At 33.7% G+C, this 72,089-nt stretch overlaps 3 protein-coding genes and 2 long non-coding RNA genes across 5 annotated transcripts; 2 read left to right on the plus strand and 3 right to left on the minus strand.

Moving 5' to 3' along the window:
* Positions 1 to 7,656: 7,656 nt before the first annotated feature.
* On the minus strand, positions 7,657 to 8,591 carry LOC108488891 (uncharacterized). The gene is made up of 2 exons (XR_001871826.2): positions 8,187 to 8,591; positions 7,657 to 7,947 (listed from the first exon to the last, which is right to left on the minus strand). It is a non-coding gene; the product is annotated as an uncharacterized LOC108488891 (long non-coding RNA).
* Positions 8,592 to 12,075: 3,484 nt separating this feature from the next.
* LOC108488333 (uncharacterized) lies at positions 12,076 to 12,681 on the plus strand. Its single transcript, XM_017792614.1, has one exon. It carries the CDS (start codon positions 12,076 to 12,078, stop codon positions 12,679 to 12,681), a length of 606 nt encoding a protein of 201 aa, XP_017648103.1.
* A 5,638-nt stretch (positions 12,682 to 18,319) lies between these two features.
* On the plus strand, positions 18,320 to 20,134 carry LOC108488334 (uncharacterized). The gene is made up of 3 exons (XM_017792615.1): positions 18,320 to 18,661; positions 18,761 to 18,991; positions 19,982 to 20,134. The coding sequence occupies exons 1-3, from the start codon at positions 18,320 to 18,322 to the stop codon at positions 20,132 to 20,134; spliced, it is 726 nt and encodes a 241-aa protein (XP_017648104.1).
* An 8,434-nt stretch (positions 20,135 to 28,568) lies between these two features.
* LOC108488786 (uncharacterized) lies at positions 28,569 to 29,297 on the minus strand. The gene has a single exon (XM_017793070.2). It carries the CDS (start codon positions 29,105 to 29,107, stop codon positions 28,895 to 28,897), a length of 213 nt encoding a protein of 70 aa, XP_017648559.1. The 5' UTR covers positions 29,108 to 29,297; the 3' UTR covers positions 28,569 to 28,894.
* An 11,602-nt stretch (positions 29,298 to 40,899) lies between these two features.
* LOC128281672 (uncharacterized) lies at positions 40,900 to 43,188 on the minus strand. The gene is made up of 3 exons (XR_008271927.1): positions 43,092 to 43,188; positions 42,542 to 42,624; positions 40,900 to 41,172 (listed from the first exon to the last, which is right to left on the minus strand). It is a non-coding gene; the product is annotated as an uncharacterized LOC128281672 (long non-coding RNA).
* Positions 43,189 to 72,089: the final 28,901 nt, after the last annotated feature.

The following is a 72,089-nucleotide window of genomic DNA, read 5'->3' on the forward strand; positions in this document are numbered from 1 at the left end:
GATGGCGAATATGCATACATGTATATACACTATTAATCAATCACTAACATTGCACTTCACCTTAATAGCTAGCTTAGCAAACCTCGATTTAACACATAGTTGTTCATAACACAACTTAAGCATACTCTCCATTCCATCAATTCCAAAACTTAATGTCTTACTCAAAAATGCTAAAAAGAAAATCCAAGAGTCATCAATCCACCATCACATGTATCATTAACAAGCTTCATATTTAGCATGCAATGACATTAACACAAAATCTACCTTGGCCGAATATCATCCCCATGATATAGCAAAGTTTTGAACCATGGACTAATTAGAACTCAAGCTAGCAACTAAGAACATGCATGAATCTCATGGCACAACCTTAAACATACCTTAATCTAGACAAAAGTATGGCCAAACCTCCTCCTAATCCTCTTCCAAACCAAGCATGAAGCAAGAACCCCTTCCTTCTTCCTTAGAATTTCAGCTCAAAGAAATGAAAAAAAAGATGAACAACAAATTTTTTTCTTCTCTTTTCTTCAACTCACGGCAAAGAGGGGGGAACACTCACCATTCTCTTTTTTTTTTGTTCCCTTTCATTATTAAATTCTCATGCTCATTATTTTATTTTTTTCTTACATACACCATTGTCCCAACATGTTTTATGACATGTTTTTACCCATAATCCCTTGTCATGGCCGCCACTAGCTATTAGGGGGAAATTTGACATGCAAGTCCCCCTTTGTTTACATGCACTATTAGGTCCTTATAGATTAGCCTATCACATTTCAAAAGTGTCACACAAGTCCTAATAACTGAATTCACATGCAATCGACTAAATCGAAGCTTGAAATTTTCACACATTCATAAATACATATTCTAGACAATAAATATTACGTTCAAACATTTCGGTGACTCGGTTTAGCGATCTCGAAACCACTTCCCGACTAGGGTCAAATTTTGGGCTGTCACAATTGTAGTGATACACTCCACGGACAACCCCCTCAAATCATAGATTTTGATGGTTTTAATTCAAATAATTTGATTTATTGTAATGTTCCTTTTATTTAAAATTTGACATTTTATTCCAAGCTCAAGTTTGTCTCATGTTAATGAAATTTTGGAAACAAGTTCATGTAAATATATGCGGCCATCAAGTAGCTAAAGTTCATTCAAATATCTTACAAGTTCATCTAAATAATTAAAGTTGATACAATAATGAAAATTCAATAAAAAAACAGAAACGTAATGCAAATATATGTAAATAATTTAAGTTAATACAATAATGAAAATTGTATAAAAATAGAAACATAATGCAAATATATGTAAATAATTGAAGTTGATAAAATAATGAAATTTCAATACAAAAATCACATTCTATTCAGCCGAGATGACTCTCTCGGGTGGTACCCTTGATGCGAGCATTTGTTTCGATTATGACCTATTGATCTACACACGCCACAATGTTTAGTGTCGACCATTTCCCTTATGTCTATGTCATTTCTTATCCGAGTGATATGTGAACGACCTTTGGGCTTCCTACGGAGATTGCGGTCTGGGACCATCTTAAGAATTGGGGGGGAACTTTCTACTTTGACACATCCCTCATTGTTGGGAACTTATTTCCCCAAATATGTAACGTGCATTTTAGTGTGTATACCTCATCAATATATTGTTTGACATTGATAAAGTGTTTAGTGCATGCTGCAACGACGTGCGCACATAAGTAATGAAGTGTCTAAAATTTCTCACAGTCGCAACGCCTATTTAGGAGATCAACTCCGTATGACTTAGGTGGGATATCAGTCGACAATCGACAGTCTCTATCACCTAAAAGGTTTCATAATGTCGAGAATATAATTGAACATTCATGGTTATCATTTTTTGCCTGTTGATTGCCATTGCCTTCCTAACATGCTCAACGTGCACAAACCCCGCATTCATTTGATTTATTTGTTTGAGCCTCATTTTCGGCATCAATGTGGCCAACAGATAAAAAGTAGCTGAGAATACAAATGCAATTAGGAGATGCTGTGTACGCTTAAATACCACATTAACGGTTTCCGTTAGATTGATGGTCATATGACCATATCTCAAACCGTTATCGAAACTCTGAGCCCATTGCGAAGGCTCCATACTCCCAAATCACTGTTGTAGTGTAATAATAGTTTGACCATACATATCAACTTTGAGGTCAGCCTATCTCTATCTGCATCGATGTAACTCCACCTCATATCCTAAACCGTTACAACATGTTACGTGTCGTTTGGAAAACTGTAAACATATGGGAAAATGAGACAGATAATTACCCATCTTCACAACTTGTCTTTGTCAATCTGTTTTTTTGAATTCATTGTGGAAGTTCACCGCAATATGCCTGATGTAGTAAACAGATCTTCACAGAACACCCGAACGTCTGATTGCGGCAACTAGTCCATTTGATCTATTCGAAATGATGCAAACGTTGACTTGAGTGACAACATATCTCTGCAAGTTCTCCATGAAAAATTGTCACGACTCTAAGTCCTTTCCTTCGACGATGGCAAAAGCAATCAGTAGAATGTTTTTGTTCCCATCTTGTGTAATCGCAATGAGGACGATCTGCGTATATTTCTCGTACAACCAGGTCCATCTACTTGCACAAGCGGCTTACAATGGGGAAAGGCCTGAATGCAAGGACCGAATGTCCAAAACATTCAGTGAAAAGTTCTTTTCCCCAAATGTAGTTGGTTGCCCCTGTCGTGATAAGGTAACGTATCCAACTCAACGACAATCTCTGGAACGTACTTTCACATTACGGTAATCCACCGTTAGAATTTGTTGTACAAAGCATCCCAATCTTTGTACAATTGATTCATGACCATCTATTTAGCCAACCATGCCTTCCAATATGAAACTCAGTAGTGGAACCATTCTTACATTTCGGTAATCAGCACCGATACAACAATGGTGTGGTTGTCTTTAACCATTGTCAATTTGCAATTGCAGATGGTTTTTGAGTCAAGCTTCTGGTGGTCAGGCGACACCAGCTTTACGGTTGATGCAGATGTGACCCGTTGCTCACAGGTCCGTGTTTTAATACTTGAAAAAATTTAAAACACCAGTTGTTTTCTTTTCAGCTTAAAAAAATAAAAAATTTAAAACATTTTGGGTGCTGCCTGTCACATCAACGGCACCAATAATTTTTTTTTCCTTTTTTTCGTATACTTTTAAAAAATTGTATTTTCCAGTATTAAATACGAGTGTTGCCAATTGATCAGACAGTACCTGAATTTTCTTTTAAAATAAAGTGGTGTCGTCAATTTTTCAGGTGGCACCGGTATTCCACTATTGGTTTTGCCTATACCCGCAAATATTATTCATGTTATCCTATTTTCATATTTATTTTTTTATATCATTCAAGTAAAAAACTCTTATAAAAATATTAAAATAATATAACTTAATTTTTTTCCTTTTTTCTATAATATAACTTAATTTTTTTTTCTTTTTTCTATCTTTCCTTTTTCCTTTATTTTTTCTATTTTCCTTTTTCCCGTTTTTTAATAATAGAAAATATTTAAAATTTTCATTAATTGCCTATTGTAATAATATTCGAACTTCACCTCAACTTCCTAACTCAAAAAACACAGAACTTCTAAGCATATAATGAGTTTATTAGAGTTGTTAAAGTAAGGATTTTCAGAGTTTTTGTTTGAAGCAGTTTAAAACCAAAGCTTCATTAGGCAAAGCCAAAATGAAATTAAATTGCTATAAACTCGAAAACATAACATCTCATTTCCAGAAAATAAATAAATCGGAACTAAAATATAAGGGTTATGGAAATCAAGAAAGCTCAATAACTGCTCCAATAATTACAAAAAATAGAGTACGAATCCATGCAAAGGAGTAACAACTTACTTTGCATAAGAACTTGGTAAGGTTAGGAGCAGGGATGAGTAGAGAATCGTGGTTGTCGGATTTAGGAGGGTTGGCATTAAGGTCAACCAAAACGATGACTTTGAGAAGCGGAAGAGCCGTATTGGAGCTGTCATCGCCGCCTGCGGCTACATCCACTTCGGGTTTTATGGAAACTTGGAAAGAAAAACGGGAAAATGGAAAGGAAAAAATAAAAGGAAAATGAAAAGAGAAAAATATTCTTAAATGATTTTCTATTATATTAATATTTTCCATCTTTTATAATTTTTAAAATTCAATTTTTTTAAATTTCTGAATTTTTTTTTAAAATTCAAAGAAATTACCAGATTTCACCACTTAGTATAACTCTGGCATGGCAAGTGGCAAAGTTAACATTGTTTAGGGCTGCCATAGACAGTATTGATTTGAAGGTTTAATTGAATGCTTAATTTCAAGTAAGAGCTGAATTGAATGTTGTTGTGGATTGAGGTCTCAAATTATTTTCAAGGAATTTTTTTATATAATAAGTGTAAAAAAATGTTGAATTGTATATTTAAAAAAAAAAATTTCCAAAACCATATAATAGAGGCCTTAAACAGGTAAATACCAAACCAAGTTTATCATACTGATTTGACTTCTTCATTTTTCTCTTAATTTGCTTTATGAGTTTCAAATATATACAATATGAAATTTATCTTCTTTAATTTGTAATTTAGTTAAATTGTCAACAAATTTCCAATTTGGCTCATTTTTTAATTTAATTAGAATAAATTTATTTAATTCAACTCGACTCAAATTATATTTTACTTATCTCGATTAAAAATTTCAAATCAATTAAAATAAAAAAAATATGATTTATCAACTTGATTAACTCGAAATTTATCGATTCAATTTGATGAATGATTAATGACGGTCTAATATTTGGACACAAAATGCATAACTAATTTACTTTGTAAAATGATATTATTGTTAATGAGTCGGATTAGATTGATTTTAATTTCTATTGGTTATTCTACTTTTCGGTATTGAAATGTTAACGAGCCGGAAATTATGATAAGATAATGTAGGCAAAACCTATCACTAGCTCTCCCTTGTCCTTAGGGGTCCGGTGTGCTTTTCCCATAAGCCACAATGAGGTTCGAGAGGTGAGCTGGTAAACAGAAAAATGAAATGGAAGGAAAATGTATGAAATATCAATTGAGGTACTTTAAAATACCTTTATTTTTCCTTTTTTAAAACAAGAGGAGTAAAATAAATAGTGTGCAAGCCTTGAGGGGCTAATTTGATGCCACAAGCTCATATATTTTGGGGCAACACTCGACCGCAGTGGGACTAATATAATCAAACAGGTTTTGCAGGCACTGAAGAAAATACTATTTAATAAATTTCCACCAAAAACAATTCCTGCCATAACTGCTATAGTGTATAGTTGTAATTTGTAAGCTACATTTTGGAAATAGCGAAATCAATTTGAAAGAACGCACTAAAGCTAGAGAGTCAATCTGTATTTTGTATATTGTATACAATTCAATGGATTAAAAATATATCTCATCTCCTTTGCTCCTTCCTTTTCCTTTGCCCTGTCGGGCTTTGATTACGCTAGCTTCATTGCCAACCTTGAGTTGTCGGCGAGATGAGAGTGAGCATCTCTTTTAGGATGAATAATGCGTTAATTGTTGGCAGTGTCTTTGGTTGTGATGGGTTTTACCTTCCTTAGTGTTAGAATTGTTTTCACATTTTCACATTTCATGATGATATTGTGTGAAGAACCTCGTTCTCATTTGAGTTTTTTTTCTGGAATCTCAAAGTTGTTTAATTTATTTGAGTTTTTCACACTTACTGTTTCAAGACAATAAGAGGTGTGTCCATTGCAACAGAGTGAGGGCGTGACAGGGCTCTATCTATAATGGTGGCTTTTTCGCCTTAATGGTTGAACACTAACATATGGATGAGGGTTTCGATGCTTCCTTCTGATTCAAAGTTACTTTTTTCCGGAAATTGGATTTCAGGCCATTTGGGTTTTCTCTTTGCTTTATTTTTACAATTTGGCTTGTGCTGGTTGTACATTTGTACAGGACTTGGTCCTCAATTGTTTGTAATGGAGGTATTAGGGAGATTCGCGTTTCTCTGAATAATAGTATTGAGAATATTAGTATAAGTTTACCTTGGATAGGGTACCTAATACAATTTATCCAACAAGTGACTTGTAGACATCATAATTTATAGAATGACAACGAGATGATATCATTTACACTTTAAATTAGTTATGGTTTTATTATTGTAAGTCAAGTGATACCATGGATAAGTCATGTACCCAACATATTAACTTTCAAACTATTACCTTAAGGGCAGATATTTTTAATATATCAAAGCACATAAGTCTTACACACACGGATATTCACTTACACAAGATTTAAGTATGTCACATTATATACGTCACAAGTAAATAAATTCATAAATAGATTAAGGATAAATTCAACTTGGATGTTGTCCAATATATTGTTAGCCTAGACAGTCACATTTATGCTTATATTTCTGGGAGTCAATTCAACTCTAATAGCCATAAAAAGCTCTCTTTCAAATTAAACTTATTGACAACACAATAGTCTTGACATGAATCATTTCCTTAATCTAACTCATGGTTATAGTCAATTTAGACGACTTACCGAGTCAAATAAACATGTTGTTAGTAACACTATTAAATTACTAAAATTGATGTATTTTAGAATATTATAATTTTGATATAAAATTATTTATTTTATTAAAACATTTTATAATACAATTTTATAAAAATTGATTGTATTACTATATGTAATTTTATATCAAATTTTTAATATTTTAAATGTGATTATAGAAGATATACTTTACTCCAAGATACAATAAATTTTACTATCTAACAAAAATTAATAATTTTTCACAATCTTTTATGATTTCTAATATTTTTTTAAATTTTTACAATATTTTAAAATTTCTAATAGTTTTATAATTTTTTAAAATTTTTAAAAATTACACATAATTTTATTTATATATATTTTGTAATTTTATAATTTTTTATAACTTTTTTATACTTTTAAAGATATTTTACGATTTTTTTTCCAAATAATAGCATTATTGCAATATCAATGTATGCCACAGAAAATTTATGATTAGTTAGATATCTTAACTAATTTTTTAACATCCAAATGACTGAACCATAAATGTTTAATACTGTTTAGGATTGAAATGAAAAAAAAAAACTTTAAAGGTAAAAAAGAGTATGCTTTAGGCACTAAAATATTCCTTTAAGCATAAAAATTCTAGACTAAAAATAAATAATTGTAAAAATTGTTATTTGTTACAACAAATGTACTTAGAATTTGACACTTCCACAATGGCACAATCCATTTGTAAAATTCATGGATTTGGGCTTTGAATTTTTTGTGTATGATTCCACCATTCCCTGTTGAGTGGCCTATGAATTATTCCTTTTCCTTAGAGTTAAAAAATTAAATTGTGCAGCCAATACGCCACCAACATCCTTGCCATTTGTGGTAGCGCTCTATGCTTCTTAACCTGAAGGTCAATGGTTCAAGGTTGGTTGGTGGCGATGATGGAACTATGATAATGATGATGATAATAATTTACTTGAAATAAGGTATTCTAAAATACCTTTTAATTAATTATTTTTTATAAAATATATTTAAAATAATTTAAATAATTAATTAATTGGGTGATATATATGTAGATTGTAATGTAGGTGTCATATTAATAATTAATTATTTTTTTTATAAAAGGATATTTAAAATAATTAAAAAATAAAATTGTAAAACCAAATTTTTGCCTGGCTCAAGACCCACAAATAAATAAACAGAAAATAAAACCCAGATAGGCCCAATAAAAAACCCCCAAACCTTAGCCCAAAATTACAAACCCAAAAGTTTAAAATTTTCCAGCAAAATAAGGAAGATAAGAAACCCTAGGCTACTCCATGCGCAGCCACCGGTAGTCACCACACACTCCACCTCACACGTCCGCCCCAGCCCGCGTGTAGCACTTCCCACGCCTGTTCTCCCTCCACGTCTTCGTGACCTACGACGTGAGCAAAAAATAGCAAGTAACCGTTGTAAAAATGGCTATAAAAAGCCACGAATATTCTTTGTTTTGGGAGGTTTTTTTTTAATACGAAAGAAACACAAAATCAGTAGAGAACAACTAGAAGAATATTTTGAAGGTGATCATTTATTGTAATTTATTTCTGTTTTTTTCTTCTTTTTTTTCCATTTTTCGGATCCAAAACAAAGACGAGTTATAAAAGAGAGGAGTCTTACCGGAGTTACGTCGCGCTCGCGCCACTGGAAGGCCCTGCTCCGACCGTCGCAGTTGGTCTCGGCGGCGGTTGAAGGCTTGGTTATTAGCCTTTCGGCAGGAAACAAGGGGAGAAGGGGAAAGTTTTCAAGTTCTAAGTTTTTTTTTAAAAAAAAACAAAGTTAAAATGCTTTTTTAAGGAAAAAAAGGGATTTTGAAATAGGTTTTAAATTTTAGTAATAAAATAAAACAGTATTGGGGAAAGGAACAGAAGGCATTTTAACTTGGTCTATGCGCACATTATCTTTAAATGGTTAATTTCCGCTTTTGGTCCATTCTCTTTTGCGCTGACTTGTAATTAAAACCTGTTTATATTTTCCTTGTTTTCTAAATTGTCTTAGGAATTTGCACGTTTATTCATTTCAGTCCACGCTATAATGAATCGTTTTGGGGCATGGTTTATTTATTTTTTTCGTCTTTGCGAATTTGCGCGCGCTACATTTGGGTCCTGATTTTGGTTTTAACAGTTTATTTTATTTATTAATTGTCCCTTTTAGTTTGTTTTTATTTTAATTGAGTTTTTTTTTTCCTTTCCATGTATAATTCATTATTTCTTAAATTTATTTGGCACTCAACTTTTAAAAATTTATTTTAATATACTTTTTAAGTTACCTAAATAATTTTGTACTTTGTTTTTATTTGTTTAAATTATAAAAATATTATTGTAAAATTCTATTTTATGTAGTATTGTTTTAAAATTCTTGTATAGTATTTAGTTAAAATATCTTTATATATTATTATTATACGTAAATATAATTTATGATAAAATTAACTCTACTCTATATACAATATTGTTTTCAAATTATTTTATGCAAATATTTTCTTTTAAATTTATTATATATATATTTCCTTTAAAATTTATTTAAGTACAATTTGGCATTCTTTTAAGGATCCTATTTTAAATTGTACATTTTATTTATTTTAAATATAGTGGTATCTTTGTATATACATTATTTACATTTTTTTATTATTTTCATATATATATATATATATATCATTAGTTAAATCAATTGGTTTTGTTTGAAATTGTGTTGTATATTATTTCTTCTTACATATTATATTTTAATAATCGTTTATATTATCGGTTTTATATACATATAAGTTATTTTGAATTTTAACATGTTTTATTCCTTTGTATATTGTTCATATGGTTCTTTAAATCGCTTTGTGCTATATTGATTCCTAGTTTTCATATTGTTTTGTGTATTATGTGTCATATTTTTTTGGTTTTCATATTGTATTTACATTTTATTGTTTCATGCATGTAGTTATGTTTAATTTCTTATTATTGCATCATGATTTTAAATTCCAATTTTTGCCCAACTTCAATCGCTTTTTACCCTAAAGTAAACCAAACAAATGTATTTTGAGTCAGTTTCATAATTGCTTATTTGAAAGCTCTTCAAAACAAGGCAATGTTTCGTGTTTGGAAATTCGGGAAATTGTGCCCTAACATGCTGGGTTTCGATTTTTTCGTTTGGCTAAATAACGGAATACCCTTTTAAGATTTCGTTGCGTTTTGGAAATCATGAGGTGATCTCAGTTTTTGGAGGCTTAAAATATCGTGTCCTAACGTGCTGGATGTGGAATTTCATTTCTTCGGAATGAGTGAATCTTAAAATTCAACTCGAGTTATTCACACATTTGTAAAGGATCGTATTTTAATGTTTTTCCAAATTTTCAATATTAGGATATTAATTAATCAATTGGTATGCGTTACGAAGGTGCTAACCTTTCCTTGTGCATAACCGACTCCCGAACCCTTTCTCTTAATTTTCGAAGGCCTAAAATTATTGTTTTAATAAATCAAATGTTTTATTAAAATAATCAATCTCAAGTGATCCGATTACACCTCAAAAAGATCGGTGGCGACTCCATAATTCGTTTTTAAAGTCGATCCCTGTTTTTCAAACTTTAAAAATGGTTTCGACAGCTTGGCGACTCCACTGGGGAACAATAAGTGAGTCAAGCCGTAAAATTGATTATTTTCTGTCCTTTTGTCAAAAATTTAAAATTTGGTTTTTAACATACGATCTTTTTAATTGGTGTTATGGTTTTCATTATCTTATTCATGTTTTGTGTTGGAGTTTTTATGTCCTCTCGCATTGTATTACATAATCGTTGTGGTCACACCTTTTAAGTGGGAGTGAGAAACTATGACTTTGTGAGGTTTTCACCTCTGCATGGGCTAGTGGATTACTTCCAGCATACATCTGTACCTATGTCTTCGTGAGGTTTTCACCTCCGCATGGCCATAGGGAAATGTATTCCCCTGAACTGAACTCGATCCACATGAGCCTATAATGGGTGAGGGTTGAGGAATCTGTTGGTTCAGGTACCCTTTTCTTAGAACCAAGCCACATATAGTGAACTCTAGGAGCCCGCCCTAAGTAGAGCTATGTTGAACCCTAGCGATTACCCAGTTAGGTGTTTGATTATTTTCTATTTTGCTTTGATTTTTATTTTTCGATACTAACTTATTTTGTTTTGTTGTGGTTATGTTTACATGTCATTTCATATTAAAGAGGTGTCGATTTCTGTTCGATTGCTAAATTAGAAAGCTTGTTATGGAGAGCGAATTTCTTGATAAAGTAGAGGATAATGCGGCTGTCCGTATGTGGTCAGAGAAGATGCAACTTGAGAAAGGGAATAGTTTAGCCAAGGGGTATACATTGGGGTTGTTGGACTTCATTCGCATCAATGTGACCCAAAACGAGTTCTAGGAATTGAGGGATATATGGGCTCGTTGGGATGATGAGACTAAGCAGTTGTTCTATCAAAGTTATAGTGACTTGCCCTACTTGCTCGATATCAAGGTAGACAAGTACTTGTTTAGGGTTATGGCTCAGTTTTGGAACCCAGTGTATAGTTGTTTCACCTTCGGGAAGGTGGACTTGGTGCCTACTGTGGAGGAGTATACAGCTTTGCTTCGTTGTCCAAAGGTTCTAGTCGAAAAAATTTATTCCAAGGCTGCTAATGCCCCGGCTTTTGTAAAGAAGTTAGTGAGTATCACCGGGATGAGTGAACAATGGGTTACAGCCCGAATTCAGCAAAAGGGTGATGGTAAGTGCATTCCTTGGGTGAGTTTGAGGGACCTAATCGTAGCACATCCAGATACAAAGAGGAAAGTTTACGTTTTCGCCTTGAGCATCTATGGTTTGGTAATTTTTCCAAAAGCTTTAAGGCATATAGATGAAGCAGTTGCTGACTTTTTTAATCGACTTAACAAACGGGTCATACCAGTACCTGCAATTCTGGCCGAGACATTCAGATCTTTGAGTGCATGTCGGAGGGCAGATGAAGGTAGATTTATAGGGTGTATGCAGTTATTGCTGGCTTGGTTCCACAGCCATTTCTAGAATGTGTATAAGGTTTCTTATCGGGTTTTTTTCCAAGATTTACTCCCTATTAAAGGAAATAACAGCCATGTCCAGGAGAGATGACATATCAGAAGAGAATTGGATCGCGCTCCTCCGAAATCTTCAGGAAGAGAACGTTGAGTGGAGAGCTCATTGGTTTGTTCCTGATGAGATCCTCTATTGGTGTGGAAGTTTTGATTGGGTACCTCTGCTTGGAATTTGGGGAGCTGTTGGATATGCCCTTTTGCTTGTTTTAAGACAATACAGGTCAAGGCAGTTTATACTAATGACACATTGACTAGCCCAGAGTGAGTTCTCGTATAGGGAGAATAATTATAAGAAGAAGGTTTGAGAGATTTCTAATTCTTAAAAACAGATACGCTAGAGGAAGAGGTTCGCTGTAGGATCAATGACGACTTCTGAATATAAGGGATGGTTGAGTAAAAGGATCAATGATAATGTCCCTGTGCCAAATTTAGAGGACATTTAATCGATGGAAGAATACTTGCAAGTAATTCCCTCTGAGCTAAAAATCATAAAACAGGACTTCGAAAAGATAAATTCGGAGTTAGGAAGAAAGATAGAACAATTGGAGGAGGAAAAGATACATTTGAGGTTGGATGTCGACATTCAGAAACTCGAGACTGAGAAGTTGAGAAAAGGGAAAAGGAAGGTTGAAGAAGACTTGGACAGTTTGAAGACCAATTACAAGAAGCTGCGTATGTCGATGAGAATTGCTGGATTGGGAAAGACGTCAGAGCAGTGGCGACAAGAAGTTCAAGGGGAAAAAGCTAGGGCTGATCAGTGGAAGAAGAGGTTTCATGATGCTCGAGCACGTGAAAATGCCTTGAAGAAGAGCTTGGTTGAAGGCCAAGATGAGAGGGAGATGTTAGTAGCTCGAGTAGCGAAACTAGAGAAGGCATTACATCAGCACCGTAGTCGTAACTCCGACATTGAATTAAGAGCTAGCCTGAGCAGGATTGAGGATTTGAAAAGGAAGTTAGAAGAACTCGATTCTGCATTACAGAACTATGAACTTCGAATAAAATTCCTTGAGTCGAATAATGAGCAGTGGAAGGAACAACTCCGTCGATCGTAAGACTAGGTCAGGGATAGAGATCATATCATGGGTGAAGTCGTGGCTCAAATTTGAGAATTGGCCGATCATTTGCAGACCTTAATGGTTCAAGCTGATGTACTCAGTGTGAAGTATAAGTTAGAGTCGGACCGGGGTCGTGAGCTGGCTAGCCTTCTTAAGAAAGTTAAAACTTTGGGCATTAGGACAAAGTCGTATAGATGATCTATTTTATGTAAAGAATTTTACTTTCTAATAAAGTTTTTTAAATAGAATTGAATCAGAATTGACGTCTTTTTATTTTGTATTCATCTCATGCATTTTCATTTCATCGCATCATGTGCATTAAATTTCACAAAAAGAACACTAATTAATTTGAAATCGTATTATAGTTATCCTGGAACATCAATACTACACATGGAAAAAAAACCAAAGCTATGGATTAAAGATTTGAAAAATTAGAGCAAATGCAGAAAGAGATGCAGGATCAACTGCAATTACAAATGCAAGAACAGTTGGCTGAGATTTTGTAGGATATGAAGGATCATATGCTGGAATCTCAAAAGAATATGATGAACCAATTTTCTCAGCTACTAGCTGGAAGGCCAGAAAAAGGGAAGAGTCCCATTATCAATAATGAGGACGATAGTGAGATCCTTGCTTACCCACTAGGTTTCACCCCAATAAATACCCCAATGCCACTATAAGGGGTGTCTGTCAATATCAAACCCCATTATCAGACTGATACTTCAGCATCCATAAATTTCCCAATGGCCTCGAGTTCTAACCCTGAAGATAGTCAGCCAAATCCTACAGTCCCTGATCTTGATAATATAGTGGAAGTAGGAAGGGTAGGAGCTAAATTCTTAAAGCAGCTGGAAGACCGATACAAGTGGTTGGAGGAGAAATTCAAGGCGTTGGAAAGCGCTGATTATCATTGCAGAATGGATGCTAAGGAGTTAAGCCTAGTCCCGGATTTGGTACTCCCTCCGAAGTTTAAAATGCCAGAGTTTGGAAAATACAACAGAACCAGTTGCCCTGAGGCTCATATCATGATGTTTTATCAGAGGATGACTGGTCATGTCAATAATAATCAGTTATTGATTCACTGTTTCCAAGACAGTTTGTCTGGAGCTGCGACCAAATAGTATAATCCATTGAATCGTAGCTAAGTTAAATCGTGGAAAGACTTAGCACAGGCCTTCATGAAGTAGTATGGCCATGTGACGGATATAGCGCCTGACAGAATCACGTTACAGAACATGGAGAAAAATTCGAATAAAAATTTCAGGCAATATGCTCAGAAATGGAAGGAAGTTGCTACACAAGTCCAACCGCCATTATTGGAAAAAGAAACAACCATGCTTTTCATTAATACCTTGAAGACACCTTTTATTAATCACATGTTGGGGAGTGCGACTAAGAGTTCGCGGACATAGTGATGTTCAGTGAAATGATAGAGAATGCGATAAGGTTCGAAAAGATAGAGGCTGGGGAAAGCACCAAGAGGTCAGCCCTAAAAAAGAGAGAAAATGAAGTCAGCAATGTAAGCATGGGTTATACGAAACCAATCACAGTAAACCAGCCGAAAGCGGTAGCCACGGGTCAGCAAGCTTCGCCAAGGCAAGAGCCCAATACAAAGCAGAACACAGAGAAGCCCCAGTTTACTCCCATTCCAATAACGTATCGGGAGCTGTACAAAAGTCTATTCGATGCACACGTTGTATCCCCGTTCTACTTAAGACCGTTGCAACCCCCATACCCCAAGTGGTACGATGCAAGTGCCCAATGTGAATATCATGCAGGAATCACGGGACACTCGATAGAGAACTGCACCTCTTTCAAAAATGTAGTTGAAAGGCTTATCGAAATTGGTGTTGTGAAATTCGATGATGCACCTAGCGTAGGAAATTCGTTACCCAACCATACTAATAATGGGGTAAACGCGATGGAGGAGAATTAAGTTAGATGTGGCAAAAGTGAAAACCCCGACGAGGGAGGTTTTGAAGAAGATGGTGGAAAGAGGTTTAATCATGCGAGACTTTGGGAGTAAATCCTGAGAAGCGGGGAACTATTGTGGGTTCTACGAAGAGGAGGACCATGAGATTGAAACATGCAATGAATTCAGAACCCTGGTACAGGGTCTAATGGACAACAAAGACTTAGAGTTCTTTGAATTTGTTGAGGAGGAAGATGTATGCACCTCGGAGGAGGGTTGATAGAGAGGGTCTCTGAGGTCAATCACTCATTGGTGATCATTTCATGACCGAGAATTAATGAAGCTGGAGCAAGAATGGTGCCAAGAGTTGTGATTCAGAAGCCCGTGGCTTTTCCTTACAAGGATAGCAAAGGGTGCCTTGGAATTATAACTGTAATGTGACATCATCAAGAGAGGGAGTCCGTCAAGACGCCAGATATCTGGCCCAGAGCTCGTAAAAGGGAAATATTTGATGTTTGAACAGGGGGAAGAGAGGAAAAAACCACTGGTTAATGAACCGGTAACTAAGGATGAAGCTAAAGAATTTTTTAAGTTCCTAAAACACAGTGAGTATAGTGTTGTGGAACAGTTGCACGAGCAGCCAGTACGCACATCAGTACTAGCTCTGCTCCAAAAGTTAGAGGTATACCGTAATGCGTTGATGAAAGTGTTGAACGAAACCTATGTCGCTGAAAACATTTCGGTGAACAAGCTAGACCGTCTTGTCAGCAACATAAGCGCCGATAATTTCATCTCTTTCAATGATGATGAGATACCGCCTAGGGGCATGGGATCCACCAAAGCTCTATACATCACTACTCGCTTCAAAGGGTATACATTACCAGGGGTACTAATTGATAATGGATCGGCGTTGAATGTCTTGCCCCTATCCATATTGAATAGGTTGCCAATAGACAGTTCTCATATGAAGTCATGCCAAAACATAGTGAGAGCATTTGATGGCACTGAAAAGAAGGTAATGGGAAGGATTGAGGTGCCTCTTCTGATCAAACCGAACACATACAAGGTAGATTTCCTAGTCATGGTTATCAAGCCTTCTTATAATTACCTATTGGGGAGACCATGGATTCACTCGGCAGGGGCAGTACCATCATCGTTGCACCAAAAGCTAAAGTTGGTGACAGAAGGCCGGCTGATAACGATAAACGTAGAGGAGGACATTATTGCATCTATCACTAGTGATGCGCCATATATCAAAAATGATAATGAGGCAATAGAGTGTTCATTTCAGTCATTAGAGTTTGTAAACGCAACTTTCATCACTGAAGGAGACAGGGTTCTAATGCCAAAAATATTTGAGGCTACGAGGATGAGCTTGCAACTAACAGTGGGAAAGGGGGCATTGCCTAGAAGGGGACTTGGAAAGTATCTTCATGGACGAGTTGAGGTCCCAGTTTTGGCTAATAAATAGGATCATTTTGGCTTAAGGTATAGGCCAGATGCAAAGTAAAAGAGAAGGGAGATGGAAAGGAGACAAGAGAGACGAAGAGCCCAATTGAGTAGGGCAAAGGTCAAGTGGGAATCAATGACTTTTCCCCATATTTCCAATACATTTATGTCAAGAGGAATTATCTATCCTGAGCCGAAGATAACAGGAGAAGGAATGGCCGAAGATTTGATGAGAAGCTTGAACATTAACGTCATATCTGAAAAGAAGATGATGGAAAGAGACTTGGCAAACATTCGCCCTTATGAGCCTGGAAGTGTTCTGAACAACTGGACTATGGAAGAAATTCCTGTAGTTTTTAGAGCTAATACAGAGTAATGTTCAAAACACACTTGTTGTTTTAAAGCTTAGAAATGATAAGAATCTTTTGTGAAATAGGGTCGTGTTCAAAACATCTTTATTTCAATACAAATATGCTTTTATGTCCTATTCTGAGTAAAATTTCTTTCTTTTCTTGCATTTCATATTTAATCATGCCATACAAATACGCTATTCTTATATTCTTTTATTTTTCTTGGCTATCATTTCATGCCAACAATAGGTCTCTAGATATCAATGATATGGGTGATGCTGTTATGGACTCAGAGTTTCTTTTTGAGCGAGACATGTGTCTGGAAGGATCTTAAGATTTTGAAGATGATAAAGACTGTAGCTTACCTCCAGATTTGTTAAGGATAGTAGAGTAGGGGGAGAAACAGATTCTACCCCATAAAGAGACAATCGAGAATGTGACCTTGGAAGAAGGGAAAGAGGTGAACATTGGAACTTGCATAAATTAGGAAATAAGACAGGACCTCATTGATTTACTGTAAGAGTTCAAGGATATCTTCGCGTGGTCGTATCAGGACATGCCTGGGTTAAGCGCTGATATTGCGGTGCATCGCATCCCTATAAAAGAAGAGTATAAGCCTGTTCAATAAAAGCTTCGAAGGATAAGACCTAATGTTGTAGTAAAAATAAGAGAAGAGGTCTAGAAGCAATTTGATGTTGGGTTCTTGCAAGTTGTTAATTACTCAGAATGGGTAGCCAACGTTGTCCCCGTCTCTAAGAAAGATGGAAAAATGAGGATGTGTGTATATTATAGGGACTTAAACAAGGCCAGCCCAAAGGACAACTTCCCCCTGCCTCACATCGACACTTTGGTAGACAACACGGCAGGTTACTCGTTGTTCTCCTTCATGGATGTTTTCTCTAGGTACAATCAGATAAAGATGTATCCTGAATATATGGAAAAGACCACATTCATAACCTTATGGGGGACTTTTTGCTGTAGGGTGATGTCATTCAGGTTGAAGAATATAGGAGCAACGTATCAAAGAGCCATAGTAACCTTGTTTCATGACATGATGCACAAGGAAATTAAAGTCTATGTCGACGATATGATTGCAAAATCCCGAACAGAAAAGGAGCATATACAGGTTTTGAGGAAATTGTTCCTGAGGTTGAGAAAGTTTCAGCTAAAGTTCAATACAACAAAATGTACTTTTGGAGCCAGTTCAGGGAAGCTGTTTGGTTTTATAGTCAGCAAAAAGGAAATTTAAGGTCGACCTTGACAAAGTCAAGGCTATACAAAAATTGCCTCCGCCGCGCACTCAGAAGGGAGTTCGAAGTTTCCTGGAAAGACTAAATTATATCGCTCGGTTCATTTCACAGCTGATTGAGAAATGTGACTTCATATTTCGCCTTATCAAGAAACACAACCCAGGCGTGTGGGATGATAAGTGCCAGAAAACCTTTGACAAGCTTAAACAGTATTTGTCTAATCCCGTTGTGCTAATGTCACCTAGTCCTAGTAGGCCATTGATACTGTATTTGACAATATTTGACAATTTAATGGGATGTGTGTTCCATCAGCACGATGAGAGAAAGAAAGAAATAGCGGTATATTACCTCAGTAAGAAATTCACTGAGTGTGAAATGATATACTCGTCAATTGAGAAATTATGTTGTGCCTTAGTTTGGACCACTCGGAGATTGAGGTACTACATGTTATACCACACAACTAGGTTAATCTCAAAACTGGACCCTCTAAAGTACATGATGGAGTCGACTGCTTTAAGTGGAAGAATGCCCGGTGGCAAATCTTGCTTTCTGAATTCGACATAGTTTATGTGAACCAGAAGGCTGTGAAAGGGAGTGCAATAGCAGACTTTCTGGCCAGTAGAGCTTTAGAAGATTACGAGCCTTTGAATTTTGATTTCCCTAATGAAGATCTAATGTATGTGGCAACTACCGAAGAAGACATTCCAGAAGATCATTCTTGGAAACTGAATTTTGACGGGGCATCAAACGCTGTTGGTAATAGAATTGGGGCAGTCCTGATATCCCCAAATAGAGATTGTTATCCATTCACTTGTAAATTGGATTTTGATTTCACGAACAATATATCAGAGTACGAAGCATGTATCATGGGAATCCTTGCAGCCATCGAGCGTAAAATCAAGGTGTTAGAGGTGTATGGGGGTTCTGCGCTGGTGATCTATCAGCTCAAAGGTGAATGGGAAACAAGAGACCCAAATTTGATCAACTACCGAGAGCTAGTTCTAGATTTAATTAAGGTGTTTAATGATATCACTTTCTTTTATCTCCTGCGAGACGAAAACCAGATGGCTGACGCCTTGGCTACGTGAGCTTCATTGATCAGAGTAAATAAACAGGAGGATATAAAGTTGATCCAGATGAGTATTTATGAGGCTGCAACTCATTGCTGCAATATCGATGAAGAAGAGAAGATAGATGATTGTCCTTGGTATCATGATATTCTACGATATGTGAAGAACCGTGAATACCTTGATCAGGCTACGAAAAATGATAAGAGAACATTAAGGAGGCTGACCAGTGATTATGTCTTAGACGGGGAGATTCTGTATAAAATGAGGAAAGATCAGGTGCTGTTAATATGTGTTGACGCTGTTGAAGCTAAAAAAATCTAGAAGAAATCCATGAAAGTGTCTGCGATACGCATGCTAATGGGTTCACAATGGCCAGACAAATCGTGAGGTTCGGGTATTACTGGTCCACAATGGACGGAGATTGCATCAGTTACGCCAAGAAATGTCATAAGTGTCAAATTTATGGAGACAAGATCCATGTGCCTCATTCACCTCTTCATGTTATGACTTCTTTGTGGCCTTTCTCAATGTGGGGCATGGACATCATTGGGCCAATTTCGCCGAAGGCTTCTAACGGACATCGATTCATCTTTGTGGTCATCGATTACTTCACCAAGTGGGTAGAGGCTGCTTCATATGCCAATGTCACAAAGTCGGCAGTCAGTAAGTTCTTGAATAAGGAGATCATATATCGATATGGCATGCCAGAAAAGATCATATTTGACAACGCGTTGAATTTGAATAACAGTGTGATAGTGGAAGTCTGTAGGGAATTCAAAATTAAGCACTACAGCTCATCACCATATCGCCCAAAAATGAATGGTGTGGTTGAGGTAGCCAATAAAAATATCAAGAAAATCGTGGGGAAAATGACTGAGACTTACAAGGATTGGCATGAAAGGGAAAATGACTGAGACTTACAAGGATTGGCATGAAAAGTTACCATTTGCCCTCTATGCCTATCGAACATCTATCAGGAATTCTACCGGGGCAACACCTTACTCATTGGTTTATGAGATGGAGGCAGTTTTGCCCATTGAAGTCGAGATTCCTTCTCTCCGGGTTTTATCAGAGTTGAAGCTTGACGAAGCAGAATGGATCCAGTCCCAATATGATCAGCTGAACTTGATTGAAGAAAAGAGGTTAAAGGCTATCCGTCATGGTCAAATGTACCAGAAGCGAATGATGCGAGCGTACAACAAAAAGGTTCGCCCTAGAGTATTCCATGAGGGAGACTTGGTATTAAAAAAGATCCTCCCTTTGCAGAAAGATTTTAGAGGGAAGTTGATGCCAAACTGGGAAGGACCTTATATGGTAAATAAGGCTTTTTCTGGAGGAGCACTGATATTAACTGAGATGGATGGTAAGAGCCTGCCTAACCCAAAAAATTCAGATTCAGTCAAGAAGTACTTCGCTTAAAAGGTGAAAACCCGCAAAGGGCGCCTAAAAAAAAAGGAGAGGCCAATGTGAAAACTTGCAAAGGGCGCCTTGAGATCAAAGGGGTTTTGAATTGAAAACCCGAGAAGGGAAATTCAAATTTCGACCAGAGGGGAGACATGTGGTAGTCTTGCTACGCTGGAATTAACGAAGAGGAAGTACGTTACATCTTGAGGCATCGTCAAAGTATTCTAGACCTTCTAGGCACGTGAAGAGTACAAAATGGTTCTCATAGAGTGCGTACGGAGGAGATCAGGCTGCGATATCTGGGGCACTCATTTTTTTTTCCCTTTTACCTATGTTTTATACTCCGACAATATTTGCTTTCTTTGATTAATCCATTCCTTTTTGGATTCTGTTTCTAATAAATTTCAGTTTTGTCTATCTTTATAATCTTTTTCAAGTGCTTATATTGAAATAATGATTAATGGACTATTAACACTTTCATAAGAGGAGTTTTGCCTATTACTTTAAAAGGCTTTAAACAGTGCAGGAACCTGGAATTGGACTTTTGTTTAGAACTTGCCCAACTTAAGGGTAGGAAATATTTGAATCCAAATTGAGATTATCTCTTCGAATTTTTAATTAAAGATATTGGTTGAACAGGAAGGATATTGCGTCAATAACAGAAATAAGCGATGTCAACCTAAGCATAAGGATATTCCTCATTCATGTAAATATCAAGTGTACACATCAGGTCATGACACCCAAGGGGTGGTGTAATAGACTGAATTGATGAAAGATTCAGGTCCTATACTCTTGAGTTGTAGGGGAGGGTTTGGAGATGGTACGAACCTTAGGCCCCAAAAGTACAGTGAAATGGACCCTAAAATTGCAATGGGGCAAACAATTGAGCAAAATGGGTGTTTCTACGGGTCTTCTATTGGAAAAGGCTGGCTGAGCAAGAAGGCAGCATAATACGACAGTGATAAAACTCTGATGAATAACGAGTGATGACACTTTAATTTTTTAAAAAAAGAATCATTTTCATGACATTTCTATATTCATATTATTCATAACAAATATAGTTAGGAGCATTTGATTCATTTCGATCATAGCATCCTAATTACTTAACATAAGCATCACATCTAGTTAGGAGCATTTGATTTATTTCGATCATAGCATCCTAATTATTTGGCATAAGCATAGATATATGAAACCGAGTCTACAGGTCATGTCCCAAAGGACGGTGTAGTAACATTGAAGAAGTGAACCTTATCTTCCTGAAGTTGTAGTGGAGCAGGTTGAAATGACAAGTCTTATCTCCCTGAAGTTGTAGTGGAGCAGACTGAAGATAGTGAATCTTATTTCCCTGAAGTTGCAGTGGAACAGATTGAAGCTATAAACAGATCTGATCTCTCTGAAGTTGCAGTAGAGTAGATTATGGCAAACCTTATCTCCCTGAAGTTGCAGTGGAGCATGTTGAAGTGACAAGTCTTATCTCCCTGAAGTTGCAGTGGAGCAGGCTCAATATGCAAGTCTTATCTTCCTGAAGTTACAGGAAGCAGACTAAGTTACAGATCTTATCTCCCTAAGTAGTAGTAGAGTAGATCGAAGATGGCGAATCTTATCTTTATGTATCGGCAATGGAGCAGATTTTAACCACCAACCTTATCTCTCTAAGGTAGCAAGAGAGCAGGTTGAAGGTACAAGTCTTATCTTCCTGAGGTAGCAAGAAAGCAGACTGAAATTTACAGATCTTATCTCCCTGAAGTTGCAGTAAAGCAGGCTCAAAATTACAAGTTTTATCTCCCTGAGGTCGCAATAGAGCAAACTGAGGATGTAGAATGGATTGAAGGCACAATTCCTATACCCCTGGAAGATGCAGTGGGTTGGAATGGGGCTACTTGAAGAAGATAAGCATAAAGAGGTCGAGATGTGGCAAGATCGGGCAAAATTGGCCTTTTTGTAGTCTTTGCTTCATTCTCGTTACACGACAACAAGCAAAGAAGGGCAGCTATAAAACCCAATTTTTACCTGGCCCAAGACCCACCAATAAATAAACAGAAAATAAAACCCAAACAAGTCCAACAAGAACCCCCAAACCTTCGCCCAAAATTACAAGCCCAAAAGTTCAAAATTTTCCAGTAAAATAAAGAAAATAAGAAACCTTAGGCTACTCCATGCGCAGCTACCGGTAGTCACCACACACTCCACCTCACATGTCCGCCCCAGCCCGCGTGTAGCACTCCCCACGCCTGTTTTCCCTCCACGTCTTCGTGACCTACGACGTGAGCAAAAAATAGCAAGTAACCGTTGTAAAAATGGCTATAAAAAGCCACGAATATTCTTTGTTTTGGGAGGTTTTTTTAATACGAAAGAAACACAAAATCAGTAGAGAACAACTAGAAGAATATTTTGAAGGTGATCATTTACTGTAATTTATTTCTATTTATTTCTTCTTCTTTTTTTTTTTTTCCATTTTTCTCCTTTTTTCCGATCCAAAACAAAGACGAGTTATAAAAGAGAGGAGTCTTACCGGAGTTACGTCGCTTTTCTCATCCAATCGGAAGGTTCTCCTCGACCGTCGTAGTCGGTCTCGGCGTGTTGAAGGCTTGGTTATTAGCCTTTCGCAGAAACAAGGGAGAAGGGAAAGTTTTCAAGTTCTAAGTTTTTTTTTTAAAAAAAACAAAGTTAAAATGCTTTTTTAAGGAAAAAAAAGGATTTTGAAATAGGTTTTAAATTTTAGTAATAAAATAAAACAGTATTGGGGAAAGGAAGAGAAGGCATTTTAACTTGGTCTATGCACACATTCTCTTTAAATGATTAATTTGCGCTTTTGGTCCATTCCCTTTTGCGCTGACTTGTAATTAAAACCTGTTTATATTTTCCTTGTTTTTTAAATTGTCCTAGGAATTTGCACGTTTATTCATTCAGTCCATGCTATAATGAATCGTTTTGGGGCATGGTTTATTTATTTTTTTCGTCTTTACGAATTTGCGCGCGCTACATTTGGGTCCTGATTTTGGTTTTAACAGTTTATTTTATTTATTAATTGTCCCTTTTAGTTTGTTTTTATTTCAATTGAGTTTTTTTCCTTTCTATGTATAATTCATTATTTCTTAAATTTATTTGGCACTCAACTTTTAAAAATTCATTTTAATATACTTTTAAGTTACCTAAATAATTTTGTACTTTGTTTTTATCTGTTTAAATTATAAAAATATTATTGTAAAATTCTATTTTATGTAGTATTGTTTTAAAATTCTTGTATAGTATTTAGTTAAAATATCTTTATATATTATTATTATACGTATATATAATTTATGATAAAATTAACTCTATTCTATATACAATATTGTTTTCAAATTATTTTATGCAAATATTTTCTTTTAAATTTATTATATATATATTTCCTTTAAAATTTATTTAAGTACAATTTGGCATTCTTTTAAGGATCCTATTTTAAATTGTACATTTTATTTATTTTAAATATAGTGGTATCTTTGTATATACATTATTTACATTTTTTTATTATTTTCATATATATATATCATTAGTTAAATCAATTGGTTTTGTTTGAAATTGTGTTGTATATTATTTCTTCTTACATATTATATTTTAATAATCATTTATATTATCAGTTTTATATACATATAAGTTATTTGAATTTTAACATGTGTTATTCCTTTGTATATTGTTCATATGGTTCTTTAAATCGTTTTGTGCTATATTGATTCCTAGTTTTCATATTGTTTTGTGTATTATATGTCATATTTTTTTGGTTTTCATAATGTATTCACATTTTATTGTTTCATGCATGTAGTTATGTTTAATTTCTTATTATTGCATCATGATTTTAAATTCCAATTTTTGCCCAACTTCAATTGCTTTTTACCCTAAAGTAAACCAAACGAATGTATTTTGAGCCGGTTTCATAATTGCTTATTTGAAGTAAACCAAACGAATGTATTTTGAGCTGGTTTCATAATTGCTTATTTGGAAGCTCTTCAAAACAAGGCAATGTTTCGTGTTTGGAAATTCGGGAAATCCTGCCCTAACGTGCTGGGTTTCGATTTTTTCGTTTGGCTAAATAACGGAATACCCTTTTAAGATTTCGTTGCGTTTTGGAAATCATGAGGTGATCTCAGTTTTTGAAGGCTTAAAATATCGTGTCCTAACGTGTTGGATGTGATATTTTATTTCTTTGGAATGAGTGAATCTTAAAATCCAACTCAAGTTATTCACACATTTTTAAGGGATCGTATTTTAATGTTTTTCCAAATTTTCAACATTAGGATATTAATTAATCAATTGGTACCAATTTTGAGCGTTACGAGGGTGCTAACCCTTCCTTATGCGTAACCGACTCCCGAACCCTTTCTCTCAATTTTCGAAGACCTGAAATTATTATTTTAATAAATCAAATGTTTTATTAAAATGATCAATCTCAAGGTGATCTGATTACACCTCAAAAAGATTTGTGGCGACTCCATAATTCGTTTTTAAAGTCGATCCCTGTTTTTCAAACTTTAAAAATAGTTTTGACAAAAATAATTTAAATAATTAATTAATTGTTAATATGATATACATATAGATGTCACGTCAATAATTAACTTTTCCATCACGTTTATTAGAATATATATTAGCTTATTAATTAACTTTTTACTAAACTAAATAGACTTAAATAGTTTAAGTCACTCATTTTAAAGTAAATTTAAATTAATAAAACTTATATTAATATTACAAAACAACATAAGCCTACATAACGGGTGAATTATCAATATATGTTGAAAAAGAAAGAAAATTAAGTAATTTTGGTGGGTGTTTTTTTTATTAAAATTTATTGATTTATATTTTTTTAGAGGAAGAAAAGAAAAAATGTCTTATAGGCCGCGTTTTCAGCCATGTCAGTTAAAAACACGTCCTATAAGATGCATTTTCACTAAGAAAAGATAATTTAGCTCTTTTAGTTAGATGGTTAAATGTTAGTGTTTTTGTCATTTAAGTATTGGGTTCGATTTCTCTCCTACTCACAATTGTATTTTTTTTATTTCATGTTGTTTATAACTTATTATTATTTTTTAATTAATATTTTTGACACATTAGTTCTTTTGGTTAGGTGGTTAGATATTTATGATTTCATCCTTGAGTCTTAAGTTTGTTTCCTCTCATAAGCATTTTAATATGTATTATTTATTTCATGTTGTTTCAAGCTTTTTATTATTTTAATCAATGTTTATAATTAATAAATATATTGTTTTCAAGTTTTTTTAATTTATGTTTTTAATTAATAATTCTTTTAATGTGTGTATTTGAAATATTGTTTTCAAGCATTTTAATATGTGTATTTGGAATATTTACTAAAAATAATGATATTTGTAATAAGTATTTGATTTTATAAATAAAAGAGTTATTAATTAAAAGATGAATTTAAAAAAAACTTGAAAATAATATATTTATTAATTATAAACATTAATTAAAAAATAATAATAAACTTGAAACAACATGAAATAAATAATACGTATTAAAATGCTTATAAAAGAAATATGTATTTAAACATAATTGAATTCTCGCCTTTCTGTTAATTAAATTAAATTATTAGTTTAGTAATTCGGGCCATTTCATACTAAAATCTTAAATACATCCACCTCCCAACCACATTGACGTTTGAGTCCAAATGCATGACTAATTCTTAAACACAACCACCATGGTGGCATTTGAGTTAAGACATAAAAAGAAATACTATTGTTGCCATGTTCGCTTATTCCCATATTGATTTGTGGAATCCTGATGTGTTGAAAATAATATGCAGAATGTCTTACCGGCTCTTCTCTTGTCCCCAATGGTTAAGTGTTTCCCACTTCACCTTGACATGGGTATGCAATGCAAACCAAATGAGGTCTTCTAAAATACCTTGAATCATGCCAATTTAGATTGAATTAATATGAGTTGTTAGTTTATTTATAATCAAATCTGAATTTAAATTAATTAAATTTGCATTTTAATAAGAGTGAAATATTAGAAATTAAATCTAAATTTTAATGCCTAACAATATAATAATTTTATCATTGGATTGAGAGATAGTTAACAAAATCTAAAATAACTTAGTGAAGGTAATATAAGAATTGATTGGGTTATTAACACAGAATCCCTTTTTACTTGAGTAAGTAAAAGACTATCCCAAGCTTATGCTATTTCTACCCTCATTTTCTTTTGAATTTCAAATAGTATTCAAGATCCTTTCTTTTTAATTATCTAAAAAATCACTTAATGAAAGTAGATTATTTTTCCATTCTTTTTTTTATTTATTTAAAAAATTCGATGATCCTTTCCCCAACCAAACATGAACTTTTTGATTCATTTGGCTCTCCCACTCAATTATTTCTTATTTATTGGCCAGTATTTTTTTTTCTAATGTAATGGGCTTAATTCTTCAACATATGAACCTTTTCCTGATATCTTCCCATTCAATTACTACTTAGTAATTATTATAATGGTAAAATTGTTTTCTTAAAAAATTATATAAAATTTTTAAAATAATAAACTAATATAATAATAAAATTGTGCTTTAACCTCTGAAAAATTATAATACTAACGTTAATCTCTCAAAAATTATAATTTAAATTTCACCTAACTTCATAGCTAATAATAAAATATAAAAGGATAAAATATGCCATAAGTCACTGTACTATTAGAAAATTTAGACTTTAGTCCTTATACTTTTATTTCTATGAATTTTCAGATTTTAAATCCAGGCCATTTGTTAACAGAGTGTTAAAATTATTTTATTAATTTTATTGGTGTGACATTTTAAAATTAAAAAAGAATCACATGATAACTATGTTATTAGAAAATGATGCTATAATTAACGTTGAATTTAACAGAATAGTTTTAACACGATTAATAGTTGTACTTGAAATTTAAAATCTAAAAGGTAAAAGGATTAAACTTTAAATTTTTGAATAGTACTGGATTTTAAGGCTCTTGGATCCATTTTATAGCGGGAGACATTGAAATGGATTTGAATAAGTACTAGCTTTCCTCTTGTCCTCAATGGTTTAGGTGGTTTGCCGCATAGCCTTGTCAAGGTTCGAGAGCCGGTAACCAAAGGGAAATTAAACTAAACAGAATTAGACCATATTAAATGATAAAAGAGGTATTCTAAAATACTAGAAGAAAAATAAAATGCAAATGAATATTTAAAATATAATAAAATTTCAATTTGAGCTACCCAAAATATGTTAAATATTAAAAATCATAATAAAAGCTAGTGCGTTGATCCATCGAATTGAAAGAATTAAAACGTACATAAAATTATTTAGTATTAGCTTAGCTGAACAGTTTACCCTAGTCTTTAACAACATTAAAAAATGTGATGTGATTGATGTCACATGCTGAGAGTGCACCACATCACCGAGAAAATTCACAAATGGGAATATAAAGAAAAATAGAAAAATTCTAAAGTTTTTAAAATGGAAATCAGAAAAAAAATATAGAACTACATAAATATCCCAGAAGTTAAATTTTTTTAAAAATATGTAAGATTATTTTAGCAGTTTTCTTGATTATTTAAAACATATTGGACCTAAGGGTTTGTTCAATCACTGAAACTGAGCTTTTGGGTGCACACGATGGCATGAAACAAGCATGGCATGTGGGGTTTAGCAAGGTGGTGCTGAAACTTGACAGTATCGAGGCTATCCAGTTGTTAAAGTGTAGTCCGTCTGACAACTATAGGAATGCAGTGGCTCGGGACATCCAGAATATGTTGAAGCGTAACTAAGTGGTAAAGGTGAAGGCATGTATATCGAGCGGGAAATAGAATAACTGATGCATTGGCGTCATCTGCATTTAATCGGTCTTTGGGACTCAGAATTTGTACACAACCTCCGGAGGAAGCTTTGCGGGTTCTACATGATGATATGTAAAGGACAACGATACCAAAGATGTGCATATGTGACCTTTCGTTGTTTCTCTCTTTATTTACGAAAACAAAAAACAAAAAGAGAGAGTATATTTTATATTTTCTTGTAAAAAATACTTTTTACTAATTAATTTTTTTTTTGTCTCTTATCTCTGCCATTCATATCCAACATTTCATTTTTTGGATGGACAAATATGAAAATATGTATTGCTTGCCGCATGGATTAGCTCATTCTTTAATATGATGAAAGAATGAATATTACAGGAAAGGTGAGAATAGAGTATAAATATTAATCTCATCGAATTAGCCTTTCATTTTAACCCAACTATTGAAAAATTGATCCTCATGATTATTCTATCCCTCCAGTTTTAGCATTAAAATTTTCAGTTCTTTAAAGTGGTTTAATGAGGAACTTCTAAAGTTTTTGAAGAGCTTAAGTACGCAAAAGGCAGGTGGGAAGGGAGTAACGACAGCCTTTCCAGAAAATATATGCTACAGCTAACAGCTCAGTTTAGTGTTTGTGGCAAACAGAAAGTAGTAGAAAAGACCTTATTCAACTTATTTATATTTCATAAAAATGGAAAATAAGCTTCACTATTACACCTTCTCTAGCAAACAACAATGAACAAAATATTGAAGAAAACTAAAATTCCTTTCTTAGTATCATAATGATCAATCTGATAAAAATATTCCCGACGAAATTATTATTTCCTATGGAATTTCTGTAGGTAAAAAACTATTACCGCTGAGATTTTCCATCAGAAATAATATTGTTAGAAATGAAAACTTCCGTCGGCAATAGTCATTCCAAAGAAAGTAAAAAGAACATCAAAGGAAAAAGAAAAGGCTAGCCTTGTGTTTGAGGGTTTAATAGATCATTCGATGTGTATGTGAACACCAACTGCAATGACCAAGATGGTGATTATGCAGAAGTATATTATGGCATGAATGAGGATGGCTATTCCACTTGTGCACATGTTCCCGAACTCTATCACTCGAGTCCTCGACGGCAGCTGGAACAACAGCCCTGGCGACAATAGGATGAACAACCCTACCGCCACAAACACAGGTCCCCAATCCGCACTCATGATTTTGCTATCGATGCAAAGGGATCTCTAGTTTTTTTTTTTCTTTGAGAGTTCTGGTCTCTTCCAATACAGATGGGAAAAAATGAAGAGGCGTTTGGAATACATTATGTAGGGCATGAATGGAATTAAATTTCTTGTTGGCAAAGGAGAGGGATATGATGCTAAACTTAGCGAGGAAGAAGAGATTTGAGTTCAAAAGGGAGGTAAGGTATTGTAAAATGTTGCTTCATGAAGAAAGAAAAAATTTCATTGCTTTATTGCTTTAACAAAGATAAAAGAAATGAATCTGGGGTTTAGCTTTTTTTGGTTTCATATAGTTAAATTCTTAAAATATATGATATTTAATAAAATTGGGTTCAAAATTTGAGGTTGAAAATTTGCAATCCCTTTTGTCATAGCAAGTTTGAGTTGGAAACCTAGTATTGTAATCCCTTCAAGTCTTTTCTTGTATATACAAAAATGAACGAAATGAAATGAAAAGCAGCTGATTGCGTAAAGGTAACCTTTTTTTTTTTTTTTTTTTTTTAGGGTGGGGGGTTGGCACGATAAAGTTAAGGTCTTTTGTATGCGTGTATGTATTATATCATGTTTTAAATTATTTATTTATTATTTTTGTCGAGAAATCATTTATTTATTGGTCTCATGATTGATTAATAAAACATAGCTTTTAAAGTTTCAATATATCTAATTTTCAAGGGTTAATATATTATTTGTCACAAAAGTTGCATCTAATTATCAATTTGATATCTAAAATATTTTTGCATTTTGATACTTGAAATTTTCATTCTGTTAACAATTTGTCCTAGTCCTTAATAAAATTCAAAAAGATGATGTGACTTGTTGAGAGTGTACCGTTTCATCAAATTTTATTTTCTTGAAATACATTAAAAAAAACTCACAAATGGATATATAAAAATTAGGAAAAAATCAGAAAATTTCTAAATTTTTTAAAAATCAGAAAAATATAGAGTTACATAAATATCCCAGAAGTTAAAAAATATTTATTTTTATTTTTTAAAATACATAAAACACAAAAGAGAGAAAATACAAAAATTTGGCAAACAAATTCAGAAAATCTCAAAAATTTTAACAAATACATAAAAGACATATAGAAAGTTATATAAGATTTCCACATTTGAAAAATATTTTCTAGTTAAAAATACATATAAATTAAAAAATATTGAAATTGCAAAATTGTCAAAAAATTCAGAAAAATCTAAAAAATTAAAAAATAAGAAAAATATGGACTGATTTAAAATATGAAGTTTGGTGGTGAATGAAAATATAAAACTTAAAAAAAGTGTGCCTTTTACTTTTTTTCTTTATTTTAATAATTTCTTCCCATATAAAATAAAGAAAAAATAACCAAAATCACATTTTTTTTTAATTTTACATTCTCACTCACTGCCAATTTTCATATTTTAAAAGGCACTTGAATTAGATCAAAATGGTTGCTAAAGATTTCCTCGTCTTGAGATATCGGAGTATCACATCCCGTAAGTTAGGACACGATACCATGAACTCCCGAGCGCAAGTTCATCTTTAATTTTAATTGAAATTTCATGTGTTTTGGAACTTAAAAGGATATTTGGCCATTTAGGATCAATGAGAAAATCGAAACCCCGTTGTCGAAACCAGTTTTTATTTGATTTAAAAAAAAGGGGGATCGACTTTTTAAAACGAATTGTGGAGTCGCCACCAATCCTTTTTGTTTAGGTGAGATTGGATCACCTAATAAAATATTTTATTCCATTTAAATCAATTTTGGCCTACGTACATTTGAGAAAACGGGTTCGGGAGCCGGTTACGTATAAGGAAGGATTAGCACCCTCACTACGCCCAAAATTGGTACCAAACTGATTAAGCGATGTCCTTATGTCTAAGATTTAAAGCTATTTTTTGAAATATGATTCCTTCTAAAACATTCGAATGGCTTAAGTTGGTCAACAAAATTCTCTTGTTTCAAAGGTATACAGCATCACATCAGCACGATAGGACACGGTCCTTTATACCCTCGAAAACACGATAAATTTTGACTTCCAGAAGTTTATATGTTGAAAATTATAAAAGGATGCCCAATTATTTAGTCCAACAAAAAATCGAAACCCAGCACGGTAGGGCACGATTCCTCGAATTTCCAAACATTGAACATTGCCTTGCTTTAGAATTTATAAAACACGAGTGAAATTCTAAAGGAATATTCAATTATTTTGAACAAACCGAAAATCAAAACCCAGCACGATAGGGCACGATTCCTCGAATTTCCAAACATTGAACATTGCCTTGTTTCAGAATTTGAAAAAAATACGAGTGAAATTCTAAAGGAACATTCGATTATTTTGAACAAATGGGAAATCGAAACCCAGCACGATAGGGCACGATTCCCCGAATTTCCAAACATTAAACATTGCCTTTGTTTTAAGGAAATTTCAGACGAATAATTGTAAAACCAGCTTACAACGCATTAATTTGACTTGAAATAAAATGGAGTACCTAGTTTTTTAAAAAAGTTGAAAATTATAATGCAACATTTGTAGACTAAAGGAAAAATGAAAACATGGGTTAATATGCATTCATAAAATACAATGCCAATTAACAAACTAATAATTAACAAATTAACAAAACTAATAATTAAGTATAATTAATCCAAGCCAAATGTAATCAAGTTCTAAACATGGATGGAGAACAACAATATAACAAATATAGATAAAATAATATAAAAACAATTAACCCATGAAATACCAAACAATATAAAATTAATATGATACAAAACAACTTCTAAAGAATGATGCATTGATGAGCAAACAACACATGTTAGAATTTAAGATAGTTTGTAGAAAACTAAGAATATATATATATATATATAATTATTTTTTTTAAAATAGATGTTGCAAAAAGAAGACATTTGAATCAAGTAATATGGAAAGTGTTAGAACATTTGTTTAAAAGTCGAAAATATACACAATAACTTAAAATATGAAAGAATAGTAAATATACATAATATGATATAATTACGCATAATAGATTTACCAAACATAAATATAAATAGATTTTAGAATAATTATTTGTGAAAAGTAGCATGAAATCAATAATGCACATAAAATTAAGTTGGTCTATGAATTATATACGTACCATTATACATAAAAATATTTAAAAGAAATACTATGTAGAATACTAGGATAATATAATATAAAGAATCATTCCAAACTAATAACTTTATAAACACAAAGATGAAGTTCCTAAAATAGTTTCATATATACATAAAAACATTAGGCGAGTCATAAAGTAAGAAGTATTTTAAATAGAAAATTCTATTAAAATAATATATATATACAAATATACATAAAAGAACATTTGAACAAAATATTATATAAATAGTGAAAATAATTTGATATAAAAATAAATTTCAAAATAATGATTTTATAAAATAAAATAAAGTTATTCAAAAGGGTTAACGCACACAAAAAAAACAAGATGAATTTTCAAAATCACGATGAATAGAAGACTCAATCAAAATAATATAGTATATAAAATGATTTGAATTAAATATTATGCAAAATTTTAAAATTATATGTGTGAAAAAAAATAATAAAATAGAATAAAATAAATAAAATAAAGAACACACAAATTTTACGTGGAAACCCTTTCGGGAAAAAAACCACGGGCAGAGGAGAAGAAAATTCACTATGTCGAAAAATTTTACTCAAATACAAGAGGAATAGACTGTGTCTATTTATAGGCTTGCAAAGCCATATTCTAGTAGGATTGAAACACCTTATCCTAATCAATATAAAATAGATGGAGTTTAATAAGGTTTAAAAACCTTATTCTAAAATAAAATAAAAGAAGTCTAGTTCTATATGGATTTTACTTTTATTTTATTTTCCATCGTATTTTATTTAAATAAGAATTTGGGTCACTTAATTCTAACAATCTCCACCTTGACACAAATTCTCAATGAACAAGTTCTTCATCGCGAACTTTCAATAAACAAGTTCTTCACCTCTTCCAAAAACCCTTAAGGGTTTAACTTCAACAATGAACACCAACCAAGTCTAAGCAATGCTCAAACTTGGTTATAGGAAGTGACTTAGTCATCATATCTGCAGGATTTTCATGAGTGCTAATTTTGCTCACAACAATATCACCACGAGCAATAATATTACGAACAAAATGATACCGAATATCAATGTGTTTTGTTCTCTCATGAAACATTTGATCTTTTGTAAGAAAGATGGCACTGACCGTCACAAAATCTGTGCTGATTTGAAGGTCTTCATTGAGTTCACTAAATAGTCCCTTCAACCAAATAGCTTCTTTACAAGCCTCAAGAATCGCCATGTACTCAACTTCAGTGGTAGACAAAGCGATGTAGTTTGCAAAGTGGCTTTCCAACTAATTGCACAACCTCCGATTGTAAAGACGTAACTCGTGAGAGATCTTCTTCTATCAAGGTCTCCAAAGAAAATCAGCATCAACATACCCTATAACTCCATCTTTAGTTCTTCCAAACTGTAAGCAAACATTAGTAGTGCCTCGTAAGTATCTTAAAATCCATCGAATCGCTTTCCAATGTTCTTTACCGGATTCGCCATGTATCGCTAATCTGACCGATCGCATATGATAAATCGGACGTGAACAAACCATAGCATACATGAGAGATCCCATCGCACTAGAGTATGGAACATGTGACATGTACTCAATCTCATTATCGATTGAGGAGATAAGGCCGATGAAAGTCGAAATGGCTACTAAAGGAGTACTAACAGCTTAGCACTCTGCATATTGAACTTGCAAAGAACTTTCTCAATGTACCCTTCCGACTTAGGTACAATTTACTTGCTTTTCTATCTCTGAGAATCTCCATACCAAGTATCTTCTTTGCTGGTCCTAAATCTTTCATCTCAAATTCTTTACTTAGTTGGGCTTTAACCTTTCTTATCTCTCTTTTATCTTTTTCTGCTATCAACATGTCATCAACATAAAGAAGTAGATACACAAAAGAACCATCACTGTTTTTCTTAAAGTAGACACAACTGTCAAAACTACTTCTTTTGAAATCATGAGAAGTCATAAAGGAATCAAACCTCTTGTACCACTGTCTTGGTGACCTGTTTCAAACCGTAAAGGGACTTTTTCAGCAAGCAAACATAGTCCTTTTTTCTGAGACTATAAAACCCTCTGGTTGTTGCATGTAAATATCTTCCTCAAGTTCTCCATGCAAAATGCGCTTTTTACATCTAACCGCTCAAGCTCCAAATCATGCATGGCCACAATACCAAGCAAAGCTCGAATCGAACTATGCTTAACAACCGGAGAGAACACATCTGTGAAGTCCACTCGAATTTGATCAGAACCCTTTGCAACAAGCCTTGCTTTATATCCGGGTTCTTCAACTCCTAGAGTCCCTTCTTTCTTTTTAAACACCCATTTACAATGAACACCTTTTTACCTTTAGGAAGTTTTACAAGATCCCATGTTCTGCTTTTTGTGGAGTGATTCCATCTCCTCTTGCATAGCAAACATCCACTTTTCTCGAGTCTTCACAGCCTAATCGCCTCGAATAATTAAATGGCTCTTGATTCGCATCTATATCTTCACCACATTTAAAGCATAAGCAACTAGATCAACCTCGGCATACTTCTTTGGAGGTTTAATTTCTTCTTGTCCTGTTTTTGGCGATAGAGTATTGCGGTGAAGAAGCAACTCTATTCTCAATTTTGTATCGGCTTGAGGAGTTGATTCGTATTAATCGATGCTCCACCGCTTTTGGTTTTCTTTATTGGAAGAGTCTTTAAGAGATAAGTTAGGTAGCATAGCGCTTCATCAAAACAACATCTCTGCTAATCACAACTTTTCTATTTTCAGACACCATAACTTATAGCCTTTTACACCACTTTATAACCAAGAAAACGCATTTAATGGATCTCGGTTCCAATTTTCCATTATCAACATGAGCATACGCAGGACACCCAAAAATCTTTAAATCGAATAATTAGCGGGATTACCGACCATACCTCTTGTGGAGTCTTTTTCTCAATGGCAACGGATGGAGATCGGTTGATCAAAAACATGCAGAGAAGGTCGTCGCCAAAATGACTTTGGTAAGTTGGCATTTGACAACATACATCGAACCTTCTCCATGATCGCTTCGTTCATTCGCTCGCAACGCCGCTTTTGTCTGTGGAGTATGACGAATCGTCAAGTGTCTCATGATCCCTTCGACTTGCACAATCTATTAAACTCATCGAACGTAACTCTAAGCCATTGTGCATGCGGAGGTATTTTATCTGCTTTTCCGTCTGTTTTTCAATCATAATTTTCCAAGACTTAAATGCGGAAAACACATCGCTTTTCGCTTCGGAAGAACGCCCAAACTTTTCGGAAAAATCATCAATAAAGGTTAGCATATAATTAGCTCCACCTCTCGAAGGCACTCGACGGCCCCAGATTAGAATGGATATACTCCAACGTTTCCTTCGTGTTATGGATTCCTCTAGTGAATCGAACTCTCTTTGCTTCCCAAAACACGGTGCTCACAGAAATTCAGTTTGCAAATTCCTTGCCCATTAAGAAGTCCTCTTTGCTTAATTCGCCATGCCATTCTCACTCATATGCCCTAGGCGCATATGCCAAAGTTTAGTAATATCATCATCCGACAAGGAAGAGGAAGCGACAATTGATCACCAATAATGATAGAACCACTCAGAAACATATAACTTGGCAATCTTTCTTTGCCCTTTCATCACAACAAGGACCCTTTGAAATCTTTAAAACCCCACTTTCAGTTGTGTATCTGCACCTTTTGAATCAAGAGTACTCAACGAAATTAAATTTCTTTTCAATTCGGAACATGCCGCACGTCACTAAGTGTTCTGACAACTCCATCAAACATCTTAACTTTAATTGTTCCAACACCTGCGATTTTACATGAAGCATTATTTCCCATCAAAACAACACCTTCAGATACTGTTTCATAAGTTGTAAACCAATCCCGATTGGGACTCATGTGGAAGGTGCAACTGAATCAAGTATCCACTCTCGCTTACTTTAGAATCATTGATGAGCGACTAGAAGTTCACCATCGCCGTAGTCTTCTACAACATCACTTCACCGAATTTTAAATTTGTTTTCCTTTTGATTCGCAGCCTCCCTTTTAATCTTATTTTGTAGCTTATAGCACTCAGATTTAATGTGCCCTTTCTTCTTGCAGAAGTTGCAAGTTTTACCTCTGTTTGAAGACTTCGATCTACCCTTAGATTTACCACGAGGATTCCGTTCCTGTGTTCTACCACGATCATCATCAACATTCGGTCTTGTCTCCCACGAACAATGAGACCCTCTCCACGAGAGTTGGGTTTAACCACAAGATGCTTCATCTTATCATACGAGGTTAAAGAATCATAAACCTCATCAACCGTGAGAGACTCGTGGCTATATAAAATCGTGTCTCTAAAGGTTGAATAAGACGGGGCAACGAACAAAGTAGAATCAATCCTAGATCTTCCTTATCATCTCGAACCTCCATGGCCTCCAAGTTTGAGAGAATTTCTTTAAACAACTGTTAAGTGTTCGTAGAGACGCACCTTCCTCCAAACGATGAGCATAAAGACGCTTTCATATGCAACTTGCTTGTTAGAGTTTTCGACATACATATTTGTTCTAGCCTCTTCCATAATACAATGGCGCTTTTCTCTTTCATCACATCCCGCAAAATTTCGTTGGACAAATGCGATGTAATTGTGTTAATGCCTTTCGATCCTTACGCTTCTTCTCTTCATCTGTTAATGTCGAAGGCATCTTATCTATCCTAGCAGGGCATCCTCTAGATCCATCTGTGCAAGAAGCGCTTGCATCTTAATTTGCCACAACGCAAATGTGTGTTGCGATCCAACAATGAATTTCATACTTCAAAGACGCCATTACCGTGATCAAGATGAATAACCTTAAGCTCGGATACCACTTTGTGAAAAAAATAATAAAATAGAATAAAATAAATAAAATAAAGAACACACAAATTTTACGTGGAAACCCTTTCGGAAAAAACCACGGCAGAGGAGAAGAAAATTCACTATGTCGAAAAATTTTACTCAAATACAAGAGGAATAGATCATGTCTATTTATAGGCTTGCAAAGCCATATTCTAGTAGGATTGAAACACCTTATCCGAATCAATATAAAATAGATGGAGTTTAATAAGGTTTAAAACCTTATTCTAAAATAAAATAAAAGAAGTCTAGTTCTATATGGATTTTACTTTTATTTTATTTTCCATCGTATTTTATTTAAATAAGAATTTGGGTCACTTAATTCTAACAATATGAAAAAAACTTACAAAATGTTTTTAAAGACAAAATAAAATTATCAAAATAGCTCAAAATATACAAATAAATGAACAGAATTAAAATGAACGTTAAGTGATCTTTTAAAATAATAATGAATTATCGATAATAAAAAATAAAAATAAAAAAAACTCAATTAAAATAGAATTAAAATGAAAGGGACAAATTATAAACAAAATGAACTGTGAAAATAAAAAAAAGGACCAGCGCGCAACGTGCGCTAATGCGCAGGGACCAAATCTGGAAATATTCCGACCCTAAAACGCAGCATCGAAGTGCGGACCAAACAGAGTTCATGTGCAAATTATAGGAAAAGTTTAAAAACAAATGAAACACCAATATAAGCTGATTGAAATGCGGTGCGAAAGGGGAAGGACTTATATCACAAATATCCCTCAATGACCAAACACGCGGATCTTGACCGTGTGCGGGTCGGGTCATCGGGTTGTAGCTCCTTGAACAATGACGTTTTGAGGCCATTAATATTGGCCTAAAACGGTGACGTCTAAAGGGTCCTTATAATCGCAAAATAGACCCTAAAAAAGTTTGCAGCCATTTACAAATAAATGAAACCCTATGTTGCTCTCTCAAACTTTCAGCCGACCCATAGTCCCTAATCACTTGGCCTTGACTCCTTCGCAGCCAACAACAGGAATATTTGCCCCTTTGAAATGCTATACGGCCTCGAGATTCCTCTTCGCCTTCGATTCCGACGAAGCAAAGAAGAACCAATGGCCGATTCGCAAGGTATGATCCTGCTATTATCTTGTTCTTTTTATTTTTTAACAAAAACAACAACGAATGACTGAAGAAGAAAACGAAATGATTCACAGAAAGCTAAAGCGATTCGGGGAACAAAGAAATCACCTCTGCTATTTTTGATTGCTTTTTCTCTATTCTGTGTACGTAACCTTACAGATGATTCTTTTTCGGGCTTTATAGTCGAAGGAATAATAAAATGATAAAAAAATACAACATTCTTTTTTTTTGTTTCGTTTCGCTGTGCGTTTGTCTTCTTTGGTCTGCAGGTACGAAGGTACGGGGCCACCAGAGGTGTGGTTGGCGTCGGGCGTGGGCTGGCTGTGGCGCCAGGGTCGTCTGTTGTCTTACTGAGCCCTGGCTCAAGGCGCTAGGGTAGAAACCCTAGGGTTTCTGTTTCTAAAGTATTTTGGGCTATTTGGGCTGATATAATTTTGGGTCTAGGTTTATTTGGGCTTGTATTGGGTTTGGGCTATGGACCATTTGTAATTTAGGTTATAATTTTGGGCCCTGGACTGTTTAAAATGGACTGTAAATAATATTTGGACTTCCACTTATTTTTGTTTTTATTTTTTGTACAGGCCCGGGCCAAAATTGGGCTTTACACCCGTAAGTTAAGGCACAATTCCTCGATGTTCCAAAACACGAAACATTGCCTTATTTCGAAATTTTTGTTTTTGAATAATAACAAGTACGATATTTAAACGACTTGCATTATTTGTTTGGATTAAAATAAAATGATTTATTTGATAAATGTAACGAGGCTTGATTCATGAGGTGATGATATGAAATAAAAATATAGTGCAACATGGAACGATGATACATGAATAAAATATTACACAAGCGAATGACAATAATATGAACACGTATAAGCGAATTAAAGTACATGCAATGGCAATAATTTCACAATATGCACCATTTAAATACTAATCATTAATAATCAAGGACAAATGAATTAAATAAGACAATTTAAAACAAATAGTTGAAAGCAAACTAAAATAAAACAATTGCAAGATAGATTTTAAAATGATAGTGAATGAATTTAAAATAAATAATGTGAAAAAAGAAAGTTAAAATCGACAATATACAAAACGATTCGTTTTTGAAAGAAAGAATGATATATGTATGAAGGACTTTAAAATAGATAATATATATATATGTATATACACACACAAAAGTATGAAATAATGTATAAAAAATTAAAGTAAATAATAATAATAAAACATTTGAAAATAAATAAATAGAGTTAAAAATAAGGTATGTAAAACAATTTAAAATAAGCAATATATAAAATCAATTTTAAGAAATATAGAGGGCCGATTCGCAACAAACCGAAAACATAAAGGGGCGAAATTGCAAATGCCCCAGACCCGTCTATACGCTGCCCTTTTTTAGGGCCAAAATGAATTAAAACAGAAATTGTATGGATAAATTAAAAGAAGTGTAAAAGTAAGGAATGGACCGAATTAAAGGACGCAAAAATACGGAGGGACTCGCCGCATAAATAGCCCCAAGGCTACAAAACACGCGGATCTTCCATTCGGGTCGGGTCGCGGGTTGCGCATGGATGCCCTATACGGTGCCTTTTTGAGGCCACTGAAACGGCCCTAAACAACGCCGTTTGGCATGTTCCATAAAAGAAATTTTTTTTTTTAAAAATCAGTCTACTGTTTCTTTTAAAAAATGACAGCTTCAAAATATCCTCTCCCCCCTTTGGCTCTCCATCGATCGGGTTCTCCACCGCCCGCCGCAACACCACCGTACTCGGTTGCGACAAAGCTCTAAGATGGGTTTTTTAGCCTCGTTTTGAGGCACACTCGAAGGCCATGCCTTCTCAACCCCAAAGAAATTGAAAGAAAGGTCCTCCCTCCCCCTTTGGCTCGACTTCGGCAATTGGAGAAAAGATATCCGGCGATGAGTCCGTGGGAAGATCAATGTGAGGTTACCTTTCTCTTTACCTTTTTATTTATTTTCGTATATAAAAAAAAATAAAATCAAAACAAAGAACTAAATGAAAAACCCTTGTAAATAAAAAAAACAACAATCACCTTCAAAGGTTCTTTTAGGTTAATAGTCTCTGCCTTTTGTTTGTGGCTAAAAAAAAATACAAAGGTAAATTTCATGTAACACCCCTCGCCCGCATCCGATGCCGGGACGGGGTTCGAGGTGCTACCTGACTTTTACTAACACTTCCATACTAAACAGGGCCACGAAATCTCAAATAATTAAAAACTTTTCTTTTCACATGCAATCTGTCCCTTATGCGAGCTTACAAGGCCCAATACATGCATTCGAGGCGGTTCGGGACCCAATCGAGAACTCATGAAAAACTTAGAAAAATCTCTTGCGTTAAGGCTTCACAAGCCCATGTGCTCAGGCCGTGTGGCCAGAAATAGGCTAATTATCAAGCCTTTTGTCACTCTCACACCACATGCATAGATACATACTTATCCAATAACATACAACGTGGCATAAATGAGCTCTTAAACATCTACAAACATGTTATGCTCAAGTTATTTTCTTATGCAATAAATATTATAGAATTTGCCCATATCATTACCACATACTAGGCATAACTATCATTACATCACAAACCATTCATGAAGCATTATTAACTATTTACCAATCACTTAATCCTGCAGTAGTTACTAGCTCATCAATGAATCTCAATTCAATCTCTAGGCATACATGTTGTAAGCCACATCACAAGAAATAATAACATAAATGCATAAGAATAATCATATGGGCCCATAATGTCATTAGCCGACATAGGCCAATTTACATGACTAATACTACCTTAATAACAAGCCAATGCCTTTGGCTAAATCATAATATTACATACTCACATTAAAACCCTATACATGCCATAGACTCGAATCACTTGAGTTTACTTACTCCGATAACGTTAACTCGATAGGGTGATAATATCTCTGACGGCCTCCAACCCGAGCTAACCTGGAAACTCTAGAAAACATGGGAAAGAAGGGGGGTAAGCTTTCGCTTAGTAAGTTCATATGAAAACAATAAGCAACTCATTAACTTGTTTTATCAATGTTTACAACATATTTTCAAGTTCACTACAAGCTGTCTTTCTGAGCAACAGTCACTAAATTATTTATATCTGGAGCTACGAAACTCCGAATTAAGTTCCGTTAATTTTTCCTGAAACTAGACTTATTTTCATTTCTTCCATAAATTTTCCAGAATTTTTGGTTAAGCCAAATGGTACAGTTTATTAGTTAAAGTCTCCCCTGTTTCAGGGTATGACCACTCTGACCCCTGTGCACTACAAACCAAATTTCTCCCTGTACAAAATTCCAACGACCATTCCGTTTATTTCTCATAAAAATAGACTCAATAAGGAATCCATTCATGTAAGGTATAACTCTTAATAATTTTTGTACAATTTTTGGTGAATTTCTAAAATTAGAACAGGGGATCTCGAATTCATTCAGACCCTGTTTCATAAGAATTCAAATATCAAACAATATGGAATTCTTTTTCTTCCTCTGTTTCTTTCATATGAAAATAGACTCATTAAGCTTTAATCCCATATTTTATTCTGCCTCTAACTCATTTTCCACTATTTTTAGTGTATTTTCAAAGTTACACTACTGCAGTAACTCAAATCTACCAAGGCTAAATTACTCATTCATGATCTTACCACCTTATCGTTGTTGTATCTATTTTCAACCCGAGGGTTAAGTACATACCTGTCCAAAATGTCCATTTCACAATACTTACCAATACGTCACCTACATCTTAAGTGTTCTTCCATTCCACTAGAAATTTTACCCGTTGAACACATCGGAATATAACTCGGATACATGGATAATTTGCACATAAGTGCCATATTTGTAGCCAAGCTACCATGTAACCCGCCCATAAGTGAACTCGGACTCAACTCAACGAGCTCGGGCGTTCGCATCCATAAGTGAACTCGGACTCAACTCAACGAGTTCGATGCCTAGTTACATCTCACGAACTCGGACTCAACTCAACGAGTTCGGACATTCCACATCCATAAGTGAACTCGGACTCAACTCAACGAGTTCGGATGCTCAACCATTCTAGTGACATGTCACTTGTATCCTAATCTATTCCTAAGGTTCAAACGGGATTTTCCTCGAACACGTCTCCTTGCCATCTTCCGTAAAATACCGAAACCAATACTCGGTAGCACTTTATATTTAACAAATAATACACTTAATTTGCATTTTATTCGAAAATAACCACAAAGCATATATTTCATGATAAGAATCAGCATATCCTATATTTAACATCAATAATTTAAAAATAATAATTATGCTACATTATTTACACATGAACTTACCTCGATACCACAAATGTGAAAAGGACGACTAGTCCATAAATCGATTTCTTTCCGTTCTAGGTCCAAGTCTCAATTTTCATCATCTATAACATCACATTTAGCCTACCAATCAGTCACAATATTCATATGGGTCTAAAAATCATATTTTTACAAATTTTCATTTTGACCCCTAAACTTTTGCATATTTGCACTTTTGCCCCAATGCTCGTAAATTAATTTTTATTCAATTTCTATAAGGTTTAAAACATGCTGAACATTTTTCTCTTCTATGGCAACTCCAAATTTTCACTAATTCACACACTTATGACCAATTTATAACTTTTACAATTTAACCCCTTTTTGACATTTTTACCGAAATTCATTGAATAAAACTCATATTTAACACATCAAACATTCATTATCCACTATAAATCATCAAAACACAACCATATCATGAATGGGTAAATTTTTAAACTCTAATTTCTCTTCAATCAATTGGTAGAAATAGAAAATTTAAGCTTCAGGGATCTCAAAAATACGAAAATCATTAAAAACGGGATAAAAACCGTACCTATATAAGCCATAGAAGCTTGGCCGAATGGAGCTCATCCATGGCTGCCATTTTCTGTTCTTTCCCACGGTTGAAGAAGAAATAATGGAAAGAAAATGATAGCTTTTATTATTTTTGTCTTATTAGGTTATTTTAATTAATTTACAAAATTACCCTTTTTATTTCAACCAAATTTCAAAAATACCAAACAAATATCCATTCACTAACTTATTAAAGGAATAATTGTCACATAAGGACTTTCAATTTAAAACTCATAACAATTAGGCACCTCATATATAAAGAACTCAACTTTTATACTTTTTACAATTTAGTCCTTTTGACTAAATTGAGCGCTCAAACGTCAAAATTTTCGAATGAAATTTTTACGAAATATTTTCATAAATTTATAGACTATAAAAATATAATAAAAATAATTTTTTTTTCGTCGGGTTTGTGGTCCCGAAACCACTATTCCGACTAAACCCAAAATCGGGCTATTACATTTCAAGTTTTTATAATCGATTTACAAGACTGTTTACTCCTATTTTTTTTGTCGTTTCTGCTTGTTCCTCTGTTGTTGTGTGTAGGTTTTGTCTGCAGGTGTCAGAGAGGCATCAGAGGTGTGCGACGAAGCAGCGAGCGTGGTGGCTCTACTGATGAGGAGCGGCGGCTGAAAGTTGGGGCTAGGGTTAGGGTTTCCAAATGTTTAAACATTCTGGGCCACTTTGGCCTTCAAATTTTGGGTTGTTTGGTTTAATATGTAATGGGTTTTAGTTGGGAATTGGGTTTAAAGATTGGGTCACAATTGGCTATTACAGCTGCCCCTCTTTGCTCATTGTCATGTAACGAGAATGGAGCAAAGATTTTAAAAGGGCCAATTTTGCCTAGCTCGCCGAATCTTAACTTCTTTGGTGCTTCTGTTCTTCGAGTAGCTTCCTTCCATCCCATTGCATCTTTAGGGGTATAGGAATTGTTGCTTTGATCCACTCCACTGCAACTTCAGGGAGATAATAATCGTAACTTCAACCTGCCCCACTGCAACTTCAGGGAGATAAGGTTTGTGGCTTTAATCTATTCTACTATAACTTCAGGAAGATAAGACTTGTATCTTCAACCTGCTCCACTGCAACTTCAGAGAGATAAGGTTAATGGCTTCCATCTGCTCCACTGCAACTTTAAGGAGATAAGATTTGCCATGATAGATTTGATCCGACCCACTGCAACTTCAGAGGTATAGGACTTGTAACTCTTAGCTTTAACCTGTCCCTTTGTAATTTCAGGGGGATAAGACTTGTAACTTTAACCTATTCCTTGCAACTTCAAGGAAATAAGATTTACTATCTTCAGTCTGTCTCGTTGTAATTTCAGGGGGATAAGACTTGTAACTTTAACCTATTCCTTGCAACTTCAGGGAGATAAAGTTAGTGGCTTCGATCTGCTCCACTGCAACTTCAAGGAGATAAGATTCGCCATGGTAGATTTGATCCGACCTGCTGCAACTTCAGAGGTACGGGATTTATAGCTTTAATCCGCTCTACTGCAACTTTAGAGAGATAAGATTTGCTATCTTCAGTCTGCCCCACTGCAATTTTAGGGGGATAAGACTTGTAACTTTAGCCTGCTCCACTGCAACTTCAGGGAGATAAGATTCGCCATAATTCATAGCTTCAATCGATCTTGCTACACTGTCCTTCGAGGGGCATGACTTGTAGAATCGATTTCTTGAGCCTAGGCTTATGCCAAATGATTAGGATGTCATGAATGAATCAAATGCTCCTAACTAGATGTGTATGGATGATGTTTGCATGAATGCAAAAAATGTCATTTTTAATGCTTAATTTGATATTACTCGTTGTTCATCGAGGTTTTATAACTGACGTATTACTCCGTCTTTTCCTTCAGCTGGTATCCCTGACAGAAAATCTGAAGAATAATCACAATTTGGGCTATTCTTTCCCCAACGTTTCTAACCCTTGAATTTGGGTAGTTCAAACTAATTGGTCTAATTCCTTGTATTATTTATAAGTATTTCAGAGCAACATGCAGAACTCATTTTTGAATGTCATTAGTCCATTAATCGTTATTTCAGTGTAAAAATGCTTGAAAAAGATTATAAAATGAACAGACTGGAATTTATTGAGAGAAAAGCTTGAAATGAATAAATTAATCAAGATAGTAATTTTTGCTAAGATACAAAATGAATAAGATCAAAATAGGTGCCCCAGATATCGCAGCATAAGTTTCTATGCACAAAACTTCTTGATGACCCCTTTAAACTTGATATGTGTTTCGAAGATCCAGAATGCTTTGTTGATGCCCCAAGATGTAGCATCCCTCCTCATTGTTAATTTAGGCATGGTAAGACTACCGCATGCCCCACCTTCGATCAAAATTTGATTTTCCCATTCTTAGGTTTTCAACTCAAAATCCCCTTTGGTCACAAGGCGCCCTTTTACGGGTTTTTGCCTTGGCCTCTCCTTTTTCTTCTTTTTTCTTTTCTTTTTATTTTTTTTTAAATGAAATATTTCTTTATTTGAACTCATAGGATTAGGGAAATCCTTGTTATCCCTCCTGGTCAAAAATTGATGCTTTCCCAGATAAGGCTTCTTTACAAGGTCCTTATCATGGATTTCTCGAAGGCGAATTTTTTGGTAATCTCACGTCTTCTTTTTTCTTACTTTTTTTTTTGGTATATTTGATCATGACGGATGGATCTTAATCTCTTCTCTTCAATCAGATTCACTTGATCATATCGAGATCTGATCCTTTCTACTTCATCCATCTTCGGCTTAGCCAACACTCGAAGAGAAGGAATTTTGACTTCAATGGGCAAAACTGCCATAAACTAAAAAGAAACGCATTCCCCCAGTAGAGGTTTTGATCGATGTTAGACTTCTCATGCCAATCTTTGTAAGTCTTAGTCATTTTTCCTACGATCTTCTTAATGTTCTCTTTGGCTGCCTCGACTGAACCGTTCACTTTTGGGCGACACTGTAACACCCCCTAACCCCAAACCGTCGCCGAAATGTGGTTATGAGGCATTACCGGACATATCATACAACTTACAAATAATTTACAATTAATATAACTTTCATAGTATAATATAATAATTAAGTCCCTATATTGGACTCTCGAAGTTCAAACACGTATTAAAAGTAAAGCGGGACTTGTTCGTGTAACACCCCCTACCCGTATCCATTGCCGGAATAGGTACGAGGCATTACCGGAGTTTATTAAACATTTTCAGATAATTCTAAGTCATTTATTATTCATATTTTGAAATTAATCATAACGTCTCTCTATTGGGCCCTTGAAGCCCCAAACATACATTAAAAACCAACCGGAATTAAATCGGGATCATAAAAAATTTCATAAAATCTTAAATATTTTCATCTAAGTACTTATCATTTCAATGCTTCTTATAATTAAAAATGTTACCATTCAATCAATAGCTTGACACTTGCTTAAGCGTCAAACAACATCATTGTTAGTATACTTGCACATATTTCATATAAATTCAACATTGATATACTTATTTTCTCGACATGTCATGCTTGAGTTTAATAATTATCTTTACTTACATAATTTCCTTGTATCAACATATCAAAGATAATCATATATGTACATGTCAAGAAACATATCATTCTCTTACCATTTCTTCATAAGTATATATCAATCATTTCATTATATCAATATTTCATGCTCCATCATTTCCATTTATTTTATGTATATTTGTTCCTAAAGTTTATATCGAACTTAACATAAATTATATTCCATGTACTTATTCTTATTTCGTTTATCTATCTTCATAATTATTTCATACAACTATTTTGTACATACATTTCCATATGACCAGTTCTTGTAAACATTTCACACAACCATTTCATATAACCATTCGTCATCTGATACATATTACCTGAATATCAATTGTTCAATAGATGTCATCGTGTCTCCCATCCACGGTCTTATTTATCTTTGACATGATGCCATAGTGTCTTTCGACTATAGTCTTACTCATTTTCTGTCAGGTTGCCATGGTATCTTTCAACCATGGTCTTGTTCATTTCATGTTACATTGCCATGGTATCTTTCAACCATGGTCTTATTCATTCCCATCATGTTGCCATGGTATCTTTCAACCATGGTCTTACACATTTTATATCCTGTTGCCATGGTATCTTTCAACCATGGTCTTACACATTTCATATCATGTTGCCATGGTATCTTTCAACCATGGTCTTACACATTTTATATCCTGTTGCCATGGTATCTTTCAACCATGGTCTTACACATTTCATATCATGTTGCCATGGTATCTTTCAACCATGGTCTTACACATTTTATATCATGTTGCCATGGTGTCTTTCAACCATGGTCTTACACATTTCATTTCAGAAAGCACACTCCCTCGAACCTCATCCTTACAATGGATTACCATCAGAGCTAAATCCCAACGACAATTACTCTAATGAGCTTGGATCCAATTACCACCCGAGCTAAATTCAGACCCTAATTCGGATTACCCATCCGGCTAAATCCATTTTACACGTATTCTTCGGGAGGGCTATTTCAGAATAGGATCACCCGTCCGGGCTAGATCCTTTTTACCGTCAATTCCTTTTCCAATGATCCATCGAATTCCATTCCATTCAACCGGGATTTATTTTCAATTTATATCGAATATTATCAATATTTCATCAATTATCATGAATTGAACATTCAAATCATATTTTCATCACATAACCACACATTTCAAGTATTTAAAAATACAATTTAAGTTACACAAACTTACCTCATTGCTTGTTTGTGTTTATAATTTCATTAATCCGATATCTTTTCTTTTCCACGATCAAGTCTCGTATTTGAGTCGTCTGGATCTTTATAAATAAATTTGATCATCATTTTCATTCATTTCATATTCTAATGCATTTAATTAATGCCCTAGGCAAAATTACCATTTTACCCCTAAACTTTTAATTAATGACGATTTCATCCTTAGGGTCAGGAAAATAAAATTCTTGCAATTTAATCCTTATTTCCAGCTATTATTCTCATACATATTGATAACAGTCCATGAATTCTATAAAAATATTAGAATTTTCCGTAATTTCAACTCTTTTCAATTTAATCCCTAAAACATGTTTTCCCCCGATCTTGAACTAAATTAATAATTTCATTCAATTTTATAATTTAAATAATAAAATAATCCATTTCATGCAATTTGGTCATTTCTGACATTTTTTTAAAATTGCCCATAAAGTTTTACTTTTATTCAATTTAGTCCCTGAGCCTAAAATATGCAAATTAGCCATGCTTGTAACAGCCAAATTTTTCAGTGGTGTCGAAAACAGTGATTCAAGATCACTAAATCCGACGAGTATGTTTAGAAATTTTAACAAATAATAATTATAGGCCAAGTGCGGACTTAAAAAAATTGTTTTTAATTAGTGAATTTTGCGATTTTAAAAGAATTAATCAGGTAAATTTGGTTGAAAACGAGGTATTGAGGCCTCAAATTTATAAACCGAGCCATAAATATTTTTATAAATATTTATGGAGTGTTATTAAGTTAGTATTAAAGTTTCGTTAGAAAATTTTAACGTTTGGTTAGTCAATTAATTAAAAAGGACTAAATTGAAAATAGTGTGAAATTTCTTAAATTGTGATTAAATAGTTTAAGTGATTAAAAAGGAGGGATTTAAAAGGCAATTGGACCCAAATTGTATGGGCTGGACGGTTGGGCAAGAAAATCAGCAAAAAAGACAAGGAGAAATAAGGGCAAAATGGGAAATTTTGCAAATTAAACATATAAAACAAGACAAATTTGAAAAATCTAGAGATATCATCATTTTTTCTTCAGCAAAGACGCCATGGGAGGTTTGAAAGCTGCTGGTTTTTCATACTTTGACATATGTGAGTTCAATTCTTACCCTTTTCTTTGAGATTTTTATGTTTTTGAGACTTTTACAATTAGGTCCAAGTGTTTAATTCATTAGTTTTTGATTTTATGAACAAAATTAAAAGCTATCATTGATAAGTGTTAGCTGTTTATGATGAAATAAAATGAATTTGAAGCTTTGATTTTGTTGTTTGATGATTTTATCAAGTAATTTCAATAGAAATTGATTTTAGGACCTAATTGTGAAAAAGTTGTGAATTAAGGTTTAGTGTTAAAATTATGATTTTTAAAGATTGTGTAATAGTTTAGAATGATGGAATAAAATGTTAATTGAGAAAAATTAGCTTAATAGATGGGCTAATTGAGCAAGGACTGAATTGTATGACCTTTGAAATTTAGAGGAAAAATGGTAATAAACATCTTGAACTAAAACAATATTGGACAGCAGAAGTAGACTAACTTTGAAAAATCACCATAAATTATAGAAATCGAATTAGAAGATGAATAAAATATGAAATTAAAGCTTATTGAGTCTAGTTTTTCATAGAAGAAACAGTGTAAGCAATGGATTTGTAAATTATGAGATATAATGAATTTTGTGAGACAATGTTAGAATGAATTCGGGTTCCCCTGTTTTGACTTTGGAAAATCACCAAAAATTGGAGAAAATTAATTAGAGTCTCAAATTTATATGCTTAGAATCCTTAATGAGTCTAATTTCAATAGAAATCAATGGGAACATTATCTGAGTTTTGTACTGTGATATAATTAATTTTTAGTGAAAAGAGGTCAGAACTGTTGGATAGTGAAACAGGGGAAACTTAAATGAATAAACTGTACTAATTGGCTAAATCAAAAATTCTTAAAATTTTATGGTGGAATGATATGTGAGTCTAGTTTTAGGAAAAATTTACGGATCTTAATTTTGAGCTCTGTAGCTCAAATTATAAACAATTGAGTGACTATGACTCGTGTGAACAGATTGATGTGAGCATTAATAAGTAAATTGTGAAATCGTACTTACAAGAATGTTATATACATTAAGGATGTGGAATGGAGAGGAGGAGAAGGAAAAAATATATATGAATATTCAGTTAGCATGGCTAATTTGCATGTTTTAAGCTCATGGACTAAATTGAATAAAAGTAAAACTTTAGGGGCAATTTTGTAAAAATATCAAAATGACTAAATTGAAGGAATAAATTATTTTATTATCTAAATTAATAAATTAAATGAAATTATCAATTTAAGATTGGGTGAAATTTGAAAAAATGGTAAATTACCAATATGCCCCTAAATCTTGGTATTTCTGCAATTTAGTCAGGTAGGTTCGGATACCCTGAATGAGCAAGTAAATATGACAATTTAAGTATTGTATCGTATTTTATATGATATTTTGAATTGAATATATGAAAAGGATGTTACATGAAACATGAAAATGAATACTAAATAATATAAATTAATTGAAATTATTCTGAAAATTTCGGTAATGCCTCGTATCCTATCCCGGTCTCAGGTACGGGTATGGGGTATTACAATGCTAGATGAATATTCATACATATTTTTCCTCCTCCTCTCCATTCCACATCCTTAATGTATATACACACTTGTAAGTAACATTATCTATAATTTTTATTATTTACTTTTATGAATATTCAAGCTATCTATCTACGTCATAATCATTAAATTATTTATATCTAGAGATATAGAACTTCAAATTAAGATCTGCTAATTTTCCCTAAAACTAGACTCATATATCTTCTTTCCATAAAATTTTCAGAATTTTTTGTTTAGCCAATAAGTACAATTTATTCTTTAAAGTCACCCTTATTCTGCTGTCTGATAGTTGTGACCCTTCTTCACTAAAAATTAATTATCTCCTCATACAGAATTCGAATGATGTTCCCATTTGTTTCTATTGAAAATAGACTCATTCAGGATTATAAATATACAAATTTAAGTCCATAATTATTTTTATCCAATTTTTTATGATTTTACAAAGTCAGAACAGGGGAACCCGAAATCATTCTGACCTTGTCTCACAAAATTCATCATATCTCATGATTTACAATTCCATTACTTACAGCATTTCTTCTATAAGAAACTATACTTAATAAGCTTTAATTTCATATTTTATTCATCCTATAATTAGATTTATACAATTTTTTTATGATTTTTCAAATTTAGACTACTGCTGCTGTTCAAAACTATTTTAGTGCAAGATATTAATTACCATGTTATAACACCCTTGTCTTATTTTTCTACACTATTTCTCATCACTTTCTCTTATTTTCTCTTCACTAACATATCAAGAATATAGGACCTTATGTAAGAAAACTCTACTATTACATTATTTCCATACTTTGTCAATAATAACAAACTTAAAAACATATTGAAATCTTGATGTACTTACCTTGTTCTATTGATACTAATCTTTAACTTGATTTTCTCTCTCCTCCAGCTTCTATTTCTTGAATCCAACTTGATATTCTAACTCCTCATGGTCTCCTTAACATTTTTCTCTCTTAGTAGCTATGGAAATTCTTTTGATTTCTAGGTGAAAATGGTAAATTTTTGGTGGAAGGACCAAATTGTAAAAAAAAAACTTTTTTTTTTCTTCCTCTCTCTCACGTTGGTTTGCATGGGAAAGAAAAGATGATGATTCTTCATCTTTCTTTCCTTACATATACTAAATAAAATAATAATAAAATAATAAAATATCATTTAAAAATTAATTTAAAGTATTAATAAACTAATATTTATTTATTTAATTTATCTAAAATATCTCCAACATCATCATTGTCTCTAGATTTCTCTCTCTTCCAATTGACCATTTTGCCCTTAGTGATCTTTTAAAATTCCATTCTTTAGTCATCACTTAATTTGGTAAAATTACAATTTAGTCCCTCATAATTCTTCACCTATTCAATTTGGTCCTAATTCATCAATTTTCCTTGGTTTCTAGATCATTCCACCCTTAAAATATTTGCACTATTAGTCCTTCAACTTTTTATATTTACATTTTAATCCCTCAAATTTTGAGTATTTACTCTTGGGCCACAAAACTTTTCTCACTTTTACAATTTAGTCCTTTCTTAAATCAGTATATCATAATATACTTCCCAGTGACATAACTCAATTTTTCCTCTTCTTGTCACTTTATTTCCTTATTTTACTATATTAAGGATAATATCTTACTGTAGAAATTTTCAGGGTGTTACAGTTCGAGTGTTAGAATTTTTTTATATAAAATTTTGTGATTTCTGCTTATTTTTACCTAAAACCCCCTGCAAATCCAAACCAAAATAACCAACACCAATGTTTCACATTCATATAACTAATATTTATATCATTAACATAATTTTTTAACTTAATGTATACATATAATTTATATGCAACTACCTAGTACATGCCACTTAACCAAAGGAAGAAATACATCACCAAAATCTTTTTGTTGGAGTCGGGTTTGTTTTGGATGCTAGACCGGATCCGAAACTCTAATAACCTGCGCACGGAAACAACCGTACGCTGAGTATTTCATACTCAGTTGTATTACTATAAATCAAGACTATTTAACATTAATAAATTACAAACATCAACCATAAATTTTATAATTATTTAAACTAATTTATATATAATATTTTACTTCATAAATCTTAAATTCATAATTCATTTTTCTCATACCAACTCAATTCATATTTTAGTTCATACATTCTTTCTCATACTTTTCAATAGTGCCAAAACAAATAATCTTATTTTCAAAATTTCATTTCAATTATTTACCCTATTAACAAGGCTCGGACTCTGACAGATACGCGGATTTCACCCAAACACACCAGAATGTCCAACCCAAACATACCCAGAATATTATAAATCCTCCATAACACACCAGTAAGGCATTAAGCGCCTTTTCGGATAAACCGAAGTATATAATAACAGAAACATCTTCTCGGCCGAACTACAATCTCCTCATCACATCACAAATCCAATGGCATGCCATTTATATCAAATCTAGTCCGACAAGTTAATAGGGTATTATTTTACTTTTTCTAATTTCAATTTCATTTACACAAAAATTTTCAATACTCAATGAATTCAAATATCTATTATCTTAATTCATATACAAATTAATTTTCACACATACTTATATTTAAATTTAAATATAATACTTACTTTATCTTAATTATTCCATAACTATAAATTCAATATACATTTAATAAATAGTTTGAGTTATAGTAATACAAACCCGAAACACGAGTTTACTCCTCAACGATCTTTTCTTTTCCTTTGGATGCCGATGCCTCGTTTTCCTTGTTAGCTACAAAAAAAATAATAATAACAATTTACATTATTAATTACAGCATTAATTTAATAATTAATTGAATTTTTATTCAATTTATTCCCTAATTCTCATCTAATCCTAATTAACTCTTTATTTGTTTAACTTAATTTATACTTCATTTCTACTCAATTTCCTTCCATGTTCACCCTAACAATCTAATGTTCATTATAAAACCCCAATTTAAATTTTATTTCAATTTAATTTCCTAAAACACAAAACTTATAGCTTCTTTTACAATTTAATCCCTTTTTCAATTTCTAACTTAAAATTCATTCAATTAAATCCTAATTCTTCTTTTCTTCAACCTGAACTTTGTTTAAAAGCTTTTAAACTTTCAAACTATCAAATTAATTTCATCAAAACCTTGTTTTAAGACTTCTAAAACATCAAATTTAAGAGAAAGGACTAAATTTAGCTTACCAAACAAGTTTGAAGCTTCAAAATCCAATTTTCCCCTTTTCTTTTCTTTCCCTTTTCTTCCCCTGTTTTTCGAATGCTCTCTGTTTCTTATTCTTTTGTTTCTTTTTATTTCATTCTTTTATTTACTTTATTTTTTTAATTAACATATATTATAATATATTTATTTTAAATATCTATTACGCATTTAATTATATACACAAGTGTACACCATCAATACCATACATTTGTCACCATTTATTTTTTAATATTTTTTCACACAATTATTTAATAATTTAATTATTTAATTAACAAATATCTTTTACTTAAATTATAAGTAATTTAGTATTTAAATTACAAATGTACCAATATAATTTTTACACATGTATATTTTATTACCACATATTTATCAACTATTTAATTTATTTAAAATATAATATTCATTAAATAATCATAATAATTATAAAACCATAATAATAATTTTAATATATATAATACATACATTCAAGAAAAATCTTGATTTTCTTCCATTTGCCACCTCAATTTATGTAAATGGCTTAATTGTCATTTTGATCCTTTTATTTTCTATTACTTTAGAATTAAACTTTTACCCCTTTTTCAATTTAGTTCTTTATGCTAATTATTCTAAATTAAGATAATTTCACCTAATTAAATCCTAATTAGACACACCACTAGGCTCATAAATATTTTTAATAATTATTTTCGAACTTATTTCACTAAGACGGAGGCCCTATAACTCACTTTTCCGATGCCCGTGAATTTTGGGTCATTACATTTCTCCCCCCCTTAATAAATTTCGTCCTCGAAATTTACCTGAGAAGAGATGAGGATGTTGTACTCTCATAGTTTCCTCTGGTTCCCAAGTCGCTTCTTCAACATTATGATTTCTCCATAGGACTTTCACTAAAGGAACCTTTTTATTTCTTAATTCTTTCACTTCCCGTGCTAAAATTTGAACCGACTCTTCTTCATAAGTCAAATCAAACCGAATTTCAATATTTTCAGTAGGAATAACATGGAAAGGATCTGATCTATATCTTCGAAGCATCGAAACATGAAAAACATCATGAATTTTCTATAATTCTGGAGGTAAAGCTAGTCGGTAGGCAACAGGCCCAATTCTTTTCACAATCTCATACGACCCAATAAAACGTGGACTTAATTTACCTTTCCGACCAAATTTCAATACTTTTTTCCATGGGGAAACTTCAAGAAATACCTTATCTCTGACTGAATATTCAATGTCTCGACGTTTCAAATCGGCGTAAGACTTTTGTCTGTCGAAAGCCGCCTTCAATCTGTCTTTGATCTTTTTAATTGTTTCCTCTGTTTCTTGAATCAATTCCGGCCCAATCACTTTTCTTTCATTCAATTTTGTCCAACATGTAGGTGATCTACACCTTCGACCATACAGTGCTTCATACGGGGCCATTTGTATACTAGATTGAAAATATTATTGTAGACAAATTCAGCTAATGGCAAATAACGTTCCCAACCTAATTCAAAATCAATAATACAAGCCCGAAGCATATCTTCTAATATCTGAATTACCCGCTCGGATCGTCTGGTCGGTTTATGGATGAAAGGTCAGATCTTGAAACTAAGTCTAGTACCCAACGACTCATGTAATCGCTCCAAAATCTCGATGTGAACCGAGGATCTCGATCTGAAATTATTGATATCGAATGCCATGTAATCTAAAAATTTCTCGAATATACACGTCGCAAGCTTCGCAACGACCAATCACCCCGATCGCTATAAAATGTACTAACTTGGTAAGTATATCAACTATCACCCAAATAGCATTCTTTTTGCTTGCTGACAATGGTAATCCCGTAATAAAATCCATCGTGATGCAATCCCATTTCCATTCAGGAATATTAATAGGCTGAAGCAATCCAGTAGGAACCTGATGTTCTGCCTTTACCCGCTGACAAGTCAAACATTTACTTACAAATTCTACTATGTCTCTTTTTATCCCTGGCCACCAGTATAATTCTCTTAAATCTTGATACATTTTCGTGCCTCCGGGTTGCATAGCAAATGAACTATCATGAGCTTCCCGTAGAATCAAATTTTTAAGCTCAGAAGTATTTGGAATACAAATCCGATTTCGAAACCTCAAGCATCCACAATCATCAATACTAAAATTTTCTGCTGTGCCATTCTGTACCATCTCTCTTTTCTTCAATAATTTGTCATCTTCAAACTGAGCTGATCTAATCTGATCAAACATTACCTGTTTTACTCTCAATTCGGCCAAAAGACTCCCATCATCATTGATACTAAGCCGTGCAAACATTACTCTTAATTCAATTACAGCTTTTCTACTTAATGCATCAGCTACAACATTAGCTCTTCCCGGATGATAGTCTATAACACAATCATAATCTTTCAGAAGCTCGATCCAACACCTTTGTCTCAAATTTAATTCTTTCTGAGAAAGAAGATACTTCAAACTCTTATGATCAGTATAGATGTAGCATTTTTCACCATAAAGATAATGTCTCCAAATCTTCAATGCGAAAATCACAGCTGCTAACTCAAGATCATGAGTCAGATAATTCCTTTCATGTGGTTTCAATTGATGAGATGCATAGGCTATTACCTTCCCATCCTGCATCAATACACAACCCAAACCACTCAAAGAAGCATCACTATACACTACAAAATCTTTACCCGATTCTGGCAATGTCAGAACTAGTGCCTCGGTTAACATTTGCTTCAATGTTTCAAAACTTTTCTGACACTGATCATCCCAAATAAAAGGAACATTCTTCTGCAACAACTTGGTCATCAGCAAAGCTATCTTCGAAAATCCATTTACAAATCTTCTGTAATACCCAGCTAAACCAAGAAAACTACGTACCTCAAATACATTCCTCGGTGCATTCCATTGAATAATTGCTTCAATCTTTTTCGGATCTACTCGGATTCCATCTATAAATACTACATGTCCCAGAAATACCACTTCTGATAACCAGAACTCGCATTTACTGAGCTTTCCATATAGCTGTTTCTCTCGTAAAGTCTGTAGCACAATCCTCAGATGCCGATCATGTTCTGACTCTGACTTTGAATAAACCGATATATCATCAATAAAAACCACCACAAACTAATCTAAATACGGCTGAAAGATACGATTCATGAGATCCATAAAAGCAGATGGGGCATTTGTTAACCCAAATGGCATTACCAAGAACCCATAATGGCCATACCTCGTACGAAAAGCTATTTTCGGTACATCACTTTCTTTTACCTTCAACTGATAGTAACCCGACCTTAAGTCAATCTTCGAAAACACAGAAGCTCCTCTCAACTGATCAAATAAACCATCAATGCGAGGCAACGAGTACTTATTTTTAATTGTCACCTTGTTCAACTGTCGGTAATCAATGCATAACCGCATAGAACCATCTTTCTTTTTAACAAGCAACACTGGAGCTCCCCAGGGTGAAATGCTTGGTCTAATAAATCCATGATCTAGTAAATCTTGTAATTGCACCTTCAATTCTTTCAACTCAGTGGCCGACATTCGGTACGGAGGTATAGAAATTGGTGTTGTACCTGGATACACCTCAATAACAAATTCAACCTCTCTATCAGGTGGTAAGCACGGTAATTCTTCTGAATACATCTAGAAACTCGCATACTGATCCTAATCATTGCCTGACCGACTCCCAACCGAATCGTAATTAATAACGTATGCCAAGTATCTTTGGACAACCTGCTGCGATAATTTATTAGCCTTCATTCTTGAAATAATACGTGTCGAACCACCGATACGAATGCCATTCACTTCAATTCTATCCCCATTTTACGTCGAATACTAAACCTCTTTTATAGCAATCCAAAACTACCCCATGTTCATATAGCCATCCATACCAAAAATGATATCAAAATCACCAAAAGGCATGATTAACAAGTCCACAAGAAACATTTTATCATGTATTATTAACGGGCACCTCCGACATACTCTATCTACTAACACCGTTTGTCTCAAAGGGCTAGACACTTCTATAGAAACTCTAAACATTTCAGATTCTAACTTCCCCGATTCAACTAGTTTTGAATTTATATATAAGTGTAACGAACCCGGATCAATTAAAGCATAAATAGGCTCAGAATACAATAGAAATATACCTGTAACAACATCATGTGCATCGCCCTCCTCACGGTCCGGACTACGTGCGCTCTGCCGCGGCGCCTCGCCTCTCGATTGTTGTGTAACTATATCACTATTTCTTCTGACACCTCCACCTCTAGACACAGAACCCGAACCACCCCTACTAGATCTTCTGCCACGAACAGTAGGTACTGATCTTTGAGATGCTGCAGGTGTGGCACTTTCACCTTCGGGACAATCTCGGATGAAATGATCTGTGGACCCACATCGAAAACATCGTCGAGTTATCCTCCAACATTCACCTAAATGTTTCTTTCCACAGTGCTCACAGTCTGGAATTTCTATACTTCGAGATGGACCTCTCACACTGCCAGTAGATATTGTCATCTGTTTACCTCTGCTTCTACCACCTCTGTCTGAATTAAAACTGGATCTCCAGTCACTTCTTGATTCTCTGAATCTCTTTGGTAATGGATTAGAACTAGTAATTCCCATACGTTTCCCAACTGATTTACCAATTTCTAATTTTTTATCCAGGCCCAGTACTTGTTCTATCATTTTTGCTCGCTCAACCAGATCAACAAGTTCAGTAATTCTGAGACTTACCAATTGAATCTTGATTTCATCTCGCAGTCCCCGTAGAAATCGTTTACAACTATCAGCCTCGGTTGGAATATATTCTAAAGCATACCTGCTCAATCTAGAGAACTCTCGCTCATAATCCAGTACTGACATATTCCCCTGTTTCAACACTAAAAACTCTTACTTTTTCTCTTCGATGTACAATTCCCCAATATACTTCTTCTGAAATTCTTTTTGAAACAAGTCCCAAGTTACCTGATCATCCGGCAAATGTCTAACCACAGATTCCCTCTAGAGATACGCTTCTCCTTGTAACAGTGATACAGTACATATCAGACTTTCTCGGGGGGTGCAGTCTAATTGTTGTAAAACTCTTTTTGTTGTTTCCATCCAATTTTCAACAGTGGACGGATCATCTCCTTTTAATCCCTGAAATTTCGTGGCACCATATTTTCATAGCTCTTTAATCGGGGCCTGTCTGACAGTAGGTACAGATGTAGTAGCAGGTATAGTTCTCACTATATGTTGTAATGCATCAGCTATATCTCTCAATAGTTGTGAGGCATTTCTTTCTCTCCCTACGTTCGGAGGTTGATTATCTAACGGATTCACACTAGGTGTAGCAGATTTAGTTTATTCTAATTCTCGACTTCCAATATATATTTACTGTTCAACATTATCTATTTTTTTATCTGACATTTTATCTATAAAACAAAATCAAATAAATATATTAGCATCCAAAAATCCCGACTCAATTTCGACTCGATAGTGGCATGTACTTCTAAACTCACTTCTGAGCCCAATTTAGCCCGAGAATCGGCTAAAGCTGATAGCTCTAATACCAACAACTATAACAACCCCTAACCCCAAACCGTCGCCGGAACGAGGTTATGAGGCATTACTGGACATATCAAATAACTTACGAATAATTTACAATTAATACAACTTTCATAGTATAATATAATAATTAAGTCCCTATATTGGACTCTCGAAGTTCAAACACGTATTAAAAGTAAAACGGGACTTGTTCGAGTGTTCCGAAATTTTTTTTTATAAACATTTCGGCAACATTTCTGCTTATTTTTACCTAAAACCCCTGCAAATTCAAACCAAAACAACCAACACCAATGTTTCACATTCATATAACTAATATTTATATCATTAACATAATTTTTTTAACTTAATGTATACATATAATTTATATGCAACTACCTAGTACATGTCACTTAACCAAAGGAAGAAATACATCACCAAAATCTTTTTGTTGGAGTCAGGTTTGTTTTGGATGCTAGACCGAATCTGAAACTCTAATAACCTGCGCATGAAAACAACCGTACGCTGAGTATTTCATACGCAGTGGTATTACTATAAAACAAGACTATTTAACATTAATAAATTGCAAACATCAACCATAAATTTTATAATTATTTAAACTAATCTATATATAATATTTTACTTCATAAATCTTAAATTCATAATTCATTTTTCTCATACCATATTTTAGTTCATACATTCTTTCTCATACTTTTCAATAGTGCCAAAACAAATAATCTTATTTTCAAAATTTCATTTCAATTATTTACCCTATTAACAAGGCTCGGACTCACAGACACGATCTGGATTTCACCCAAACACACCGAATGTCCAACCCAAACATACCCGAATATTATAAATCCTCCATAACACACCAGTAAGGCATTAAGCGCCTTTTCGGATAAACCGAAGTATATAATAACAGAAACATCTTCTCGGCCGAACTACAATCTCCTCATCACATCACAAATCCAATGGCATGCCATTTATATCAAATCTAGTCCAACAAGTTAATAGGGTATTATTTTACTTTTTCTAATTTCAATTTCATTTACACAAAAATTTTCAATACTCAATCAATTCAAATATCTATTATCTTAATTCATATACAAATTAATTTTCACACATACTTATATTTAAATTTAAATATAATACTTACTTTATCTTAATTATTCCATAACTATAAATTCAATATACATTTAATAAATAGTTTGAGTTATAGTAATACAAACCCGAAACACGAGTTTACTCCTCAACGATCTTTTCTTTTCCTTTGGATGCCGATGCCTCGTTTTTCCTTGTTAGCTACGAAAAAAATAATAATAACAATTTACATTATTAATTACAGCATTAATTTAATAATTAATTGAATTTTTATTCAATTTATTCCCTAATTCTCATTTAATCCTAATTAACTCTTTATTTGTTTAACTTAATTTATACTTCATTTCTACTCAATTTCCTTCCATGTTCACCCTAACAATCTAATGTTCATTATAAAACCCCAATTTAAATTTTATTTCAATTTAATTTCCTAAAACACAAAACTTATAGCTTCTTTTACAATTTAATCCCTTTTTCAATTTCTAACTTAAAATTCATTCAATTAAATCCCTAATTCTTCTTTTTCTTCAACCTGAACTTTGTTTAAAAGCTTTTAAACTTTCAAACTATCAAATTAATTTCATCAAAACCTTGTTTTAAGACTTCTAAAACATCAAATTTAAGAGAAAAGGACTAAATTTAGCTTACCAAACAAGTTTGAAGCTTCAAAATCCAATTTTCCCCTTTTCTTTTCTATCCCTTTTCTTCCCCTGTTTTTCGAATGCTCTCTGTTTCTTATTCTTTTTGTTTCTTTTTATTTCATTCTTTTATTCTTTTATTTACTTTTTTTAATTAACATATATTATAATATATTTATTTTAAATATCTATTAAGCATTTAATTATATACACACAAGTGTACACCATCAATACCATACATTTGTCACCATTTATTTTTTAATATTTTTTCACACAATTATTTAATAATTTAATTATTTAATTAACAAATATCTTTTACTTAAATTATAAGTAATTTAGTATTTAAATTACAAATATACCAATATAATTTTTACACATGTATATTTTATTACCATATATTTATCAACTATTTAATTTATTTAAAATATAATATTCATTAAATAATCATAATAATTATAAAACCATAATAATAATTTTAATATATATAATACATACATTCAAGAAAAATCTTGATTTTTCTTCCATTTGTCACTCAATTTATGTAAATGGCTTAATTGCCATTTTGATCCTTTTATTTTCTATTACTTTAGAATTAAACTTTTACCCCTTTTTCAATTTAGTTCTTTATGCTAATTATTCTAAATTAAGATAATTTCACCTAATTAAATCCTAATTAGACACACCACTAGGCTCATAAATATTTTTAATAATTATTTTCGAACTTATTTCATTAAGACGGAGGCCCTATAACTCACTTTTCCGGTGCCCGTGAATTTTGGGTCATTACAGACACTGTGACATGTTGTGGTGTTTAATCTTGAATCAGCTATCGCATTGTGGTTTAAGTTCAGCGCATTGTCAAATACCATCCTTTCTGGCATTCCATATCGACATGTAATCCTTTTTTTTCTTTTTCTTTTTCTTTTTTCTCTTTTTTTTTGAATGCCGACTTTATGATTATTAGCGTATGACGCAGCTTCCACCCATTTATTGAAGTAACAAACAACTTCACAGATGAATCAGTACTTGGTAGAAGCTTTTGGCGAGATCGGCCCCAATAACATCCATGTCCATATAGAGGAAGGCCATGGATTTCATTGATTCTTTGTAAGGTAGGATCTGTTTCTCATCTTGTTCTACCATCCTTAACAAACCAGGAGGTAAACTACAATCTCGGTCATCTTCAAAGTCCAGAGGTTTCTCTGGACACATATCTTGCTTAAAAAGAAGTTCTGAGTCAATAGCAGTATCGCTCATATCGTTGATATCTGGAGACCTGTTGTAGGTACGAAAGAATATTCCAAAGAATAAATGAATCTAAGAATAGTTATTTTATGGTATGGTCATGAATGAAGCATAAAAGAGTATTTGAAGGAAAGCCCAAAGAACAAAAGAATCTAAGAATAATTGTCTGTATAGTATGATTATGAATGAAATGGAAAGAATAAAAGAATATTTGCTCAAAATGATAACTGTCGAAACCATTTTTTTGTTTAGAAACGGGGATCGACTTTAAAAAACGAAAACGGAGTCGCCACCGGTCTTTTTTGTTTAGGTGTGATCGGGCCACCTAATAAAACGTTTTACTTAATCAAAACATCAATTTTGGGCCACAAAATCTGAGAAAACGGGTTCGGGAGTCGGTTACATACAAGGAAGGATTAGCACCCTCATTACGCCCAGAATTGGTACCAAACTGATTAAATAATGTCCTTATGTCTAAGATTTGAAAATTAATTTTGAAATACGGTTTCTTTTAAAACATTTGAGTAACTCAAGTTGTAACACCCCGTACCCGAGTCCGCTGCCGGAATTGGACACGAGGGGTTAACGGCTTAAACCATTCACTTTCACAGTCCATTTTAAAAATTTTCCAGGCAGTTGGCTAACTGCGTCACTGTCACTTTAAAAATCATATCTTGAGTTCAAAAACTCGAAAACCAGTTTCGTAATTTTTCCCTGAAACTAGACTCATATATGCATCTACAAATTTTTTTCTAGAATTATTGGTCAGGCCAATTAGTACATTTTATTAGTTAAATTCTCCCCTGTTGCAGGGATCGGCTACACTGACCTTCGTGCGTTACGAATTGGATATCTCCCTGTACAGGGCTTCAATACTGATGCCGTTTGTTTCTATAGAAACTAGACGCAAAGAGAAATCTATACATATATGGCATGACTCCTAATTATCTCTGGTTAATTTACAATGAATTTCCAAAGTCGGAACAGGGAATCCAGAAACCATTCTGGCCCTGTCTCACGAAAACTTAAATATCTCTTAACATACTGTTCATATGATCGTTTCGTTACTTTCCTATGAAAATAGATTCATCAAGGTTCGACTACATAATTTATTTACTATTTAATTCCCTTTCTACTATTTTTAGTGATTTTTCACATTCACGTCACTGCTGCTACCAGCATCTATTTTTAAGGTAAACTTTACCTATTTCATGATCCTCCATGGATCAACTAGAGTTTGTCATACATATACCAAAAGTGATCATGAATGACCATTCCCATGGCTAACCGTTACCAACATTTCCATACCTCTTGACAAACAACATACAACGATTATAATGCTATGATCAAATTATATCTAAGCCATTTTCGCATGGCTATCCAAATTTACACAAAACCGAAGGGTACATGACCTACAACAAAAGGGTAGTCCTATACATTAACCAAGATATTCTCTCACTACTGGTCTATTCTATACATGCCATAAGATATTCCAAAACATAGCAGTACCAAACAAAGGATAGTGATAGTGTGACTAGTTGTTGACAATCCCGAGCCTGTAGCTTCCAAATGAGATCTATAAAACAGAGGAAACAAAGTACACGGAGTAAGCATTACAATGCTTAGTAAGTTTCAAGCAGTGTCAACAGATAACAATCAAGTTATAACATAGTTGTTCGTATTTTTATTTCACTCTTCCTTCGGGCATACCACCCTTTATCCAAATATGCACATCTCATCATAATCATAGGAATAGTCTCATAGATTGCTCTCGTATACATCACATAACTACCTTATGGTTTAGTTTAAATCAAGCTCACATATAAACTTGGAGTACATACCTGTTTGACCTTTCGCATTGCGTATTTTTATAAGCAATTCTTATAAAAAAGTCTTACCGGACATAATCTCCACACGTAGTCATCGGGTCTTACCGGTCATAATCTCCACACGTAGTCATCGGGTCTTACCGGTCATAATCTCCACATGTAGTCATCGGGTCTCACCGGAACATATTCAAGTTTCATGTACATTTAATCACATGTTACAACATTCACATTAGCCATTGGCTTTACCACATATGCATATCACACATATATTTTACATTAGCCATTAGGCCTTATCACATATACATACACTTTCACATTCACCACATCGGCCATTAGGCCTCATCACATATACATACACTTTCACATTCACCACATCGGCCATTAGGCCTTATCACATATACACTTTCACATTCACCACATCGGCCATTAGGCCTTATCACATATATACACTTTCACATTCACCACATCGGCCATTAGGCCTTATCACATATATACACTTTCACATTCATCACATTGGCCATTTGGCCTTATCACACATATATGTATATCATACATATTTCATATTTTTCTTGTACATCAATTTCAGCAATAGCTTATAAGCAACTCAAATAGTTTCATCAAAGTTTACAACAAAATCACATATTCACTACAAGCAGTTTTTCTGACCAACAGTCACTAAGTTGTTTATAACTGGAGCTACAAAACTCAAAATCAATTGCTGTTAATTTTCCCCGAATGTAGACTCATGTATCTTTCACCCATGAAATTTTCAGAATTTTAGGTTTGGCCAATCAATACCAGATTTTTCTTAAAGTTTCCCCTGTTTCACTGTTTGACTAATCTGACCACTCTTCGCTACGAATCGAATTTTTCATTGTACAGAATTCATAATGTGTTCTATTTGATTCCATTTGAAACTAGACTCATTAAGGAGTCTAAGCATATAAATCTTATCTTATAACCATTTTTGTACAAATTATAATGATTTTCCAAAAACAGAACAGGGATTTCGAGTCATTCCGACACTGTCCCTTACACTTTAAATATCTCTTTATAGGAAATTTCTTTGCTTCCACGGTCTCTTTTATATGAAACTAGACCAACTAAGCTTTGATTACATATTTTATTCAGCCTATAATTCCACACCAACAATTTATAGTGATTTTCTAAAATCACATTACCGCTGCTGTCCAAGCAATTTATTACAATTTGCTCTTAACTTTCCAAGTCCCAACACTTATGAACTTACCGTTGGGTTTAAGACACATCATGGCCACATCATATCTTATCAAATCAACTCATTATGTCCTATTATGATTGAATTTACTCAACGATTAATCGCTTTAAAACTTACCTCGGATGTGGTCGAACGATTTCGGCGGCTATTCGATCACTTCTTCCCTTCCCTTATCCAACTTTGATCCTCTAGGCTCTCGAGCTTAATCTAACAATTTACTTCCCAATCAAACACAATCACACGGCATCCATATACATTTTAGAACCATTCTTAACATATTTACTACTCAAGCATGTAACTTAACAACTTAACCATTAGTTGCTGAACCACAAACAAAACATATTCATACGTCAATATCTCAAACCTTACCATAACAACCAATATGCAAGATATCACATATACATAACTTAGCTTATGAGAACATATGTATTACATCATAAACACATCTTTTACCAATTACCTCACTTAAGCCAAATTTTTTATAATCAACCACAAAGAAAAATATACCACAATTCACACTTCCAAAATGAGCTACCTCCATGGCCGATTATACTTCATCATTAACATATCTCATTTTCAAATCATTTAATCAACATTTGTTCAAGACATCAAACCTCTTTAATTTCGGCTATTACTAATATAAACATTCACAAATCATATTCTTAGGAAGACCGATTTCTTTCCATAACACATTCATCATCAATACATAGATGAAACAATCAAAATCCCTTCCTTTATACCCTAGCCGAATGCTCCAATCATCCATCAAAATTTCATCCAAATTTACAAGAACAACAACCACATTCTTTGTTATCTACCATGGCCGAAACCCATATTCATTCACCAAATATCAAAAATTTATCCTCAATTTGACATATAAGGACATAACCAAATGTTTCTTGCAACACAAAACTCAAAAATTAACACATGGGTCATGTTATGAGCACCAAAACAATCTCAACTTCACAAAATTTCCAAAAGAATCACATGATAACATACCTTAATCTAACAACCACCATAGCCGATTTTCTCCAGCTCTTCCCCTTCCTTCCTTTCCTCTATTCGGCCAAGGATGTTCAAGAATGAACATTTTTTTCATTTTTTTGTTTTCTTTCCTCCCACTCACGGCAAAAGGGGGGGAACAAACACACACATTGCCCATGCTCTTTATTTTATTATCCTTTACATAATGCATTGTCCCAACATGTTTATGACATGTTTTTAGCCATAACACTTTGTCCACCCATGCTCATGGCCGGCCACTACATATTAGGGGGGGAAAATTGACATGCAAGTCCTCCCTTTTGATTACATGAACTATTAGATCCTTGTAGATTAGCCTATCACATTTCAAAAGTGTCACACAAGTCCTTTTGACTAAATTCACATGCAATTTATTAAATCGAAGCTTAAAATTTTTGCACATTCATATTCACATGTTTTAGACCATAAATATCACATCCACATAATTTGGTGACTCGGTTTAGCGGTCCCGAAACCGCTTTCCGACTAGGGTCAAATTAGGGGTGTCACACAAGTCGGACATTAACATTCCTTTGTTCTGAAAGAATAGAATATCACATCCAGCACGTTAAGATACGATAACCTAAACCCCCGAAATCAAAATCAATTCTTGATTCCCAAAAACTCTTACATTTAAAAATTACAAAAAGATATTCAATTATTTGGTCCAACGAAAAACCGAAACCCAGCACGTTAGGGCATGATTTCTCAAATTTCCAAACATAAAATATTGCCTTATTTTAGAATTTAGAAAACATGGATAAAATTTTGAAGGGATGCTTGATTATTTTAGGCAAACAAAAAAAAATCGAAACCCAGTATGTTAGAGCACGATTTCCCAAATTTCCAAAACATCAAACATCGCATTTGTTTTGGAATTTTTTCAAATAAACAATTGCAAAACCAGCTCAAAGTATATTCGTTTGGTTTACTTAAGGGTAAAAAAAGCAATCAATATTGGGTGAAATTTTGGAATTTAAAATTTAATGAAATAACAAAAATACAAGCATTGCATTGAACATAAAATGAAAATACATGGCAATAATATTACATGAATAAATTATGGAAAACACAAAGGAACGAATTAAGATACATGCAATAGCGACATATCATATATCATATAGATACAACGTTAATAATCGAAAGTTAATGAATTAAAAGCCAATTTAGAGGAAATTCCGAGCAAATTGCACTAAGAAATATCAAGTTTTAAAATAAAATAAAATGAATAATAAGGAAGAGAGGAAAATTTGAAAACATTACTATACGAATAATATAAAAGTTTTAAAACAAATCATAGATATAAGAAATTAAAATAAGTAGGAAAAAATGATATATTAAATAGTAATATATAAATGAACTTTAAAATAAATATTGAAAAGTAAATAATTTACAAGAAAGTTTGAAATGCATCAAAAATAAAAATAAAAATAGATAATGTGTGTAATAATAAGACATAAATGAAATTTCAAAATAAATAATATATATAAAATACTAAAGTATGTAATATATAAAGTAATATATGCGTCAATTTAGGTAAATAATATATGAAATGACTAAACTTAATATAAATAATTTATAAAAAGTAATAATATATGAAAATGTTTGGAAAAACAAATATCCACATAGGAAAAAAAACAAAGAAAAACAGCATGAAATCAAAAAAATATATGTTTATTTTTAAAAAATGAATAACTAAAACTTAATTGAAAGAAAAAAAAATCAAGAGGATAATTTATAAACAAAACAAATCATTAAAACAGAATCAAGAGGGGAAATAAAATGTGCACAAACGCACAAGGATTAAAAATGAAAATAACCCAAATCTCCAAAACACGGTGCTTTAATGCAGACTAAAATGAAATTGACACCAAATTCCCGGGCAAAAATTTAAAAACAAATAAGAAAAATGAACAGTACCTAATTAAATAGCGGCGCAAAAGAGGGGGACTGACCATGCAAATTTCCCATTTTAGGCTAGAATGTGCAGATCCTACCCATTTAACCCAAACAGCACCGTTTTATTATACATAAAATATTGAACCATTTTGTTTGCCCAAAACCATTTACATCGAATTAAAAAAAAAGGGTTTCCATTCTTCCTCTGCTCAGGCTACATTCCAATCTCCATGCACTGATTGGTTTTTCCCCACCAAGAAGATCAAACACCACCACTTTCGGTGGCAAGAAGACTTAAAAATGGGTTTTCAACCTTGATTCAAAGCCGTGTTCTGGTAAGTCTTCTTCCTTTCTTATTCTTTTATTTTTTTGCAATCACAAAGTAAGACCATACTTTAAAAAGAAGAGAAAAAACAAGGTAAATTAGAAAAGAAATAGCCGCAACCTTTTTCAATTGATTTGATTTCTCTGTATTTCAACGTTTTCTTTGTATTTTGCTATTGTATCCGTATTCTATTTCTCTAAAAAAAAGGTAAAAAAAAATCCTCCCATTTTACAATAAAAAAAATCGAAGGCTTTATAGCCAAAATATAAGCAGTTTCTGCCTATTTCTTTGCTCAAATCGCAGGTGCTGTGAAGTTGTGGAGGAAAAGTGCACGATCATGGGGCGTGGATGCGCAAGCTGGGGGGCGTGCTGACATGTGTGGTGGAGTGGTGCTGAACGTGGGGGTTGCGGCGTGGGTGACTAGGAGTAACCTAGGGTTCTTTTCTGATTTAGGCCATTGTTGAGTTTTGGGCTTTTTTTCTGTTTATTGTTTGTGGGTCTTGGGCTGGGCAATTTTGGCTCATTACAGCTGCCCCTCTTTGCTCGTTGTCGTGTAACGAGAACAGAGCAAAGACTTCAAAAATGGTCAAAATTGCCTGGACCTGTCGAGTTTTGACTTCTTTTGGCCACTCTTCTTTAAGTAGCCTTATTCCCATCTCTTGCAACTTTAGGGGAAATAAGACTTGTGATTTTCAGTCTGCTTCCTTGCTACCTCAGGAAGATAAGACTTGTATCTTCGACCTGCGCTCTTGCTACCTCAGGAAGATAAGAATTGTATCTTCAACTTGCTCTCTTGCTACCTCAGAGAGATAAGGTTGGTGGCTAAAATCTGCTCCATAGCAGATACATGGATATAAGACTTGCCATTTTTGATCTGCTCTATAACCGATACATGGAGATAAGATCTGTAATTTTTAGTCTGCTTCCTTGTTACCTCAGGAATATAAGACTTGTATCTTCAACCTACTCTCTTGCTACCTCAGAGAGATACGACTGGTGGCTAAAATCTACTCCATAGTCGATACATGGAGATAAGACTCACCATTTCCAATCTGCTCCATAGCTGATACATGGAGATAAGATCTGTAATTTTTAGCCTATTACCCTGCTGCTTAGGGGGTTAAGGCTCATGAATTCACCGATGTTGCTACACTGTCCTCTAGGGACATAACTTGTAGAATCGATTTCATGTATCTATGCTTATGCCAAATATTTAGGATACTATAATCGAAATGAATCAAATGCTCCTAACTAGATGTGATGATTATGTAAAATAATTAGGATGCTATGATCAAAATGAATCCAATGCTCCTAACTAGATGTGTTATGAATGATATATGAATGCAAAAATGTACATGATCCTTTTTAAAAGGCTTAAGGTATCATTGCTCGTTGTTCATTAGGGCCTTATCACTGACGTATTACACTGCCATCTTGTTTGGCTGGTATTCTTGACAAAAAAACCCAAAGAATCAATCCCATTCTGCTCAACAAGCCTGCCCCACTGTAGTTTCAAAGTCCCTTCCACTGTACCTTCTGGGGCATAAAGTTTGTACTTCCCACTACAACTTCAGAGGAATAACATTTGGTTTCTTCTATCCATCTTGCTGCAACTCAGAGGTATAGGATTTGTACCATCTTCTTCAATAAAATGATCTACTACACCCCTCTCTGGGTAACATGACCAGATGCGTATGCAGAATATCAATTTTATTTTTCGAGCTAATCCCATCTAATGCTTGGGCAAACATTGCTCGTCATTCATCGAGATTGTATCACCGATGCAATATCTTGTATCTAATACTTTTGATAAAAAATATAAAGAGATAGTCACAATTTAAACCCCTCTTTCCAACCCTTAAGTTTGGTAAGTTTTAAACAATAGTCCTGTTTCAGGTTCTTATATTATTTAGAAGCTTCCAGAGTAATATGTAGAACCTCTTTTGTGAAGGTATTATTAGTCCATTAATTATTATTTCAATGCAAAATGCTTGAAAAAGATCATAACCATGGATAAGAGATAAAATAATTGGGAGCATAGCTCGAAAATATGTTAATCAAAAGATAGCAAACGTAATAAGAATGAAATTTATTGAGACGTACTTTGAAAAGAATAAGGTAATCAAAGATAGAAAATTTAAAATGGGAAAAAATGGAAAACTAGATGCCCTAGATATCGCAGCTTGAGCTTCTTTGTACCAACTTCTTGAGGACCATTTTGAGCTCAATTTGTGTTTAGGGAATCCGGAGTACTTTGTCGATGCCCCAAGACGTGGCATACTTCTTCATTGTTAATTCAGACATAGCAAGACTATTGTATGCCCCACTTTGATCCAAACTTGAGCCGCCCTTTTCGGGTTTTCAACTCAAATCCCTTTTGGACTCAAGGTGCCATTTACGGGTTTTCGTCTTTGCGCCTCCAATTTCTTTTTCTTTTCTTTTTTGTGTTTTATTTTAAATTATTAACTGTGACTAAATCTGAATTCACCGAATTGGGCAGGTTCTTACCATCCATCTCGGACAATATCAATGCTCTTCCAGAACAGGCCTTCTGTATTATATAAGGTCCTTCCTTATTACATAAGGTCCTTCCTAGTTTGGCATCCACTTTCCTTTAAAGCCCTTTTGTAAAGAAAGGATCTTCTTCAACACCAGGTCCTCAATTCTTTAGGATGAACCCCATTTGTCGTAAGCCCGCATCATCTGACCGTGTCGAATATCCTTCAAATTTGACTGATCATATCAGAATTAGATCCATTTTACCTTATCCAACTTTAGTTCTGGCAAGATTCGGAGAAAGGAAATAATGTACAAAATGCTTCCATTCCACAAACTAATGAGAAAGGCATTGCCCCGATGAAGGTCTTATCCGACGTTTGATAAGTATAGAGGGTAAACAGTAACTTCTTTATGTCAATCTTTACAAGTCTCGGTCACCTTCCACAATCTTCTTTGTTTTTTTCTTTTTGGCTGCCTTTGCTGCACTGTGATATGTTGTCTGATCTTTGAACAGACTGCAAGCTTTTGACATTGTGCAGTTGTATTAGACATGATCTTTTCTGATATTCCTTGTCGGCACCTGACCTTTCCCTTTTTTTTTGAAATTTAATGACTATCGACCTTGTAATATTGGCATATGAAGCGACCTTCACCCTCTTTGTAAAGCCATTGATGACTACCAAGATGAATCGATTAGACGAGAATAGCCTGATAACACCCATGCCCCTCCGTAGAGAAAGTCTGTGAAGAAATAAATGAGGCACATGTATCTTGTCTCCCTAAATACTGCCTAACTGATACAATCCCCCTCTATAGTGGATCAATAGTACCCAAACCTCATGATTAGTGTGGCTACCGTAAAACTATTAGCATGTGTCCTTCTAACACCGTATAGACATTAGCGCCCACAGTTCTTAATATCCCAGGCATATCCTGACATGATTATGCGAAAACATATTTGAATTCTTAAAGTAACTCAATGACGATTTTTTTGTCTTCGTGGCAATGCAGGCTCCGATCTTTACCTCTTGCTCACAATGT

The sequence above is a fragment of the Gossypium arboreum genome, chromosome 10 (assembly GCF_025698485.1).
Source record: "Gossypium arboreum isolate Shixiya-1 chromosome 10, ASM2569848v2, whole genome shotgun sequence".
Classification (NCBI taxonomy): Eukaryota; Viridiplantae; Streptophyta; class Magnoliopsida; order Malvales; family Malvaceae; genus Gossypium; species Gossypium arboreum.

Excerpts from the sequence above, each read along its gene's own strand:
- LOC108488334 (XM_017792615.1), top strand. The coding sequence starts at position 18,320 with ATGTATGTGGCAACTACCGAAGAAGACATTCCAGAAGATCATTCTTGG. Across the intron at positions 18,662-18,760 it reads TAGTTCTAGATTTAATTAAG|GAGGATATAAAGTTGATCCA; the intron begins GTGTTTAATGAT and ends GTAAATAAACAG. Across the intron at positions 18,992-19,981 it reads ATAAAATGAGGAAAGATCAG|AAAGATTTTAGAGGGAAGTT; the intron begins GTGCTGTTAATA and ends CTCCCTTTGCAG.
- LOC108488786 (XM_017793070.2), bottom strand. The coding sequence starts at position 29,107 with ATGAGTGCGGATTGGGGACCTGTGTTTGTGGCGGTAGGGTTGTTCATC.
- LOC108488333 (XM_017792614.1), top strand. The coding sequence starts at position 12,076 with ATGGAAGAATACTTGCAAGTAATTCCCTCTGAGCTAAAAATCATAAAA.